Genomic DNA, 52,765 nt, shown 5'->3' with positions numbered 1-52,765 from the left:
TCTAATATATACATGTACTTGGGAGTTGATTAAACATAAAAACCTCCTACACTCTAATATATACATGTACTTGGGAGTTGATTTAACATCAAGACCTCCTGCACTCTAATATATACATGTACTTGAGAGTTGATTTAACATCAAAACCTCCTACACTCTAATATATACATGTACTTGGGAGTTGATTTAACACCAAGACCTTCTACACTCTAATATATACATGTACTTGGGAGTTGATTAAACACCAAGACCTTCTACACTCTGATATAAACATGAACTTGGGAGTTGATTTAACATCGAGACCTTCTACACTCTGATTTATACATGTACTTGGGAGTTGATTTAACATCAAAACCTCCTACACTCTAATATATACATGTACTTGGGAGTTGATTAAACACCAAGACCTTCTACACTCTGATATAAACATGAACTTGGGAGTTGATTTAACATCAAAACCTCCTACACTCTGATATATATATATATATACATGTACTTAGGAGTTGATTTAACATCAAGACCTCCTACACTCTAATATATACATGTACTTGGGAGTTGATTTAACATCGAGACCTCCTACACTCTGATTTATACATGTACTTACTTGGGAGTTGATTAAACACCAAGACCTTTTACACCCTGATATAAACATGAACTTGGGAGTTGATTTAACACCAAAACCTTCTACACTCTAATACATACATCTACTTTGGAGTAGATTAAACATCAAAACCTCCTACACTCTAATATATACATGTACTTGGGAGTTGATCTAACATCAAGACCTCCAACACTCTAATAGATACATGATCTTGGGAGTTGATTAAACATCAAAACCTCCTACACTCTAATATCTACATGTACTTGGGAGTTGATTTAACACCAAGACCTTCTACACTCTAATATAAACATCTACTTGGGAGTTGATTAAACATCAAAACCTCCTACACTCTAATATATACATGTACTTGGGAGTTGATTTAACACCAAGACCTCCTACACTCTGATATATACATGTACTTGGGAGTTGATCTTACATCAAAACCTCCTACACTCTAATATATACATGTACTTGGGAGTTGATTAAACATAAAAACCTCCTACACTCTAATATATACATGTACTTAGGAGTTGATTTAACATCAAGACCTCCTGCACTCTAATATATACATGTACTTGAGAGTTGATTTAACATCAAAACCTCCTACACTCTAATATATACATGTACTTGGGAGTTGATTTAACACCAAGACCTTCTACACTCTAATATATACATCTACTTGGGAGTTGATTAAACATCAAAAACTCCTACACTCTAATATATACATGTACTTGGGAGTTGATTTAACACCAAGACCTCCTACACTCTGATATATACATGTACTTGGGAGTTGATCTTACATCAAGACCTCCTACACTCTAATAAAATTGAGAATGGAAATGGGGAATGTGTCAAAGAGACAACAACCTGACCATAGAACAGACAACAGCAGAAGGTCACCAACAGGTCTTCAATGCAGCGAGAAATTCCCGCACCCGGAGGCGTCCTTCAGCTGGCCCCTAAACAAATATATACTAGTTCAGTGATAATGAACGCCATACTAAACTCCAAATTGTACACAAGAAACTAAAATTAAAAATAATACAAGACTAACAAAGGCTAGAGGCTCCTGACTTGGGACAGGCGCAAAAATGCGGCGGGGTTAAACATTTTTATGAGATCTCAACCCTCCCCCTATACCTCTAGCCAATGTAGAAAAGTAAACGCATAACAATACGCACATTAAAATTCAGTTCAAGAGAAGTCAGAGTCTGATGTCAGAAGATGTAACCAAAGAAAATAAACAAAATGACAATAATACATAAATAACAACAGACTACTAGCAGTTAACTGACATGCCAGCTCCAGACTTCAATTAAACTGATTGAAAGATTATGTCTTCATCATATGAATATCAGGCACAATCCTTCCCGTTAGGGGTTTAGTATCATACCATCATAACATATATGAGAAGAACATAACCCGTGTCATGCCAACAACTGGTTTTTATACGACCGCAAAAAATTATTGCGGTCGTATATTGGTATGAAGTTGGCGTCGTCGTCGTCCGGCTTTGTCCGAAGACACATTGGTTTTCGCACTCTAACTTTAGTTTAAGTGAATGGATCTTTATGAAATTTTACCATAAGGTGCAATACCACAAAAGGAAGGTTGGGATTGATTTTGGGGGTTATGGTACCAACAGTTAAGGAATTAGGGGCCAAAAATAAGCATTTTTGTAACTTCCAGACATAACTTGTGTGTTAGTGTATGGATCTCTCTGACATTGTACCACAAGGTTCCATATCACACAGGGAATGCTGGGATTGATTTTGGGGGTTATTGCCTCAAAATATTAGGAATTAGGGGCCAAAAAGGGGCAAAAAACAAGCATTTTTCTAGTTTCATGACAATAACTTGTGTGTAAGTGTATGGATCTTTCTGAAATTGTACTACAAGGTTCCATATCACAAAGGGAAAGCTAGAATTGAGTTTGGGGGTAATTGCACTAAATGTTTAGGAATAAGGGGCCAAAAAGGTGCCACAAATAAGCATTTTTCTAGTTTCCTGACAATAACTTGTGTTCAAGTGTATGGATCTCTCTGAAATTATACCACAAGGTTCCATATCACACAGGGAATGCTGGGATTGATTTTCGGGGTAATTGCCTCAAAATATTAGGAATTTGGGGCCAAAAAAGGGGCAAAAAACAAGCATTTTTCTAGTTTCATGATAATAACTTCTGTGTAAGTGTATGGATCTTTCTGAAATTGTACTACAAGGTTCCATATCACAAAGGGAAAGCTGGGTTTGAGTTTGGGGGTAATTGCCCAAAACGTTTAGGAATAAGGGGCCAAAAAGGGGCCAAAAATAAGCATTTTTCTAGTTTCCAGACAATAACTTGTGTTCAAGTGTATGGATCTCTCTGAAATTGTACTGCAAGGTACCATACCACAAAGGGAAGGCTGGGATTGAGTTTGGGGGTGATGAATCATAAGGGGGTTCAAAAAATTTGGGGGGGGGGGTATTTTTTTTTCCCTTTATTTTTTCTTTTAAAATTTTCCATTTTAAGTTGGTTATTTCTGTTTTATATTTAAAAGCAAATAATAATGATATGGTAGGAGATACACACCAAACAGGATGTGTAAATTATTATATAATAAGTATTGTGCAATAGCAAGAAATTTTCAATTGCACAGTATTGCACAATAGCAAGAAATCTTCAATTGCACAGTATTGCGCAATAGAAAGAAATCTTCAATTGCACAGTATTGTGCAATAGCAAGAAATATCCAATAGCACAATATTGCGCAATAGCAAGAAATTGTCAATTGTACAGTATTGCGCAATAGCAAGAAATATTTAATTGCACAGTATTGTGCAAAAGAAGATACTTCGTATAAATTGCTTATTTCTTGACCAATTTCAATGGGGTTTTATTCTTGAATTCTTGGGGTTCTTTAATATGCTGATTGTAACCGTGTATTAAGTTTTTGGATTTTGGGCCCCGTTTTTAAATTGGTCCACATTTAGGTCCAAAGGGTCCAAAATTAAACTTTGTTTGATTTCATCAAAAATTGAATTATTGGGGTTCTTTGATATGCCGAATCTAACCATGTATTAAGATTCTTAATTTTTGGTTCCGTTTTCAAATTGGTCTACATTAAGGTCCAAAGGGTCCAAAATTAAACTTAGTTTGATTTTAACAAAAATTGAATTCTTGGGGTTCTTTGATATGCTGAATCTAAACATGTATTTAGATTTTTGATTATGGGCCCAGTTTTCAAGTTGGTCCAAATCGGGGTCCAAAATTAAACTTTGTTTGATTTCAACAAAAATTGAATATATGGGGTTCTTTGATATGCTGAATCTAACCATGTATTTAGATTTTTGATTTTTGGGCCCCATTATAAACTTTGTCCACATTGAGGTCAAAAGGGTCCAAAATTAAACTTTGTTTGATTTCATCAAAAATTGAATTCTTGGGGTTCTTTGATATGCTGAATCTAACCATGCATTTAGATTTTGGATATTGGACCATAATAGGTGAATGTCCAATTTAAAATTTTTAAGTTCTTAGACCACATTCATTCTGTGTCAGAAACCTATGCTGTGTCAAATATTTAATCACAATCCAAATTCAGAGCTGTATCAAGCTTGAATGTTGTGTCCATACTTGCCCCAACTGTTCAGGGTTCGACCTCTGCAGTCGTATCAAGCTGCGCCCTGCGGAGCATTTTATTAAATAAATGTGTTTAGTGCCGATGCAAAGACCCTATAAGTGAATCAATATTAACGCCAAAATATGCAATCTTTAATGACCTGACAACAGTATCGTAACTATATCCCTTCTTAATAAGTCTATTTAAAGGTTTTGTTAGCTTCAGAGGTGAATACTGACATTTTTGTGCTTTATAAAGAATATTTCCATAAAAAATTGGATGTGAAATACCTGAACGTATAAGAAGTCTGCATGTTGAGCTATATTTACGATTGATGTCCTTATACCGATGATAAAATTTAGTAAATGTTTTGACTAGTTTGTGATATCGAAAACCCTGGTGTAATAATTTTTCAGTAATACATGTACATAAATTTCTCTCGTTAAAATCTAAAACATTGTTACATTCACGAGCGAATCATACAAGTTGAGATATATAAACACCGTAAGATGGTGACAAGGGAACGTCACCATCTAAAAATGGATAATTAACGATAGGAAATGAAAAATCATCTCTTTTATCATATATTTTAGTATTAAGCTTTCCATTAATGATATAGATATCAAGATCGATCGAGGAAAGGGCAATGGTCATTGTTAGTATTAGCTTTATTTAAAGTAAGTTCAACAGGATAAATTTCTTTAGTATACATACTGAAGTCGTCATTATTGAGAGCCAAAATATCATCCAAATATCTAAAAGTATTATTAAATTTGTGTATCAGATGTTGTTTCGTTGGGTCTTTGCTGATTTTTGTCATAAATTGTAACTCATAGCAATACAAAAAAAGGTCCGCAATAAGTGGTGCACAGTTAGTCCCCATTGGAATTCCGATAACCTGACGATATACGAAATCTCCAAAGCGAACAAAAATGTTATCTAGTAAAAATTCAAGGGCATATATAGTATCAAAGCATGTCCAATTGACATAGTTTTTTTGTTTATTGCTACTAAAAAATGACCTAAAAGAGTTTGAACATATATATTCACATTCTGACTTTTTAAATGCCCATTTAATTAGGTGTGTGAATCTTTTCTTAATGAGAATGTGAGGCAATGTGGTATATAGGGTAAAAAAATCAAAACTTTGAACAGATTCAAAATCACCAATATATGCATGTAATTTATCAAGTACTTCCAACGAGTTCTTGACACTCCAAAAGTAATTAATTCCACTATTTTCGAAGGCCTTATTTGAACAATTTATTATCAGGTTTTTGATTGTACCAAGTGTACTGGTAAGAAGAATAGACAATTTAGTAGTGGAGCAATGGCTTGAAGACGAAATGAATCTATATTTGTAAGGTGTTTTGTGTAGCTTGGGAAGCCAATACATAGTTGGGACTTTCATTGTATTTGGTTCTGCTTGTAAAGCGGTAGCTAAAAGTTTATGTTTGTTACAGATGTCGTTTTCTGAAAATGGAGTCAGTTGGAATGTTGGTGAATTGGTGATTTCTTTTTTCAGAACCTCAATGTAAAATTTACGTCAAACAATAATAATATTATTAGCAGCTTTATCGGCCGGGACAAAAACAAATTCCTTGGCTAGTTCTTTTAGTTTATGTTTGATACGAGAAATAGGTTTATTGTGGTTATTGTTAAGAGTAAAATGTTCTTTAAAATGTTGAATACGTATATCAACTATGTTCATTACTGAATTTAAAAAAGAGTCCAAAGATTTTTTGTCAGCTTTTTCCCATTTTATCCATTTCAAACAGTAAGTATGGAGTGAGTCGTGGATGATATTACGACACTCATTCCAATTAATAATTGACGGGGGACAATATTTAGGTCCTTTACTGAGGAATGATTTTAACTCTCGGTCTTGAACGATGTTAAGATCTCCTGTTATAACATGGGAAATGGGTCCATAAATGTATTCGGAATTACTGCAATTACATGAAGTAGGTGTATTTTCACTAATATTAACATCTTTACACAATTGGCTATAATTAAACACAAATTTCCGGGTAGATTTCTTGTAAATATAACAAATAAGAGGGAGCTCAGTATTATCAAAATATCCCGGAATTTGTTCTTTAACAGAATGGTCGTTAAAAATACCGGCAATATTTACAAAATCAAAACCTTTATTGACATACTTTATTTTAATAAACTGTTTTTTATGATCTTCAGGGCGATCAATTTTGGGAAACAGTTTAGAATAACAATATGCCATTATAATTTGAACGATTTCATACTTAGGACTGCTATATGAAATTGTGTTGCAATCCTCTAAAATTTTATTTAACTTATTAACCGGTAATGAACAGAGCTTTGTTAACAGATAATGTCTGCCGTTGTTTTTTGAAATAGAAATTAGGTCCGAAATATTGGTATGATTGGTCCGAAGTATATACATGTACTTGGGAGTTGATTTACACCAAGACCTTCTACACTCTAATATATACATCTACTTGGGAGTTGATTAAACATAAAAACCTCCTACACTCTAATATATACATGTACTTGGGAGTTGATTTAACACCAAGACCTCCTACACTCTGATATATACATGTACTTGGGAGTTGATCTTACATCAAGACCTCCTACACTCTAAAAGATACATCATATTTGGAGTTGATTTAACATCAATACTTCCTACACTCTAATATATACATGTTCTTGGAAGTTGAATAAACATAAAAACCTCCTACACTCTAATATATACATGTACTTGGGAGTTGATTTAACATCAAGACCTCCTGCACTCTAATATATACATGTACTTGGAAGTTGATCTTACATCAAGACCTCCTACACTCTAATATATACATGTACTTGGGAGTTGATTTAACACCAAGACCTCCTACACTCTGATATATACATGTACTTGGGAGTTGATTAAACATCAAGACTTCCTACACTCTAATATATACATGTACTTGGGAGTTGTCTTTCATACAGGAGTGTCATAACCAGTGTAGGAAGGCACAATCTAATGCAACACACTGGGGGTGTGCATGAAGGCACAATATAATGCACCAGACAGGGGTGTGCAGGATCGCACAACCTAATGCAAAACACAGGGGTGTGCAGGAAAGCACAATCTAATGCACCACACAGGGGTGTGCAGGATGGCATAATCCAATACAACACACAGGGGTGTGCAGGATGGCACAATCTAATGCAACATAATGGGGTGTGCAGGAAGGCACAATCTAATGCAACACACAGGTGTGCAGGAAAGCACAATCTAATGCAACACACAGGGTGTGCAGGAAGGCATAATCCAATACAACACACAGGGGTGTTCAGGATGGCACAATCTAATGCAACACAATGCTTGTCTTGTATGCTTTACTTATCATGATTGAAAGTGTGTGATACGAAGGTTTTATACAAGAATAACATAAACTTAACATTATCCATGATTAATGTAAACAAGGTCAAGGTCAGACGAACCATGCCAGATACAAGTACACATTGCATCATTCCATAAACCAAATATAGTTGACCTATTGCTTATTATAAGTATCTGATAAACACACAAAACCAAGGAAACTTAACATTGACCAATGAACCATGAAAATGAGGTCAAAGTCAGATGAACACTGCCAGATGGACATGTACACCATACAATCATTCAACACACTAAAAAAGATGACCTATTGCTTACAGTATCTGATAAACAGACAAAACCATGAAAACTTTAACATTGACTAATAAGCCATGAAAACAACCCTTATGGAAAGATAAGGCTTCTTGAGGGGAAAATTGCAAAGTGATTGGGAAAAATCACACTCTCTGGATCATTTGTTAAAGTAAACACACAGATTTATTTGAATTTTATTTATTTCTATCTAAATATATAATTATAAAATAAACAATACATTGTATATAGTATCAGTAACAAGAAAAAAATCTATAAAAATTAAATTGCTGTGGCACATCAGGTATATCACAATTATAATACTAGTGTATTCAAACATAAAGAAGTTTCTTATATAAGGTCCCACAATATGGCCTATATATTTAGCTGAATTTTGGAATTAGGATTTAATGTCCATTATAATTATAATGTGGCATAGCTTTAACAATGACTAGAAAGGAGATTAGTATTTTTGTTTGAAAATTTATGTATAGGCATCCTTGTTATGAAGTCATAATTAGCTTGAAAACTTGAAAATTTAATAGGGACAGGAAACATTAAAGGGCATGTATCAACAAAAATTAATAAGGCATCAAGTTGAAAATCTTGAAATAATAGACTTAATATTTGGGACCAAAAAGGGACCCTTACTGACCTTAGATCCTGTACACTATTTTTGTACCTGTTGGTAAGTGGCAGTATCTAGGAGAAATCATAAACAAGTAATAATTACTCTTGACCAGGAGGCTCAGTGGTTGGATTAAGTTAGATTACAGTAAATTCAGACATTATTGCATGCATTTATTATTGCGATTTTGTCATTTTAGACTAAAATGTGATTTTAATTTTTGCGATATTGAGAAAAATCCTGTTTAATTCATATAAAAAATTTCAAAATGCGAGTTTAAATTATTGCGATTTTAACCCTGTCGCATTTTTCGCAATAATAAAAACATCACAATAATTTCTGAATTTACAGTAACTGTATACCGCCATCTTAGATTGTAGAATAGCAGTACAGAATCGGTCTTGTTATTTGCTTAAATCTGCAAGTTTTTAGACAAACTGGCAATTGATTTGCAAGACTGTTTATTTAAATAAAGAAAAATAAGTGATTTATTGCATTATTAAAACTGTTTTAACAAATACCAAATACTTGTTTTTGTGCGATTCAATTTTTCAACTTAGGCACATAAGGTGAGATAACTCTTATAGTAAAAATTTCATAAAAAAATGTTAAAGAAGTTGTCATTTCTTACTTGTAGCAAGAAAACAAGTTCAGTGACAGCATGTTTTCTTTTTATTTACCTAAAGCATATAATACAACTTATCATCTAATAGTTTTCATTTATTCACAAAAAAAGTGTTTTTTCATGAATGAACTATGCAAAATTGGGCAATTTTGCACAACTTGAAGCTCAAAAAATAGCATGGCGACCCATACTTTTATCATAATTTTGAAAAAAGCATGGTAAAATTTACATTTTGGCAAAGTTTAAGAAAATTCTATCTTCCTCTTGTGATGTGAGGAAATAAATAGTGATGATCCACCTTAAGTTATCCTACCACCACTATGACTACTACTACAGGAGTGTATAACGACCTTGAATGCACATGAGGGTTTTGTACAGTCAGTTTAAGTTATATCTTAACATTTTTTATCATTCAGGGAATAGGTATATAATGAGATCTTTGATAGTTTCTGGGTGATTTAGAGTGTGACATTGAATCATTGAGTTGCTATGATATTAATGCATATCCCTCTTCTCCATTTATTAATGTATATTTTTAATCTTAGCAATTTAAATGTAACTTTCATCCAATTAAAGGTTAATAAGGATAAAAGGGGCTAATGATTATCCTGTCTTAAAAGATACAATTTCTAGATTTTCCTGTTAATTATCTTCATGAGACATAAAAATTAATTTCAAAGCTAAAAATCTAGACTTTCTCTGAAAGTTAAACAAAACTCTTATATGTGAAAATGAAAGTAAACTTGGTGGTGCATTTAGTCTGTTACTGGATATTATCATAAAAATACTAATAATATTGCCATAATAAGACTATAACAGTATAGGCAATACTGATAATGTAAAATGAATATAAAACCTATTATAATATTGGCACTGAAAGACGTAAGCAATTCTTAAGTATCACAGATAAACACAATATCACAGTCAAAAAAAGTAATGTAAACTGTATATGGAAAAAAAATAACCTGCTTCCTCTACAATACTAGGCAAAATCTCTTTTAAAAATATAATACATAATTAAGGGAAAGGGGAATTGGGGACATGTTCACCCTTGCCTCTATACAGTCAAAATAGTAATATAAACTATATAAAGTAAATATAACCTGCTTCCTCTACAATACTAGACAAAATCTCTTTTAAAAACAAAACACATAATTAAGGGGTGGAATTAGGCAGGTTTTTTTCCCTCGTCACCCCCCTATTTTCCTTTCTCCATCGCCTCTATACAGTCAAAAGTAGTAATATAAACTATATAAAATAAAAAGAACCTACTTCCTCCACAATACTAGGCAAAATCTCTTTAAAGCAGAATGTGTCCATAGTACAGGGATGCCCCACTCACACTATCATTTTCCATGTTCAGTGGACCGTGAAATTGGGGTCAAAATTCTAATTTGGCATTAAAATTAGAAAGATCATATCATAGGAAACATGTGTACTAAGTTTCAAGTTGATTGGACTTCAACTTCATCAAAAACTACCCTGACCAAAAACTTTAACCTGAAGTGGGACAGATGGACGAACGGACGCACAGATCGAAAAACATAATGCCCGTAGGTGGGGCTTAAAAAGTTTTCTCCCTCATCCCACCCATTTTCTGCTTCCTCTACAATACTAGACATAATCTCTTTTTATCTCTTTTAAAAATAAAACACACACAATTAAGGGAGTGGAATTGGGGAAGTTTTCTCATTTATCCTGCCTCTTTTCTCCTTTTTCTATTAATTCTTCTTTCTACCACCCTCATCTCCCTTCTCCCACCTAAAAAATATACCTCTCATTAAAAAAATAACAAATGAACTTAATACTATATAAACTAGAGGCTCCAAGAAGCCTAGATTATTTGCCTTTGGAACATACTTTTAATTGCTCATGAGAAATTATCATGATGAGCCTGTGACTAAGATTGTCCTTTGTCCAAAAAAAAAATAATTAACTTGTACATCAGTAATAAATCAAATATAAAAAATATAATATAATAATCAATGAATATAAATATAAAATATTTATAATAAAATATATATACACTAAAATATAAAGCTTTAATAATAAACCAGTAAAATACGCCAAATTAAAAACTATAAAGATAAAATGGAAAAAAAGAAAACAATCCATTTGCTGTCTTTGACTTGGTGTACATACACAAACCTTAATATAATCTTAATATATTTCAGACTAATACAACTCGATCCAACTCATGAATCAAAGAAAAACAAAGAGAAACAACAACAAACATGACAAACAAGCAAAATCCTAAAATATTTTTTTTAATTGTTTCTACATAAAAATAAAAAAAAATCTATTTTGTTACATGAACCACTTTTAAGAAATATAAAAGGAAGCTCATAACATTAATTCCTGTTCAGGCTGACACTATAAGTCCATAACAATGCTGATTGTATATAAAACATAAAAACAGAATGCTACACAAAATGTAAATTTGTCCAAAAATATGTAGTATAAAAAGTATAACATCAGTAAACCAGCAATTCTTACACCAATATACCATGACAATGAGTAAAAAATAAACCTACACAGTTCAAGTAATCTAGGTTTTTCTCTCAATTTGACTAACAATCAGCTAGAGCTTAAGTTCACATTTATTGATAGCCCAGTTTGACTAACAATCAGCTAGAGCTTAAGTTCACATTTATTGATAGCTCAGTTTGACTAACAATCAGCTAGAGCTTAAGTTCACATTTATTGATAGCTAAAGTTATCTGTTTTATTCAGTTTGACTAAAACTCAGCTAAAGCAGAAGTTCATATGTATTGATAGATCAGGTTATCTGTTTTTTTCTCTCTCTCAGTTACACTAAAACTTGCATTTAATTATAGATTCGGGTATCTGTTTTCTACATTTTCTTTCATTAATAATGTTGCATTTAAAATGGTATGCTTAATGTAGACAATTGTGTTAAACACCAAGAAACAGTTTAACATAACGAGTAATTTTACAAGTTTAACTTGTGTATATTACACATAAATATCTGGGAAACAACTGTATGGAATGAAAGGTATTATCATTTAACAAAATTAAAATAAGTTAACTATATTATAATAACTAGAGGCTTTGTGAGCCAGCTTACAATATGAAAAGCATTCTATAATTTACCTAAAGGTGTAAGTTTAATTATCTCCCCTTTAATATCTCTAACCTAAATTATTTTACTTCATGCCCATCTCTAAATGAAGTTAGAATCAAGCAAATGGTTTAGAAAGAGTTGTAATTTTAAGGTTCATGAACAGAATGACAGAGAGGCAAAGTGATTCTCACAATTACTTTTAAAAACTTTACTTCAGGAGGTATAGTAAATATAAAAAACGAAAACAACACTTTATAAATTTCATGCGTCTGAAGTGCTTTTCTGGATTCACCTTCATCAGGAAATCTCAAAGCCAAGTATTTGAAAGCTAAGCATGTATAAGAGTGAAAAAGTTGAAAAGCTATATGATCAAAAAGGACCTTAAAAAAAGGAGCCAAAAATAAAAATATTGATAATTTTATAGTTTGGACACTTTTGATATTACATAACTTGACAACCTATTCTTGTAGCCTCCCTTTGCCTCAGTTTCTGACTTGAGAATGATAAAGCCATTGCCTGAGCATCTACAAGTGTTGGGGTAATTGGTAAACGACGCTTTCCTTCAATCATACTGGTTAACAATTTGTTTGCCCTTAAAATGGCAAGGTCTGCAATATCTTTTGGAACAAACACAACATTCTTAGCATCTTGTGACAAATCAACAGATTCTAACTGACAATCGGCTACGAAGGAAGATACAGTAACTCGTCTTCTCAAATCCCACAGTATCAGTTTTTTGTCTGTAGATGATGTCAAAAGGTAACGACCAGAATGATCAAATTTGACCGTGTTGACAAAATCATCATGCTTTTTCAATTTAAAGCTTAATGTTCCTTGTGATAAATTCCACACGTAGATGGTTTTAAAACCACATGACACAATACACTTGCTGTCTGGTGAGAAGGTAGCTGCAGTTACGGATGACTTGGTGTCTAATTTCATGGCATATTCTCCTGACATTTTAATGACACGGACAGCACCATCAGGTGATATTGAGAAGGCATACTTATCATCAGGACTGATATCAACACCTGAACATATAGTCATACATTCATCGGAGTGCTGTAATGCTAGATCCTTGTATTGAGTACCATCTCCTTGAACAGGAATGACCAATGGGAAAGCATCAATGTGGGAAACAATCTGAAATATAAAAAACATCATTTTAAGTGAAGTGAAACTTTGAATTTGACCATTTGGTCTCTGGTGGAGAGTAATATCATTGACAATCATACCACATCTTCTTATTTTTATATTTGGAATATCCTAAAGCTTGCAGGAACCATTGTAGCTGAGCTCACCAGACAAATTGTTAGTTTTTTTTATTCACTTTGATGTTTAATGAGGGTTCTTTCAGACATTCTTGTTTCTTAATACTGGTAGAGGATACTAAAACAATATTAAAGGAATCCAACCTCAAAATCCAGAAGACAATACATAGAAAAGACAAAGTATGAGATATCCCATATTCATACAACTGCATATCAAATATCTTACCATTAGTGGTACCCAATAAAATGATCTAATCACAAACTTAAACATGTGAATTATGCAGAAGTTTCAAGTCAATGAACCATGAATGAAGGGACGGGGCCAAAAATATCCATTTTTTTTGTGTGTCCCACCACTAATTCAACCAATCAGCACAGAGATGATATGTAAAAGTAGCCTTACTCTGACAAAACTGTGTTTTGATGATGCCGTTATTTTACAGATCAAATACATTTCTTGAAATGAAACTTCATCTAAATGAGAAATATATTTTGACCATTTTGAGACTAAATCATTTTGAATTAAATAAAGATAAGTACCTGAAATAAGTGTTATTTTGGTGCTATAATATATGTATATATAATTTACATAAGTTTTTGAAGGAATTCATACAACTTCACCTGTATTCCAACAAGAAACTCAATACATATGAAATTCACATGATATTTACATTGTAATACTTCATGATCATTCCCCTCTTCAAGAATTATACAGGAAGTCACTATTTATAGAGATAATTCCTACTTTCAGCAAATTCATCATAATAGACCACTTTCAAGTTATTTCCATCACCGGAAAAGTTCGTCAATCATGCACTCCTGTATGACGTCATTAACCAGATAGAGGGGATCACCTGTATCCCTGCACTATTAAAGTTCATCAAGTGTCTTCGTGATCATCATTATGCAGGATAAACTAATGTTTGTTCCATAGGTACTTAATCACAATTCCCTAATGAGAGCAGTGCTGATGATCAATTATAAGAATTTAATTTGCCAAATAATTCGTGCAATATAGCATCATATTTTTTCACTCGCTCAACATGGAAAGGAGTGACCATGCCCCTAAACGCATGAACAATGTTCACTAAAACCAAAGTTTTTGACTGAAATGCAACGAACTCGAAAGTTGTCTATTATATGAACATGATTTGATATAGTAGTGAACAATTGGCCAAAAAAGACAAATCATTAAAATGAAATCCAAGACACTGTTTAAATGAATTTTATGATAAATGCCTATGTGATTAAATCATCCTGCATAATTTATATTTAAAATCAGGAAGAATTCAGTCATCTAAATAATGAATTGTTTCTTACAAATCTTACCTTTGTACCAATTGAGTTAATGGCTACTTCAGTAAGAGAATTAAAACATTTCTGTTGAAATCCTTTTATAATTGAACCTACAAGAGATCAAATTAAAAATTGTTACTGATTAATATTTCCATTGTACATATCAAGACAGTCTTAAATGCCATGTATGCAAATAAAATATGCAATTATATATTTTGAAGTAAAATTTTTATCAAAATATTTTCTTGTGTGATTGTAACTACTTCTGATAATAAACTGGATTTACCTCAATTTCGCTTTGCCTTTAAATCTTATAACATAATCCAAACCTGAATCTTTCAAGGCTTAGCTCTGTCATTAAACTTAAATGACATGTTTTAACTTGCACCTTTATATAAATTGCACACATTTTTTTTTGTTTTTGTTTATTAAATTTCAAAATTGTTCATGCCCATACTCCAAAAAAATGTGGCAGGATATTCAACCAGTTGACGGTGGCTGCTTACTAGATGGAGAAGAATCGGTATTGATGTGGAAGCAAGAACATTAAATTAAAATATGCCTTTTTTGTGGTGTCCCTAGAAAAAATGCCTTCCTACTGTACTGAAGATGTGGTATGATTACGTATGAGACAAATATCCACCAAAACCAAATGACATGGATGTAGGCAGTTATAGATCACATTACGGCCTTCAAAAATGAGCAAAACCCATATTGTATGGTTAACTAAGGCCATGACATGTAAAAATGTAAAACATTGAAACGAGAAAACTAATGGCCTGATTTATGTACAAAGTAACAAACGAAAAACACTTGTAAGCCTCCTTAAATATTATATAAAGGTTAATAAATTCTCATACCAACATCATTATAAGTCACTATAATATCATTGTCAAATTCCAGAAGCAGTTTTCTAAATTTGATAAAGAGCTGCGCCATGAGTGCATGATACGCCTGTCTATTTTTTTCAACAAATAAAGTTCTAATAATTGAATTAAATTGGATTAAAAAATTACAGACAGTCTACCCTCTGGGACTTAATGATAATATCATGGGAATTGGTAATATATCAAGAACCGATTCTGTTAACATTTTGGATATAGTTTCTAAAACTGTTCGTAAAAACCGTTCTCATGGGCGTAGAAAAAATCGCAATCAAAGAAAATTTCGGACCAACCATACAAATATTTCGGACCTAATTTCTATTTCAAAAAACAACGGAAGACATTATCTATTAACCAAGCTCTGTTCTTTACCTATAAATTAATTAAATAAAATTTTAGAGGATGCAACACAATTTCATATTGCAGTCCTAAGTATGAAATCGTTCAAATTATAATGGCACATTGTTATTCTAAACTGTTTCCCAAAATTGATCGCCCTGAAGATCATAAAAAACATTTTATTAAAATAAAGTATGTCAATAAAGGTTTTGATTTTGTAAATATTGCATTTTTAACGACCATTCTGTTAAAGAACAAATTCCTGGATATTTTGATAATACTGAACTCCCTCTTATTTGTTATATTTACAAGAAAGCTACCCGAAAATTTGTGTTTAATTATAGCCAAGTCTGTAAAGATGTAAATATCAGTGAAAATACACCTCCGTCATGTAATTGTAGTAATTCCGAATACACTTATGGCCCCATTTCCCATGTTATAACAGGAGACCTTAACATCGTTCGCGACCGAGAGTTAAAATCATTCCTCAGTAAAGGACCTAAATATCGTCCCCCGTCAATTATTAATTGGAATGAGTGTCGTAATATCATCCACGACTCACTTCGTGCTTACTGTTTGAAATGGATAAAACGGGAAAAAGCTGACAAAAAATCTTTGAACTCTTTTTTTAATTCAGTAATGAAGATAGTTGATATACGTATACAACATTTTAAAGAACATTTTACTCTTAACAACAACCATAAAAATCCATCTTTTTTGTATCAAACATAAACTAAAAGAACTAGCCAAGGAATTTGTTTTTGTCCCGGCTGATAAAGCTGCTAATAATATCATTATAGTTTGAGGTAAATTTTACATTGAGGTTCTGCAAAAGGAAATCACGAATTCACCAACATTCCAACTGACTTCATTTTCAGAAAACGATATCTGTAACAAACATAAACTATTAGCTACTTCTTTACAAGCAGAACCAAATACAATGAAAGTCCCAACTATGTATTGGCTTCCGAAGCTACACAAATCACCTTACAAATATAGATTCATTTCGTCTTCAAGCCATTGTTCCACTACTAAATTGTCTATTCTACTTATTAGTACACTTGGTACAATCAAAAACCTGGTAATAAATTGTTCAAATAAGTCCTTTGAAAATAATGGAATTAACTACTTTTGGAGTGTCAAAAACTCATTGGAAGTACTTGATAAATTGCATGCATATATTGGTGATTTTGAATCTGTTCAAAGTTTTGATTTGTCTACCCTATATACCACTTTGCCTCATATTCTTATTAAGAAAAAATTCACACACCTAATTAAATGGGCATTTAAAAAGTCGGACTGCAAATACATATGTTCAAACTCTTTTAGGTCATTTTTTTGTAGCAACAAACAAAAGACCTATGTCAATTGGACATGCTTTGATACTATATCTGCCCTTGAATTTTTTCTTGATAACATTTTTGTTCGCTTTGGAGATTCCGTATATCGTCAAGTTATCGGAATTCCAATGGGGACTAACTGTGCACCACTTATTGCGGACCTGTTTTTGTATTGTTATGAGTTACAATTTATGACTAAAATCAGCAAAGACCCATCGAAACAACATCTGATACAAAAATTTAACAATACTTTTAGATATTTGGATGATATATTGGCTCTCAATAATGACGACTTCAGTATGTATACTAAAGAAATTTATCCTGTTGAACTTACTTTAAATAAAGCTAATACTAACAATGACCACTGTCCTTTCCTCGATCTTGATATCTATATCATTAACGGGAAGCTTAATACAAAAATTTATGATAAAAGAGATGATTTTTCATTTCCTATTGTTAATTATCCATTTTTAGATGGTGACGTTCCCTTGTCACCATCTTATGGTGTTTATATATCTCAACTTGTACGATTCGCTCGTGTATGTAACAACTTATTAGATTTTAGCGAGAGAAATTTATGTATTACTGAAAAATTATTACACCAGGGTTTTTGATATCATAAACTAGTCAAAACATTTACTAAATTTTATCATTGGTATAAGGACATCATTCGTAAATATAACTCAACATGCAGACATCTTATACGTTCGGGTTTTTCACATCCAATCTTTTATGGTAATATTCTTTACAAAGCACAAAAATGTCAGTATTCACCTCAAAAGCTAACAAAACCTTTAAACAGACTTATTAAGAAGGGATATAGTCAGATACTGTTGTCAGGTCATTAAAGATTGCATATTTTGGCTTTAATATTGATTCACTTATAAGGTCTTTGCATCGGAATTAAATATATTTATTCTAAAACCAGTTGTTGGCATGACACGGGTTATGTTCTTCTCATATATTTTATGATGGTATAATACTAAACCCCTAACAGGAGGGATTGTGCCTGATATTCATATGATGAAGACATAATCTTTCAATCAGTTTAATTGAGGTCTGGAGCTGGCATGTCAGTAACTGCTAGTAGTCTGTTGTTATTTATGTATTATTGTCATTTTGTTTATTTTCTTTTGTTTCCTATTCTGACATCGGACTCGGACTTCTCTTGAACTGAGTTTTACTGTGCGTACTGTTGTACATTTGTTTTTTCTACATTGGCTAGAGGTATAGGGGGAGGGTTGAGATCTCAAAAAACATGTTTAACCCCGCCGCATTTCTGCACCTGTCCCAAGTCAGGAGCCTCTGGCCTTTGTTAGTCTTGTATCATTTTTAATTTTAGTTTCTTGTGTATAATTTGGAGTTTAGTATGACGTCCATTATCACTGAACTAGTATACATATTTGTTTAGGGGCCAGCTGAAGGACGCCTCCGGGTGCGGGAGTTTCTCGCTGCATTGAAGACCCATTGGTGGCCTTCGGCTGTTGTCTGCGCTATGGTCGGGTTGTTGTCTCTTTGACACATTCCCCATTTCCATTCTCAATTTTATTCTATAACTCCTCAATGCCATATCAGAAATTTATAAAAAAAAACAAAGGGAGCTTATTCTACTAGATATAAACCAGTCACCAAAGTTTCATGAAAACTGCTAAAAGCATTTTTGAGTTATTGTCCGAAAACTGGAAAATCCCCCCCATAATAACATATGAAAAAAACATCATACCATCCTTGATGTTGAATATTTTTCCTTCAGTTTCAAAGGATAAAAATCCTTGTCTTCCAACAACCAGTTTACCATTTGCCTCTGCAGCAGAATGAACAGGAAAGCCAACTGTCAATCTCTGCTTCACTTCATCTGAAACAATTCAACAGGTTATTTATCAATTTTATCCTACATAAGCTTAATATTGTACAACTAATGAAAACTGTTAATTACAAGTACCTATATCACTACAACCTTGAACTTTCTCAGAAATTGAACATCTTACTCAAATCTTTTGAATGAATTTGTGAGGGTTAAAAAAAATCCTGTATGCAATGGATAAATAATGCTCATATTCGAAGTTATTTCAAAGCCCATTGCAGTGATTATTTTACAGAGAGCCTTTTTGGAAGCTGTAACCCAGTTGTTAAATAAAGACAGGTTAAATCTTCTTTTTATCCAATGGAAATAATATATTTGACTTGTCCTAACAATTTGATAAAATCCCAGCTGAATCTCTAAATAAAATGTTCCACAGATGATAAACAAAAAAGCACAAAAACGTAACATGGAATCATGAATCATTTTTCTTGATATATTTTTTTTATGGCATGAGAAATATTTAGGTAGTTCTCTGAATATTTTCAAATGTGTGGCTTAGTAATTCACTGGGATCAATGAAAACAAACCCATTTTTACATGAAATGATAAATTCAATTGCAATTATGTTGTTATCGATTTGCTCAAGACAAGGTGATGAAGTTTCAGGGGAGATAATTGCTGACATACAAAAAATGTTCAATTTCCAGTAACTACCATTGTTGCCAGTTTTGTTTTTATAATAAACACAATCAAATCAAAGGACCAAAAATACAATAAATAGTACTGTGCAAAACTATCTGTTGATTAAGGTACAAAAGGAATGTTCTTGACATCTTATTTTTAATGAAAATGAGGACAAAAATTTTGTATTTCATCACAGTTGTTACCTACAATTACACTGCAATAAGTATCGGTGGAGGTATCCTTAAGCTCTTTTTTAAAAACTTTTAAAAATAATATTCCTGATAATATGAGGCAAACAAATCTATTGTTACCTCATTCACATTTACAGAACTTGAGGATATTTCATTGCCAAAACACCTAGTTTTAATTGTAACGAAAAAAGTCTATTCTTGAGCCTCATTTTTCTCCAAAACAATCATGGAAGCTTATGTTTTACATTATGTTTTTTTTCAAATGTCACTTAACAAAAAAGTTGTAAAACTGAGATTCTACTATGAAGCTCATCTTTCATTTAGTGTTAACAAAGCCATGTTTTTAAATTCCAATAAAACATTGGATACATGTGCTTGGCGTAACAATTGAATTTGCAATGCAGTTGTATTTTGAATGACACTAGAGATGATAAACAATGACCTCCTGATAAATTTTACCTTGTCAGATTTGCTCTTACTTCTTTAGTTTTTTAGATAAAAGCCAAACACTTATAATTTTCTAAAAAATTACATTTCAGGGGCAATTACTCCAAAATGGATGTCTAATTTTTCTGAAAATTCTGCTGGAGATAGAAATTGACCTGCTGATCATTTTTATCCACACCAGATTTGATTTAGCTGCTTTGATTTCGAGATATAAGCCCAAAACTACATGTTACCCCTATATTCTATTTTTAGACAAGTAGGTCATGTTTCTTGAAGGACAAGAATACAAAACACAAACTTTATACTAGATACCCTACGAATCATTTAGCAAAAGTTCGGTTGAAATTTGTCCAGTGGTTTCAGAGGGGAAGATCTTTGAAAAAGTTTACACCGGACTGATGAAGGACGCAAAGGGATGACAAAAGCCCCCTTGTCCTTTTAAGCCAGATGAGGTAAAATTGTAAAAGTCATTATTTAATGACACTAACTCCTTTAAGGAGTTAACTGAAAATTTAAAAAATAAACAACAGGCAAAGATCTAGACTTTCTGAACATTTCTGCCCCTGTCAGATTTTTTATACCTTAACAGTTTTCAAGACAATAGACAAAACAAACATTTTACCCCTTAATTCTATTTTAAGCAATGTCTGCCACATTGGTAGACAGGTGGGATCATTGGACAAATTTCTAAAAATTAAATAACCCAATTATGATAGAAGAAAAGTTTGGTTCCAAATGGTCCTGTAGTTTCAGAGGAGATGAAAAGTAAACAGATATGAAGACAGTTGACAGACACAAAGTGATGGCAAAAGCTCACACTGGCCCCGTTCGGCCAGATGAGCTAATAATAGTGGAAAATGTCAGTGGTTTTTAAATGAATCGATATTAAAAAAGTTTACAACATACAGACAATGGATATCGGGCAGCAAATACTGAGAACAGCTACACTGGCCCTCCAGGTAAGGTGAACTAAAACAAAGTACTGGAAACATTCTGTGAAAAGTGAATCCAGTACTTACATGTTCTAGAATTTAGTATAATTATGTCATCTTCTGTCTCTGGGATCAGAATTATCTCTTCACTGCTTTTTGATGTTAGCAACATTTTGATGTTTTTCTGGTAATCTTGCTCATGTATACATTCTCCACTGCTCAAATCCTTCACAGCAAAGTGCCCATTGGACTTGCCTAACAAAACTGTCTTACTGTCACTGAAAAGAAGAGAAGAATATGCAGTGTCCTGTGAACATAATGCCCATAGTATGCAGTGCAGCTTTGCCCATAAAATGGTAGTTATTATTTCAAAATCTGTTATTTTTTAAACAAACATGACATTACATAGAAATATAGCAGTCATGTTTGATAGTAGAAGGGGTAATCAAACATTATTTTTTAACTAAATCACAGATATTTTATTTCCTTAATATTTGGTTTGGCAGCAGTTAGTCCTTTTATACTGAATATTTGTTTCTATGGGAGCAACTTAGTTTATACTTTGTTGGAACATTATTCTTAATAAAATTGTCTTTCTTTAACCAGAATATATATACATTGGGAAGAGTTGTCTTTCTTTAACTAGAAGATATTTACATTGAGTAGAGTTGTCTTTCTTTAACCAGAAATTATACACATTGGGTCGAGTTGACTTTCTTTAACCAGAAATTATACACATTGGGTAGAGTTGTCTTTCTTTAACCAGAAATTATACACATTCAGTCGAGTTGACCTTCTTTAACCAGAAATTATACAGATTGGGTAGAGTTGTCTTTCTTGAACCAGAAATTATACACATTGGGTCGAGTTGACTTTCTTTAACCAGAAGATATATACATTGGGTCAAGTTGATTTTCTTTAACCAGAAGCTATATACATTGGGTAGAGTTCTTTCTTTAGCGAGAGACATTGAATTGGATAATGAGCAACAACCACATCCAGTGACAAGCATGTTTGATTGTAATTGGGGACATCAACCATAAGGACCATAAATGTATTACTTCTCAATAGTTTGGTTTAAAAAGTATCAAACTTGCTCTTATAAACAAGAATTTATAAACATCTTTGCATTTGTTCTTTCATTTCTGTATGTTACAATTTGAAATCAATTTTGGTCAAGACTTAAATGGATGAGTTGAAATACTAATGCTTTGTAATTTGAAAAGCCATTTAAATGGTAATGATACTGGTATTCATTATGCTCCAAGAAGCATCTACTAAATTACTCCTAAAGAATATTGATCTTTAAGTTTGAGTTAAAAATCTTACCTACTGATCCTGACAGTATTGGTTGAACAAACTTGTATTTGACTCTTGTAGTCCTCAAGGGCTCTTTCTGAATCAAACATGCCATCCTGTTTCAAGTATTTGGCATGAAACTCTGTGATAACTTTTTCAAAGTTCCAAACTCTGATAGTACAGTCTTGAGATGCTGAGTATAAGGTATTCTCATCCTTCATTAAAATAAGCTGGTTTATTTCCTTACTGTGGCCCTTCAATGACTGGAATGGCACAATTACTTGCAATGGACTGTCAATACTTCCACAATAAAATATTGTTATATCATTAATTTTCCCCTTCGAAGGAGTGGTCACGGCAAATATGTTATCTGATCCAAACAACTGCAAACAGGTGACCCCATTATCGCCACAATGATCTTGTGGACACTCAGACACTAGTTTTCCATTCTCACAATCGTGAATAAACCATCTTTTATCGGTAACAATTGCTGAATATTTGTGTGATGGGTGATGTGAGATGAACTTTGGAGGAGATTTCTGTGAATGACACATGGCATGAAGTTCTTTACTCTTTTCAAGGTCAAACATGCAGATGCTGTTGTGTCTTCCAACCCCAATACCTTTGTAGAAAAGTATGTTATTTTCCGTAATATGTGCAATGGTAGGATGAGTTGGAATATATACCGTGTCATTGGAATCGGCTCTGTCAGTGTACAGTATCTCAAGAGTTTCAGGTGATAAAACATACACGCATAGTGTAAAAATAACTACAAGATATCTGCTATCAGAGGATAGCAGTAAATGTTGAACTTTTTGACCTCCATCCAATTCCAAAGATTTAATAACAGACATAGCAAACAAGTTTTCTCCTATTATACATACACTGACCTTGTTCACTGAAAATAAAAGAAAAAAATCTGTAGAACATAATTCAAGTCAGGACCATAAAATGAACAAACAAAAAAAATACAAAAAAAAACAAGAATGTGTCCATAGTACACGGATGCCCCACTCGCACTATCATTTTCTATGTTCAGTGGACCGTGAAATTTGGTTTCAAAACTCTAATTTGGCATTAAAATTAGAAAGATCATATCATAGGGAACATGTGTACTAAGTTTCAAGTTGATTGGACTTTAACTTCATCAAAAACTACCTTGACCAACAACTTTAACCAAAACCTTTAACCTGAAGTGGGACAGACGGACGGACGGACGAATGAACGGGCGCACAGACTGAAAAACATAATGCTCCTAGGTGGGGCATAAAAAGTGTCAGACATATATTCAAATTTCGTTTCAGTCTAAGCTGGCTAGTACAAAAATATGAACCAATATATGATTTTCATATCACTGATTTAAGGTTGGAACTTGAAGCATACATATTTTTCACCTTCAAACATCATGCTTACTACAGCCTTTATAAAGGTCACACCAGACCTTCCTTCTTTGATAATTTCCCAAATTTTATGAATTTAGATAGTAACTAAACAAAAATGAGTCCAAGTGTATTTACAAGATTGACAGCTGAACAAAATATAGCACAAGGATGTCCAACTTTTTTATTGTAAAGTCTTCACACTGAATAAAAATGACAAGTTTGTATAACATCACTTACTGGTAGAGTACACCACATATTTATCAGATGCAGTAATACAGTGGGTCTGGTCAGGAATATTGACTTCAGCAAGTGTATCAGACTTAATTAACTTGTCATAATGTCCATCTTTCTCGGAGTGTCTAAGAATTATAAATCTGTAACAGAAAATTTGATTTACAGATGATTTTTTTTATCATTACAAAAGAGTACAAGCTTTTACATGATTAATTGTGCAGCACTTTTTTAAACATTGATATAATTTCATTACTGTTAATTTCTCCCCTAAAAGAGAGACATAAGATACTACCATAAAGTGATATCCAAACTCATAAGTTGAAGACAAATTGACAACACTATGGCAAAAAAGGTGCTAATTTGACTAAACAATGAGTTTTGATTTTATCTTTACCTGCTGTTACTTGGTTGATGAATAGAGGTGGTATCTTTGTACTCTATCTTTTGTAAAAATACTGTAGACCAATTATCATTTGTGTCAAATCTGGACAAGTAGTCATGTGACCGATCTTTGAGAACCTCCACAACAGTTAACATGCCATTGCTTTCATCAAGATGCATCATTTCACCATACTGTTTCCAAACATCACCTAAAAAATTCAAATAAGTTTCCTTTAAAAAAAAGAAAGATGGAAAACAGCAAAATTATACTCAAATGTGTGGAGATATTGAATTGTGTTAACAAATACTTGACTACAGAAATGTATAAAAACAATGTTTCAAGGCACCATTGAGAAAACTAATTTGTTTTTGAAAAGGGACCATATTTTCTCACTTAAGATTTTGTAGTAGTAAGCTTCCAGCTTAGAAGTGGATTATTTCCAAATAGAGTTTGTATTTTAGATAAACTAGAAATGTTCACTTAGTGTGACATGTTCTGGAACAGCTCAATTAGTCTGAACGTTCTACTGACATAAACACCTGTTTACATGGATCTTACAATGCACCAAATGTTACCTTCTTTCAATGATCAAATCTATAATGACATTTGTTAGTATTGTTTTATCTAAAGTTAACAAAATTTCCTAGTTCATAGCTTACAATTTTTCTTGGTTTAAAGGACATAATTCTAGAAAAACTTAATGGACATGGCCTGCATTTTACAAAATATTGTACAATGTATGACCATAGTATTCTTTTTAAAGACTTATGACTACTTGTTTACAAAATGTGGTTGGATTTGTATAAAACCTTTTTTCCTTGCCATTTCATCTTCATTTGCTTCATCCTAACATTATCTATAAAAATACATTCTGCTTTAACTCATTTATACCTCTGCTTTCGATTTTGAGTATACATTAGGCATACAGTCTAGCTTAGCAATATCAAGCTTGGTATTAAATATCAAGAAGCTATGATTTGTAGTTGCTGAGAATAAAGCAACGAATATTTCTTTTACATGTATAGTGTCATTGCCATGCTTTACACATCCGGCTCATTTAGGTCTGGATTTGGACACTATCTACTAATTACACTTGGTTTACACCACATTCCAGGCGTAATACACATTATAACTTTGTATCGGAATGCATCAATGTAAAAACAAACATGTATCTGGCCGGCAAGAATTAGAAAATTGATAGATCTGAAAATGTGTCACTTGGTATAGCTTACCAATATTGACTTTGGTACCAAATATCAAGAAGCTCTGATATGAAGTTGTTTTAAAAAATGTGTAACAAATTTCTTATACTTGCATCAATGTGAAGCCTTGCATGCATGAGGCAAACAGGTAGAAGAAAAGAGACAAATACGAAAATGTGTCACACAGCATGACTAACCAATAAATATTGAATTTTTGTACCAAATATCAAGAATCTCTTATTTGTAGATACTGATAAAAATTCAAAAGAAATATGTAATGGTCAGACACATTCACAAACAGAAGGAGCAATGTAAGGACAGGTTAAACCAGCATAGCCTTTCTTTAGAATGGCAGTATAAAAAGTTAAAAGAAAGTAGTGACTTTAATCAATAAAATTATTAGGAACCTTTTATATTGTATTGTAAAACCATTACATTCTCAATTATTATTATTACCTCCTGTAGGCATCCACACTTGAGCCCTGATTAAAAAGTCCATGTAACCATCAGGAGAATTTAGACATTGAGACAGAGGTAGTAACAAGGCTATGTTACAGCTCTCTGACCATTCTTTTGTTTCTTCTACAAGATTCCACAACATAGAACTTCTATAAAATGATGAACCAAGTTGGCCAAGAATCTGAAAAAAGGAATTTTAACGCTATAGAAAATTAGAAACAGCTACTTTTTAAAAATTTTTAAACCATCTAATATTATCTTTATAGATTTGTAAGTTTTGAGCTCAAGTTTTATGTTTTCAAATGGAGATTCTCTTTTTATTTTTATCTTTTCTTGTGAAATATTCTAAAATATTGCATATATCATTATTTGTAAATTTTATGTACTAGTATAAAGAGATTTATTTTTGGTTGTTCACTGCTGCACTTGCATATTAGATTTTTTCTTTAAAAGATGATTTATTAAAACACCTGATAAAGGGAGACAATTATGTCTGATTCTGCCCTCCACTTTTTTTTAATAATTTTTAATATATGACAATATTATGTTATTACATGTACAATTATACAGTGTTCTTTATGAATACTAATATAAAGTTTGAGATGGAGACCCTTTTCATAGTAATACTTTGTGAAGCATGGGCATAATCAGAATTCTAGAAAAAGGAGAAGTAATTGCCTATATTTTTTATGATTTCATGCCAAAAATTATTTATTTTCCAAACAAAGGACCAAATCTGCCACTGTTAAAAATCTGTTTTAAGTTCTAAAATGTAACACACATCCAAATACAAAAACATAACATCAATTATTTTATTTGTAGAAAAATATATCATTTTACTATAAAGATATTCCTGGGCATGTCTGTATAGTGAAGGATTTATTACCTGTATTGCCAAATGAGAGTTGTCTTTCCTGATGTCTTCACCACCAACAGATAACATCTGATGAACAGTTTTAATATCATTGTATATAACAGTGTTATCAATATCTCCTGCAGTGTCCATTTCAACCAGTGCCATTTTCAAATCTTCAACCATACTTGAAACAGAAACGAACTTACACTTGGCATACAGCCACTGAAAACTACAGGCTATGTCGTCATGGAAGCATTTAAACATGTGGCATTTGATGAGATGGTAGGGTAATTCTATCAGTTTTCTCACATTACATTGTGAAGGACTGTAGTAAAGAGGTTGGTGTGGAACACCACGTTTTGATGTTGTATAACAAACTTTCTTTTTCTGTGTGAGTTCTAGTGGCTTGGGTTTGTTGTACCATGTTCCACTAAAGTAGTCCACCAGAGTGGTATGCAGACTTGCTTCATTGCTGTTCTTCAGGTATCTTTTCTTTGAGGTCTAGAAAATAAAAGCATTGGAAATCCATGTTCACAAAATCGTAAAAAATGTTATGAAAGTAAATTCAATGTTAGTACTGTAAAGAAGGAGGTTTAGGTTTATAAATACATGCAATAATTTCTGAATTTACAGTATTCGGTATTTCAAGGACATAGAACATAATATGACTGACCTCCTCAAACTGTCTATGGTACCATCTGATGACATTCTTGCCTCCAGATTTCAGTGTTGTCATGTATTCATTGGTATCTTTGATGAGTTGAGACATAACAGATGATGGAATACGTATATTGTCAGGATCAGGTGGTAAGTGAGACAGATATATGTTCTGAAGAGTCTCATCATCCAATGAGAGTAAATCTTCCAACTCAGCATGGCTCAAACCCTCCTTACAAGCACTAAAAAATCCTACAATATAAAGAAAATACCTTGATTTTAAATTTCAGTTTTAAAAGCATGATTTGTCAATAACTGAAAATACTTCATTGTCCAGAGAAATAAAATAAATCAATGGCAAAATTTCTTTTTATTCAGCTTGACAAAGGAACAGTCAGTGTTGAAAATAGTTTGCTATTTAAAAAAAATCAGTGTATCTTGTATTTGAAGGGATTAATATTGTTTCTCTAATTACAATAATGTGCATAAAATGTTTCATCTATTTTCATTCCTGCATTTAAATCCAGTAAACAAATTAATGTTTCAGGCCTTTTACAAGATTGCTCTTTTTCCCTTACTGTTCAGGATGTTGCTACATGTATGTTATAAAATATACTTAAAAGAACAGATGTCAATATTAGAGTGTATGACTATGAAGGCATGCATATGATTTCTATATCAGCAAAATATAAATATGTTTTAGCCTGGTTTTAGTAAATGGAGCATTGTCTAGGATTGTTTTACTTGTGCTTGTGTCTGGTTCTCAATATTTATTTTTCTGTTTAGGGTTTCATTGACTGTTGCTTTTCACGTTATTTTTTCTTTTGACCATGGAGTTGTCCCCCTTTCTTCAACTTTTTTTATTTTCTTTCTTTTTTACATTACACTTACATTAAAACTATATCTGTCATTTATAGAGTCCTATCACAAGCATCAACTACAATATGATTGACAAACCTCAAACATACCTCTGCAAATGTTTTAAATTTCAAGATATATGAAGTAAAGATATCTTTTTGTAAATAAACATAAAATCTTACCAAAACATTTTTCAACAACAACTGTACCATATTTCTTCTCCAGTTCATCAAAGAATAGATTTATAGCTGCATGCACAGTAGGCCCAACCTTAAAGTCCTTGACATCTGTAAATGATCTCCACTGAAGAGCTCTGACTATCAATACTTTTAAATACAAAGGTTTGCCACATTTTCCAAACAATTGCAATAAATGACGTTTCTGGGGCTTTGTCACTCGTCTATTCTTGTGCTGACAAATTTTTGTAATAACCGAATCAGCAGCATCTAATGGCAGAAACGGAACTTCAATGAATTGCAGCTGAAAAGGGAATCTGTTTTGGATATTTTGAAGACATTCATTTGCTTTTGACAGCAAAGATACGACAAGATGGATGTTTTTTGGCAGCTTAAGTGGAAGCCAGTTCATTAGATAAGTATGGTCATGACTGGATAACTGGTTAATCGAATCAAGTATAATAACTAATTTCTGTGAACTTTCGTATCTATTGAGCAATGATTCAAAGAATCGTGTGACATACATAAAATCACCATCGAGGTCGAGGAATGATGGCAGTGTTATCTTACTGATTTTACATATTTGTCTGATAATGCTACACAGAACACCACGTAATGTGGAAGATCCAACCGAAGTACCAAGGAACCTGATAATAGTAGAACACCCTGGGAACCATGACTTTGATAACTCTGCTAATTTCGCCATGATTGATGTCTTGCCTGAGCCAGATTCTCCATACACTATGACAGGACGACAATACTCCATCAGATCACACTTCTTTATTAGTTCTAATTTCTGGTTCTTCTCTGGATCAGAATCTTCATCCATATCTATATCTCCATATGTATATATAACACCTTTTTCCTTACATTCCACAGCACTTTCTTTCATCCCTTCTTTAACAGTTTCAAAATATTCATCTTCTTTGCTTTTTGCTTTCAGGCAATTATTGTTTTCATTATTCTTATTTTGGATCGACTTCTCATCATCTTGGTTACCATGACAATCACTCATTCTTATCCTTATTTCTTCTAAAATTTCTTCTCGTCCACAAAAATTTTCTATTTCCTTTTGCCCAAACAACAAATGATGGAGATTTTCCTCCACTATCAAATCATCTTCATTTGAATTAGTAGGTTTCATCGTATTATCTATCATATTTATAATGCTACGTTCAAAATGCTTATCCAGATTAATAAGGTACACCTTGTGATCCTCATTGTTAGGGTCTACACCATTCGATGTCCAATATAAAATGTCTTTTTTCATGGCATTTGGAAGAAGAACAGATTTTACTTTTCTATTAAGGTTTTCCCTCAGTGTTTTAGCTTCGTGATCTATTTTGTTGCTGACTTCAGCTTGACCAGGATATATGTCTTTTTTCTCTAAATCAGTAAATTTTCCTGAAAGAAACATGACAAGAAAAGAGATGATGAACCCTAGTCTCACTTACTCTTTCATTATTAATGACTTTTGCCCCAATCATTATATTTCAGTAAAGGCATTGATTTCTCATTTACACACTACATGGCAGACATCAACAAAATTGAAAAACAAAAGTACTAAATTAGACCTTTCCCAAGTCTCTGAATAGCAGTGAACTGTGAAAAGATATGAACATGAATTCATATATATGTGTACATTGATAAAAAATTGAAGCACAGTATAGTAGTTTGATATTTCTTTTAGTATGATGTTAATGAATTGTTTCTTTTCCAATTAATGTAGTTTGTATATAATGGGCTATGGATACAGCCAAATATGAACCTAAATGTTTGAGGCATATGTATAACTTAAATATAATGGATTGTTTGTTAAAAAAAATGTTAAATAGCGATGAGCTTTGGTACTACTAGTACAATAAAATCTTCTAACATTATTATCATTTTGAGAACTAGCTGAAGAATACCTATAAGTCTATACAACAAACCTGCTATATCATCATCTTTATTCAAATCTCCAAATGTTCTGAAATATGCCAACACCCTGTTTCTAGTGTTATCACTTTTAACAATTCCCGCCAATGCTTCTGCCTCTAATACTGAATAAAACACAGAAAATACAAAATGATAATTATATATCAACCTTCATAGAATGTAATGAAATAAGGAGAGATTAGATTCTTCAAGAATAGTATCTGAAGAAAAAGTTAGAATTTTATTTCATGTTTCTATATTTTACTGATAAATTAACTTTGTTTTTGCAGTCAACATTACACTCTAACACTGAATAATGTAGCAATTGCAAGGGAGAAACTGGGTTCCGCGGAACCCTTTATAATTTGTTTAAGTTGAAATAGTCTACCATATCTCCTTATTCTTATATAGACTGCATTTAAATGTTATCTGCAAAAAAACTAAGTCCATCTATCAGTAAAATATTTCTTATAATGGAGGTAAATACGTCTTTCATCATTGATTCCCATTTAAAAAAATTATCAATTCATAAACTGAAAAGTAAATCCTTGAGTGCTTATATGTGTCAAGGATTAGCTGTTATTCTTTCACAGACTGTAACTAACGTAACTTTTGTAACGTCAACCCGTTTATTATGTTATTGTTGTCATATGAGCAAGTAGTTTTTTTACTACAAAGCAAAGTACTAACCATACCCATTCAAGATAATACGGGAGTAAATTGATATATTTTCAGGGGAGATAACTGTTGATGTGACAATGAACAATCCATGTCCCATTGTTAAATACTATGCTTTTATGCTGTAATAACGGAATCTAAGCACAGGACAAAAAATATGAAATAAATAAATATAAACCTAAATTATTCATCAAATGTACACTATTTTTTTATTTTTCACCAATGCACATTATTTAAAACTTTTCAAATAAACCAATTTGGCTATTTTCAAGTTTATAATACTGGTTTTACAAAATCTAAGAGTGGTCTGAAAATTTCAACAAAACTTCACAATTTTGAACCTCATTTTTCTAGAAAAAAACTACAGTAGCCTATGTTTTATTTCATTGTTTCTCAATGACCTTCAAAATCACAAAAATGATGATACAACGTGAAACTGTATTTAATACCCTTGGCCTGAAAAGTTCCTATAATTCAGTATGAAGACAGTTCAGTGGTACTGGTTTATCAGTCACTACACTTTAAAGAAAGAATAAAAAAACAAGAATGTGTCCATAGTACATGACTTTTTTTGTATGCCCCACTCATACTATCATTTTCTATGTTCAATAAACTGTCAAAACTCTAATTTGGCATTAAAATTAGAAAGATCTATTCATAGGGAAAATGTGTACTAAGTTTCAAGTTGATTGGACTTCAACTTCATCAAAAACTACCTTGACCAAAAACTTTAACCTGAAGCGGGACAGACAGAGGGACGAACGGACGAATGGACACTACTATCGTAGGTGGGGCATAATTAAGCATGTCAATGTATATATCTGTTCCTCCTAACAGAAATTCTCCTGGAAACTTTGTTGTAAACAATGCTATAATATCTGTCCCTTTAGGGACAAATGTTCTATACCATTTACTCTGTCAGGTATTAATACTGTGGTATATTTCTTCCAGTGGAAATTGTATTTCCTCTATTTGAAACGAATATTCAATGAATAATATGGAAATCATAAAAATGTCATATAACTAAATCACTATCAAAAACTTTTGACTTTTTAAACATACTATATATGAATACTGAATAAAGTTTATATACCTGAGTAAAAGTACTTTAGATGTTGGTCTTTTGTAATACGATTCTCCTCTAAAGCCTTGTCCGCACTGTCTCGTAAACATGCCATCAATTTTTCACTTATTTTATCCCATTCTTTATGATCCTAATAATTAGAGTAAAACAATCAATTTCAGTCATTTGTAACCTAGTCCTGAACAGGCCTAAAATATTTGCCATTTGACAATAAGCAAACAACAATCAATACTGTGTTACCTTTAATGAGATACAGCATAACAATATTATTTTGTATGAAGCTTGGAAAAAAGCAGAAATGTGAGCTTAACTGAATATTTCTATACAGATATAAGAAGATGAGGTATGAGTGCCAATGAGACAACTCTCAATCCAAGTCACAATTTGTAAAAGTAAACCATTATAACAATTTTTTTATCATGAGGAATGTCAATGTCAGGAAATGTTTCCCGAAAGTGCCTTTTAGACAGACCAAAACATAGTATCTTTTATATTCAAATGGACATACAAAAATAATGCAAATGTATGTGGAAGTATTCTGTCAGGTAAAGTAATAATTAGATGACTTTAGGTTTTCTGATTGTCATCATACCTACCTACAACATATCAATAAAAGACAGTAAATAAAAAGTTTTAACCAGATAATTGATTATCTTATAATATAGGCTTATATGCTTATATGGTGTATGCCCTTATATTTTACAGTTAGAGTTTTTAGCTTGTGAGAGAGCTATTAATGTTCTAGAGTTGTCTCATTAGCAATCATACCACATCTTCTTATTTGTATGTTCATTTCTGAGGTTGTATTTAGACCTTTAGTAGTAAATCAGCATTCTCCACAATAAGGCATCTTCGCTAGCCAAGGGTTACGATCCACTCCCCTCATATGGAGAGGAGGGGAGTGGATTGTAACCCTTGGCTAGCAAAGATGACAATAAGGTAGAGAGTAAATGTTTTTTAATAAGAAAAAAATGTCTTCATTTTAGTCCTAAATTCAAGAAATTAAATTTACCAAAATGATATCATTATACACTGAACATTTTGTTTAGAAATAATTATTTCAATGTAATTTAGCAACTTTTGGAAATAATATTACCAAGATATCATATTGCACATGTGTCAAAATAGCTTACTACACATGTGTTGCGATATCATACTACACATGTGTCAAAATAGCATACATCATTTTGATGATCAGTTTAAAGCAACTTGTTGATACACATTTATACATAAGATTACCTTATCTCTAAGAGACTGTGAGGATTTCCCAGGATCCTCATTGTTATAGTTAGGGAGGATATCTATGATTGGTTGGAGACAGAAAACAGCAGGTTCAGCATTGTCATCCTTTTGGTACCATTTACTCAGCAAGATTGTATCATAATCAAGTCTTGCTGCGATACGATATAACGTTTTGTATTCTGTAGCTTCAATCTGGCTTGGTAATGAACGAAGGCCATACTTTTCACCAAGAAACAACTAAAATAGAATAATTATAATATAAATAAAACTGTTTTATTTCTTTTTACTCTGTATATAAATTTTTCAATAATCTAAAGATAATTGTTTTGCTCAAAGCCATGTGATAACCTCTTCCTGTCTTTTTTTCTGACTTTTGTGTTGGGTTGCTGTCTCATAAACATTTTACATCTCCATTTGTTTAAATCCCACAAATTTATTTCCTCAGTAATTATTTGAATGTCATATCAATATTATTTCCCCTGTTGTCGTTCCTATCATGATTTTCCAGATTTTCCTGATAGAGGGTTGCTGCGCACAATGAAGCTATTGAACCAAGCAAAAGTAATAGTAAAGTTGAAGTCATCGCTTCAAATGAAGTTGTGATATGTTCCACTTGTTGTAAAACCACAGTCCCCTCCTCCTTTCCATCATTGTGACATCATGGATTGTGACTAACAATGTATTTTTTCTTGCCACCAGCCACACATCTGATGCCACTATGTGAGCATGAACTTCTGACCCTTCGGGAGCACATGAGTTATCCTCAGTTTTTGGTGTAGTGTTTTGTGGACTGTGTCTGTTTGACTTTTTGTTGGCAAGGTGTTTTGTGTTTCCTTTGCCTTTGTTTTTGATTGCCTCCTTGTTCATCATCTTCTCCCCTTTTTTAAGTTTTCAGGGTTTTCAATTAATTTCTAAGTAGCAGTTTCATGCTGTTAAAGAAGGTAGAAATTTGTCTGTTTATTACAAATAAAATTAGGTTTATAGTTAAAGTAGGAGGCTTCTGAGGCAGACCAGCAGTTAAAAAACTGTCTCCTACTGCCTATTTTTAAAAGCTCTGAGCTTATACAACTGAAAACAATTTTGGTCAATTAAAGTGTTAACTTTTAGGCAATTTTTTATTCATTTCTATTTACTCACCACAAAATATGGTCCTGTGGATGTTTTCTTACATACTTCCACTTCTTCTAAAATAAGATCTGTTGTACTATGATCTACTGATGCCTCATCCTTCACTCCCAAACAATAATCTACTATCTATAATATAAGTTACTTCAAATTCTTTTCAAATTCTATTGTAAGTATTATTACAATCAGAAGAGGTGATGAATAAACTCATCATAGATACCAGGATTGAAACTTTATACGCCAGACCCGTGCTTCGTCTAAAAATACTCATCTGTGACGCTCAAATAAAAAAAGTTAAAAAAGCCAAATAAAGTATGAAGTTGAAGAGCACTGAAGACCCAAATTCCTAAAAATTTTGCCAAATACAGCTAAGGTAATCAATTCCTGAGGAAAAAAATATTTGTAATTAAGAAAAATTTTAACAGTTAATTTATAATTAGTGTATGACCATATCAATGAATCAATGATAATTCATGTCATGATATGATTGCCACTGAAAAACTATCAATCAAAGATCAAAGAACATGAAAGTGAATTTGGAATTGTAGAGATCATAGTTATCTTAACCTTTCACAGAAGTTAACAAAGTTTACATAAGTTCAGTATACAAGCTACAGTAAAATTCAATCTCTGTGAACACTTGCTTGAATTCATTGCATGGATTTGATTTTACAAAATGTTACTGATTGGACATCTGGGTCAGGGCATACCATAATAAAATGTTTCTGATTGGACATCTGGGTCACTTGTACTGGTTTGCCATAATGATAATTATTTAAATGCCAGATGCAAAAGGAAAACTCTGAGAAAGTGAAATAGTATACATACCTGGAAATCCAGACCTTTCTTGAAGCAGTACTCCCTAATTTTAGGTACACTGTGTTTCATCATATAGTTTTTTTCCACAGTCATATCTAGAAATACATTTATTAAATGGCTATTTATTATATTTTAGTATCCAGTCATTTTGGGATTAAAATAAAGAGATGTGGTATGAATGAGACAACTACATGTATTGAACAAAGATCCAGGGGTTCAAATTTGATTTGAATAATGAAAGGTCAAGGACCATTTGAAATTTTAAGTGAAAGGTCCTCCATAAGAAATCAACGGTATGTATAAAGCATCAGTGTAAAGAATGGTAGGTCCATGACTTTTGTAATTCAAAAATGAAAAGTCCTCTCCTAGAAAAGACAGGTCCCAGACCTCCGACCCACACTAATTTGAACCCTTGAGATCAAAGGATGCGGATGTACACAACTATATAGCACTGTATGGCCTTCAACAATGAGCAAATGGTTAACCCATATGTTTAGTAAGCTATAACAGGCCCTGCCATTGTAGAGTGAACTTATAGTTGCTAACTTCTAGGTCATTTGGTCTCTGGTGGAGAGTTGTCTGATTGGCAATCATACCACATGATGGCACATCTTCTTAATTTCATACGAAGTATTTCTTCAGTACTGCTTTTTGATGTATATCATTTAATGTTCCTTTCCTTAGTCCATTGACAAAGATTAAAAGGGGAGGGATTTAGATCTGATAAAAAAAAAGAAGTTTCACCCCACCACATATGTCTGTGCCTGATCCAAGTAAGAAACCTTGTCCGTGGTTGTCTTTTGTCATTTCTTTATGTTTTCTGTTATTTTGAGAATTTATTGTTGATGCCAGATATTTGATAGTTTTCTGTTATTTTGAGAATTTATTGTTGATGGCAGATATTTGATAGTTTCTGAAAAATTTAGTCAAAACCTTTTTAGACTCTGGTCAGATAAGAGCTTGACATATTGTATAGATATTTGTCTATTGTTGAAGACTTTGTGTTGCCCTTGAGATGTCTATTGTTGAAGACTTTGTGTTGCTCTTGAGATGTCTATTGTTGAAGACTTTGTGTTGCTCTTGAGATGTCTATTGTTGAAGACTTTGTGTTGCTCTTGAGATGTCTATTGTTGAAGACTTTGTGTTGCCCTTGAGATGTCTATTGTTGAAGACTTTGTGTTGCTCTTGAGATGTCTATTGTTGAATACTTTGTGTTGCCCTTGAGATGTCTATTGTTGAAGACTTTGTGTTGCCCTTGAGATGTCTATTGTTGAAGACTTTGTGTTGCCCTTGAGATGTCTATTGTTGAAGACTTTGTGTTGCCCTTGAGATGTCTATTTTTGAAGACTTTGTGTTGCCCTTGAGATGTCTTTTGGAAATGTGTGGTGTTTGTTGTTGTCTCCTTGGTGTATACCAAAACATCTTCCTAAACTCATATCAGACAACACAATTAAAGCAATCCAGTCATTTTTACTAAAATTATTGCATGAATACAACTCAAATCTCAGATTCTATCAATTTTTCAATTAAAAACAATGACTTTCTCCTAAAATATTTGTAGGATCATTTCCATCAAAGAACTCATTTAAAATTTTCATAATTGCAACCTTCATACAAGCTAGCATTTGTTAGAACTTGATCATTTTTACTTTTATTGTGTCACAAAACTTTTTTTTAATAAAAACACTTCCATTTTCCCAAAAAATAAATGAATCGTTGTAAACTAAAAACTTCTCTAACATATTTATATATTCAGCCTTTTTACAAAACATTATTTGGAATCAGGTCATTATTTCCCCCTCACTGTTGTGGATGTTGTGTGTGTATTGAATTTGTGAATGGAAATGCATGAAATCCAAGATTCTGACACATTAATTCATAAAAAAAAATCATGAGTGCAAGTACACAGTTACATGTATTATCCACAAAAAAAATTAAAATCCATGGTTTTCATTTATCTGCCCAAATTTTCAAAATGTTGTAATGTTGTTGTCATAATTGTAGTTGATTTTGTAAGTGAAAATACTGCTATGTAAATGTTGTAGCAATTTGGTTACAAAAGACTGACCCCTTTTATCCTCATTTTCTGTAGACTATTTGTAATCAAAATATTTATCTGTACCCGTAAGTAAAAAACAGACTTATTGTGTAGCAGTATAAGTATTACTGTACATTAAGAGAATATAATTACTTAGTTAGCTGAAGTAGTGATTTTATAAATTTTTTACAATGATAATATTTAACAAAAGATCCATAACAATACCACCAAAACTGAACTTCTAGTTGTAAAATCAGCAGGAGTAAGCAGTTTTTAAAATTCCCTCTCCTCTTCAAGGGAGACAATTTGACCAGTCTGAGACATTAAATCTTTCATGATTGACAGTTTAAAAACTGATTAGATTTAAATACTAGATAAATTTTGCAAAGGCATAAGTATACAAATGTGCCAGATTTATTCAATCCAATGCTGAAGACAAATTACCAGTGAAAGTCGAACTGAAGAACACACGAACTGCAGTGGGTTCCTGCCTAGGTAGTTCCTCAAAGTATCCATTTAAGATACGTTTTAGGTTTGCTTCATCCCCCATATTAATTGTCTTTCATGTCATTTACAGACTAAGGCCTAAGGCGATTATCTGTCCAGATTAACTATATTTAAATGCCCTTGATTGACTTTTTGTTTGGTGGTTTCCAATCAAACAAAGTTTTCTAATAATAAAACCAAGCTCCATAGTGAATCGATATAATTCCGGTCCATAAGTGTATACACAGGTCTTGATACTGTTATTTAATATCAATGTGTTTTTGTTTGTTTTGGTTTTTATTTTGTTTTGGCTCTGATTCTGACTGAGGCCTATGGCGATAAATGATATTAATATTATATTGTAATAAAATTTAGAATGGAAATGGGGAATATGTCAGTCAAAGAGACAACAACCCGACCAAAGAGCAGCTGAAGGCCACCAATGGGTCTTCAACACAGCGAGAAATAATGTCTTATTGTTGACCTAATTACTCAATTATTTTACTTGATTTATATGGTCTTTATGGGCCCTGTAATTTGGAAAATATTGTATTGTATTGTATTGTATTGTATTGTATTGTATTGTATTGTATTGTATTGTATTGTATTGTATTGTATTGTATTGTATTGCATTGTATTGTATTGTATTGTATATCCTATCCTATCCTATCCTATCCTATCCTATCCTATCCTATCCTATCCTATCCTATCCTATCCTATCCAATCCTATACTGTTGAATATCAGGCCTTTGATGAAGAAATACTTATCAAAATGATTTCAGATTCATTGTTTTAGTAAAGCCTCAATTCTTAGCAAGTCGAATTTACAATATAAAAGTTGAGGTTTTAGAGAGGAATATCAGCGCGTCTTAGAACTTTGAGGACTTGGCGTACAAAGGAGTTTTAGTCATATTGACTTGTACATTCCATTAGCTGTAATATAAACTCATTGTAGACATTGACAGAAGAAGTCACATACAACACAACATGTTACCATGTTGAGGGAAAGCAAATATATGCTGAATATAGGCAACACTAGTTACCGATGTTCAAATACACAGTCGCTTGCCTCTAATTTTTTTTTTGTATCTAACGTCACAGTACCAAAATTGCACCGAGTACCCATATGCACCCATTTTGCAAAATAAGCAGCGAAAATCTTACAAGTTTTCTTAGTGACTAAACACAATTTGTATTTTATAATTTGCAATTATGCACGTCTTTCAACAAAGCTAAACGTATATAAATATATACACAAATCCGTCACATTATACATCAACAGATGAAGATCAAAACGAGCAATTAAAATATGTCCCAGGCATCCATTTTTTACAAAATTAATAGTAAGCATGAACTCTTGTCAAATTGTTTTAAAAAGCGGAGAAAGAAAAACAATTCAGTTATTCGATATTTAAGCATGGATGCAATTAAGGTATTCCTCATTACAGAATCTTGGGTCGTTTGGAGGTCGGTTCAAACCCTTTTTATCTCTGATTCAGTAGGCGACACTGCTAGCATTTTAGTCCATTCTTATATCCATATTGTAATCTTGATGTATGATGTATGATGTCTCGTTTCGAAGCTGAGACATTTTCACAGATGTGATTGAATTTTCTGAGTACAAAGTGAGAAGAAATTTTTCACAAAATAAGAAACCCCAAAAGGCCCCATTTGATGCGTTTCAGTAATTGAAAAGTCCTTATTTTCACATAGTTAAATTAGGGATGTTGACCCAGTTGGTGAAATTGGCAAGGAGCTAGAAGCAGGACCCTACCCTGGAGTGAGATTTAGAGTGAGGAGGGATATCGCCTGAGCTTTCTACAAAGATAAGTGTATGATGTACTACCTGGTCCATCAAACCTCTATTCATGAGGTTTGATAGAAGATCCAACATACACCTTCAAGATAAGCAAATGTAATAAACTCATCATAGATACCATGCTTAAAATGTTGTACCACTCGCGCATTTTGTCAACAAAAGAGTCCAGCCCGAAACTCTACAACAAGTGTTGTCGGCATGCATGTCCAATAGTACTGAAAGATGGTATATACACTTGAAGACACGACACCGTATTGCAAACAAAAGCAGTTAGGTTAGATATCATCAGAAAGAAGAAAAGAAAGGCCAAGAAAAACGCCACGTTTGTAAACTTCATGAAGGCAGGAGAGAGAGGACAGACAGTAAAGTAGCAACAACAACAAACTTGCAGTTCACAGCAGACGTTCGGTAACGGAAGATTTTCTCAGCAGAAATAGCATCAACATCGCTTAGACCAGATACTGTTCAATGGGAACAGGAAACCAGACAGACAGTCTTGCTGCATTTTACAATTCCGTAGGAAGACATGATTGACGAGGCATACGAAAGGAAGATAGAAAATACCAACAAGTTGTAAAGGATTGCCAGCTACGGGGAAGGATGACGTGATGCTTGGCGATCGGAGTAGGATGCAGGGGTTTTGCAGGGCAGACGTCGGCGGGGGCATACATTTTCTGTTAACTTCAATAAGTATATCATAAGTAGGAATGAGATTGCCAACAATGTTATTTTCCATATATTTCAATTTCAATCTTAAGGGACATAACTCTTATAAAATAGTTTTCGACATTTTTCCAAGACTGTGCTGGTATGAGCCTTTGATATAAACTTCAAGAAATGTAGGTGTGAGGGTTCTTAAAATGCAATGTTCAATTTATATAAATAACATTTCAAAGTGACACTACTCTGTAAAAATAATAGATGAGTGCTGATTTTGGAACTCACCAAAGGCATTGCTGATATAAACCTATGATATAAATTTCATAACAATTCTAACGAAATGTAGCTGTGAGAGTGCTTACAACTCAATTTTCTATATAATGGATATTTCCAAGGGCCATAACTCTTTTTAAAAAGATGATAGGCACTGTTTACCGAAAAATGCTGATATAAACCTTTGATATAAATTCCATAAATATCTGGGAAGAATTGTTCACTTGAGAGCGCTTACAATACAATTTTATATAGAATTTACTTTTCGGAGGAACATAAATTCTGTAAAAATGATTGATCAGCGCAGAACTGTGAACTTGTCCGAAATCTGACCAGAATTGTGAACGTGCTTACATAACTGGACGGACAGATTGACGGACGCCCGGTATTTTTATGTCCACCCCCAAATATGTCACGCGGGGGACAATAATTGACACAAGATCGATGGTGTAGCGGCTTTTAAAACAGCAGAACCATCGACTGATAAAAACAACATACAGTGACATTACAGCAGTTCCACCAGCTGACACATCGTGTGCTATGTAAGCCATCCAGTTTTAATGCGATATAAATAGACAAATGTGTACTAATACAACTCCTATTGTACCCAATTGATAACGACGGACACTGTAGTTGCTCCCTTGTTATATTCACCCAGGTTTCAGTTTACTCGTGGTTATGTGCAGCCAGGAGGTGACGTCCAAACCCCTCATATGTTTTTTTTTATCATTTGTTTTCCTGATAGCTGCACAGATAGGGTTCAGGTGCTTCTTATTGGGATTTTATATCATTATAGTTAATTGATTCTATGTCTGATATTACAGTGATAAAGCGCCTTTCGCCAGATACTATTGTTATAGTTGTCAATTATTCAAAAACAACGTTATACGTTTTAACACTGTTTTTATTTTTATCCACAAAAAAATCCCTGTAATAAATATGTTTTAATGCTGACCTTATTTTACATATGTGTTCATATAACGGAACGTCATGGTCAAAGTTGTGACTGCGTGTCGGTTTTTAAAAGTTCTAAAGAGCTTGTATGTACTGACTCTCAATGAAGCTAATTCTTGTTTTGTATTGTAGTGAGGAAATATGAAGATAGATACTAGTAGATAAATGAATGTTATTTACAATACAACACTTCTGTGCTAGGTTTTCATTAAATCAAATGATAATTACTTATAGCAGCTGAGAAAATGCCGAATAAAAAATACCAATACTGATCAAGGAACAATGCATGAAAAGTGGTTCAAAGTTAGACGAACCTTGTCATACGGACATCAGTACAAATACGAATTGTAGTTAACTTTTTACTTAAAGTACAAAATAGACTAGTGAACCCTTGAAAACGGACCTGTGCACTTAACAATCAGTGTATACAATAAATATAGTTGACCTATCAATTATTATAATGTAGAAACTGACCTGATTAACGTTGACCAATCGGAACCACGAAAATGAGGTAAAGGTAAGATATTAGTAGACGGATATATTGTCCTTAGAAAAGTTCTATACACCAAATATAATTGACTTATTTCTATTAAATCAGAAAGTTACCTCTCACAAAAACAAGTGTGGAGCCTCGAAAATGAGACCAAAGTCATAAACGAACACTTTATAAATTTCGTACGTCCGAAAAAGAGAGAGGCGGAAGATACCAGAGGAATATTAAAACTAAAAACACGAACCCAACCAACAAACCGGAGGTAATCGGGGATGATCCAGAAGGATAAGCTGATCCTGCTCCACATTTGGCACCCGACATGTTGCTCATGTGAGTACTAACACGGTGATAAGTCTAATTAGATGATTCCATTTTCGATGAAAAGAGGACGGGATTGTGCTTACAGATATCCCACAACGGTGAACCAACTTGTGATGGCGTCTGTACATGTTTCGAAGGGATGACTTCAACTGAACCAATTGGAACCCTTGGTTTAATAGTTTCCTTGTAAGCAGTAACCGTCAATCAAGGAAATCATGATAGGAAATGTAAGCTCTGGAATATCGTATCAATTGGGAGATATATACTCCAAATGCAGGCGCTGTTGGAATGTTGCTACATAGAAATGGAAAGCTTTCTTTCCTTTGACGTAAAGTGTTGATCCCAATAGACCCTTATTGTCAATTTCTAGATGTAAGTAAAGATATGAGGCATACTTAACTGTATGAGACGACATCATCTGCATGGCGGAACGTGCAGTTTAAAGATAATGCTAACGTCTTTTCTTTCATCTTGAGAAGCTCCTGTAGGAAGTCTGTCTCATATGAATAGAGGAATAAGTTGGCAAGGAGTTAGTTCCCGTGGGAAGCCAGTTTTTTGTTGAAAAACAAGTCCTCCAAACGAAACAAATATGTTTTTAATCAGGAAATTTAGCATCTCAAAAAAGTCAGTTTCAGAGTACTTTTTGTTTGAATCAGGATGGAGTTGTCCCTCCCCATAACAAAATATTTGTATCTACGTTGGCCATTCTTCTTGTATGAAACAAATAAGACCAATTCTTTCAACTTGTCTTTAAGTTTGGAATGGGGAATATTTGTGTAAAGGGTAAAAAAGTCTAATGTTTCATTATACTATTACAAGAGGAAAGAGACTTATATTGCATTTACTTTAACAGATATTTGGATTTTTTAAGTATCCACATCTGATTCACACCAACCCTAGTGTAGGTAGTTTCACAGTTACCCTAAAATCCGGCTTTGATTGCTGATAAAATTGATGTTTATAGTTAAGAAAGAGCTCAAACACATCAAACAAATGGAAAACAACTGTCATAAACCTTACTTGGTACAGGCATTCCCTTATGTAAAAAAATGGTGAATTAAACCTTGTTTTATAGCTAGCTAAGCCACTCACTTGTATGACAGTCGCGTTAAATTCCATCATATTGACAACAATGTGTGAGCAAAACACATAAAAACAACGTTGTTTGGGGCATTATCTGCAGGGACAACAACATATTTGTCATGGAGATAGAACAGGTGCTTATCAACATTTGGGTCTTTAAAGATCAATGTAAGATGTGTATGCATAGATCCATTCAGTTTTTTTTCAATTTAATTTGTATCAACGACCTCACTACCATAACTCAGTCGAAAATAGTATCTACGTCTTCTTTTTTGCCTTTATCTGCCATAAACATCGACTGAATTCATCAGCATTGTGCAGTTGTATTTCCAATTCATAGATTTAGGCTTTTATTAATCAAACACAACTAATCTTTATCTACGACTCATTACACAGGTATTTCACTTGAATCATAGATTTGTTTTTTTCTAGTACTATGAATTCATACTATGAATGCTATGAAATTCACATTTTAGCCTTAGAATATAGAAATGATGGAATATAAAGCGATATTATATTACTATTTGTTTCTTGTTTTGTTTTGATACGTGTTATAAAGCCAATGCAATGACTTAAACACGTCTAAATGTATGAGGTGTTCACAGCTAACCTTTAAGATTATTTTCATGATTTTCTTCTTCAAAATACTTTTACAGGGGAATTCATTTCAGGTAGGCGGTAATGGTAGCATTTCCCTCAATTCCTCTGCCCATATCATAAACTTGGATATAAATGATGGCTCGTTTAGAAGCTGATATATTTTTTAGTTAAGGGTAAATAGTTTTCGAGGAAATAAAAGGTACTGTACACGTGCATGTAACGTAAAGATCAAAGGCAAACAGAGAGAAAATTGAGCAATTGAGCACATGTCTAACACTAACCCTACCCAACCCTAACAAAGAAGATCCAAGAAGGAAGGAATTTCTAGGAGAAGGTGAGAAGCTTGGATACACATGGATATATCAAATCCAAACTATTTGATTTAAGTAACATGCAATAGAAGTCCGAGCAAACGTTACAAAAAAAGTTAAATCACAAAAATACAGAACTCCGAGGAAAAGTTAAAAATGATGGCTCGTTTAGAAGTTGATATATTTTTTAGTAAAGGGTAAATAGTTTTCGAGGAAATAAAATGTACTGTACACGTGCATGTAACGTAAAGATCAAAGGCAATCAGAGAGAAAATTGGGAAATTGAGCACATGTCTAACCCTAACCCTACCCAACCCTAACAAAGAAGATCCAAGAAGGAAGGAATTTCTAGGAGAAGGTGAGAAGGCATCCATTTTTTACAAAATTAATAGTAAGCATGAACTCTTGTCAAATTGTTTTAAAAAGCGGAGAAAGAAAAACAATTCAGTTATTCGATATTTAAGCATGGATGCAATTAAGGTATTCCTCATTACAGAATCTTGGGTCGTTTGGAGGTCGGTTCAAACCCTTTTTATCTCTGATTCAGTAGGCGACACTGCTAGCATTTTAGTCCATTCTTATATCCATATTGTAATCTTGATGTATGATGTATGATGTCTCGTTTCGAAGCTGAGACATTTTCACAGATGTGATTGAATTTTCTGAGTACAAAGTGAGAAGAAATTTTTCACAAAATAAGAAACCCCAAAAGGCCCCATGTGATGCGTTTCAGTAATTGAAAAGTCCTTATTTTCACATAGTTAAATTAGGGATGTTGACCCAGTTGGTGAAATTGGCAAGGAGCTAGAAGCAGGACCCTACCCTGGAGTGAGATTTAGAGTGAGGAGGGATATCGCCTGAGCTTTCTACAAAGATAAGTGTATGATGTACTACCTGGTCCATCAAACCTCTATTCATGAGGTTTGATAGAAGATCCAACATACACCTTCAAGATAAGCAAATGTAATAAACTCATCATAGATACCATGCTTAAAATGTTGTACCACTCGCGCATTTTGTCAACAAAAGAGTCCAGCCCGAAACTCTACAACAAGTGTTGTCGGCATGCATGTCCAATAGTACTGAAAGATGGTATATACACTTGAAGACACGACACCGTATTGCAAACAAAAGCAGTTAGGTTAGATATCATCAGAAAGAAGAAAAGAAAGGCCAAGAAAAACGCCACGTTTGTAAACTTCATGAAGGCAGGAGAGAGAGGACAGACAGTAAAGTAGCAACAACAACAAACTTGCAGTTCACAGCAGACGTTCGGTAACGGAAGATTTTCTCAGCAGAAATAGCATCAACATCGCTTAGACCAGATACTGTTCAATGGGAACAGGAAACCAGACAGACAGTCTTGCTGCATTTTACAATTCCGTAGGAAGACATGATTGACGAGGCATACGAAAGGAAGATAGAAAATACCAACAAGTTGTAAAGGATTGCCAGCTACGGGGAAGGATGACGTGATGCTTGGCGATCGGAGTAGGATGCAGGGGTTTTGCAGGGCAGACGTCGGCGGGGGCATACATTTTCTGTTAACTTCAATAAGTATATCATAAGTAGGAATGAGATTGCCAACAATGTTATTTTCCATATATTTCAATTTCAATCTTAAGGGACATAACTCTTATAAAATAGTTTTCGACATTTTTACAAGACTGTGCTGGTATGAGCCTTTGATATAAACTTCAAGAAATGTAGGTGTGAGGGTTCTTAAAATGCAATGTTCAATTTATATAAATAACATTTCAAAGTGACACTACTCTGTAAAAATAATAGATGAGTGCTGATTTTGGAACTCACCAAAGGCATTGCTGATATAAACCTATGATATAAATTTCATAACAATTCTAACGAAATGTAGCTGTGAGAGTGCTTACAACTCAATTTTCTATATAATGGATATTTCCAAGGGCCATAACTCTTTTTAAAAAGATGATAGGCACTGTTTACCGAAAAATGCTGATATAAACCTTTGATATAAATTCCATAAATATCTGGGAAGAATTGTTCACTTGAGAGCGCTTACAATACAATTTTATATAGAATTTACTTTTCGGAGGAACATAAATTCTGTAAAAATGATTGATCAGCGCAGAACTGTGAACTTGTCCGAAATCTGACCAGAATTGTGAACGTGCTTACATAACTGGACGGACAGATTGACGGACGCCCGGTATTTTTATGTCCACCCCCAAATATGTCACGCGGGGGACAATAATTGACACAAGATCGATGGTGTAGCGGCTTTTAAAACAGCAGAACCATCGACTGATAAAAACAACATACAGTGACATTACAGCAGTTCCACCAGCTGACACATCGTGTGCTATGTAAGCCATCCAGTTTTAATGCGATATAAATAGACAAATGTGTACTAATACAACTCCTATTGTACCCAATTGATAACGACGGACACTGTAGTTGCTCCCTTGTTATATTCACCCAGGTTTCAGTTTACTCGTGGTTATGTGCAGCCAGGAGGTGATGTCCAAACCCCTCATATGTTTTTTTTATCATTTGTTTTCCTGATAGCTGCACAGATAGGGTTCAGGTGCTTCTTATTGGGATTTTATATCATTATAGTTAATTGATTCTATGTCTGATATTACAGTGATAAAGCGCCTTTCGCCAAATACTATTGTTATAGTTGTCAATTATTCAAAAACAACGTTATACGTTTTAACACTGTTTTTATTTTTATCCACAAAAAAATCCCTGTAATAAATATGTTTTAATGCTGACCTTATTTTACATATGTGTTCATATAACGGAACGTCATGGTCAAAGTTGTGACTGCGTGTCGGTTTTTAAAAGTTCTAAAGAGCTTGTATGTACTGACTCTCAATGAAGCTAATTCTTGTTTTGTATTGTAGTGAGGAAATATGAAGATAGATACTAGTAGATAAATGAATGTTATTTACAATACAACACTTCTGTGCTAGGTTTTCATTAAATCAAATGATAATTACTTATAGCAGCTGAGAAAATGCCGAATAAAAAATACCAATACTGATCAAGGAACAATGCATGAAAAGTGGTTCAAAGTTAGACGAACCTTGTCATACGGACATCAGTACAAATACGAAATGTAGTTAACTTTTTACTTAAAGTACAAAATAGACTAGTGAACCCTTGAAAACGGACCTGTGCACTTAACAATCAGTGTATATAATAAATATAGTTGACCTATCAATTATTATAATGTAGAAACTGACCTGATTAACGTTGACCAATCGGAACCACGAAAATGAGGTAAAGGTAAGATATTAGTAGACGGATATATTGTCCTTAGAAAAGTTCTATACACCAAATATAATTGACTTATTTCTATTAAATCAGAAAGTTACCTCTCACAAAAACAAGTGTGGAGCCTCGAAAATGAGACCAAAGTCATATTAAAATAAAACGAACACTTTATAAATTTCGTACGTCCGAAAAAGAGAGAGGCGGAAGATACCAGAGGAATATTAAAACTAAAAACACGAACCCAACCAACAAACCGGAGGTAATCGGGGATGATCCCGAAGGATAAGCTGATCCTGCTCCACATTTGGCACCCGACATGTTGCTCATGTGAGTACTAACACGGTGATAAGTCTAATTAGATGATTCCATTTTCGATGAAAAGAGGACGGGATTGTGCTTACAGATATCCCACAACGGTGAACCAACTTGTGATGGCGTCTGTACATGTTTCGAAGGGATGACTTCAACTGAACCAATTGGAACCCTTGGTTTAATAGTTTCCTTGTAAGCAGTAACCGTCAATCAAGGAAATCATGATAGGAAATGTAAGCTCTGGAATATCGTATCAATTGGAAGATATATACTCCAAATGCAGGCGCTGTTGGAATGTTGCTACATAGAAATGAAAAGCTTTCTTTCCTTTTACGTAAAGTTTTGATCCCAATAGACCCTTATTGTCAATTTCTAGATGTTAGTAAAGATATGAGGCATACTTAACTGTATGAGACGACATCATCTGCATGGCGGAACGTGCAGTTTAAAGATAATGCTAACGTCTTTTCTTTCATCTTGAGAAACTCCTGTAGGAAGTCTGTCTCATATGAATAGAGGAATAAGTTGGCAAGGAGTTAGTTCCCGTGGGAAGCCGGTTTTTTGTTGAAAAACAAGTCCTCCAAACGAAACAAATATGTTTTTAATCAGGAAATTTAGCATCTCAAAAAAGTCAGTTTCAGAGTACTTTTTGTTTGAATCAGGATGGAGTTGTCCCTCCACATAACAAAATATTTGTATCTACGTTGGCCATTCTTCTTGTATGAAACAAATAAGACCAATTCTTTCAACTTGTCTTTAAGTTTGGAATGGGGAATATTTGTGTAAAGGGTAAAAAAGTCTAATGTTTCATTATACTATTACAAGAGGAAAGAGACTTATATTGCATGTACTTTAACAGATATTTGGATTTTTTAAGTATCCACATCTGATTCACACCAACCCTAGTGTAGGTAGTTTCACAGTTACCCTAAAATCCGGCTTTGATTGCTGATAAAATTGATGTTTATAGTTAAGAAAGAGCTCAAACACATCAAACAAATGGAAAACAACTGTCATAAACCTTACTTGGTACAGGCATTCCCTTATGTAAAAAAATGGTGAATTAAACCTTGTTTTATAGCTAGCTAAGCCACTCACTTGTATGACAGTCGCGTTAAATTCCATCATATTGACAACAATGTGTGAGCAAAACACATAAAAACAACGTTGTTTGGGGCATTATCTGCAGGGACAACAACATATTTGTCATGGAGATAGAACAGGTGCTTATCAACATTTGGGTCTTTAAAGATCAATGTAAGATGTGTATGCATAGATCCATTCAGTTTTTTTTCAATTTAATTTGTATCAACGACCTCACTACCATAACTCAGTCGAAAATAGTATCTACGTCTTCTTTTTTGCCTTCAGGCATTTATCTGCCATAAACATCGACTGAATTCATCAGCATTGTGCAGTTGTATTTCCAACTCATAGATTTAGGCTTTTATTAATCAAACACAACTAATCTTTATCTACGACTCATTACACAGGTATTTCACTTGAATCATAGATTTGTTTTTTTCTAGTACTATGAATTCATACTATGAATGCTATGAAATTCACATTTTAGCCTTAGAATATAGAAATGATGGAATATAAAGCGATATTATATTACTATTTGTTTTTTGTTTTGTTTTGATACGTGTTATAAAGCCAATGCAATGACTTAAACACGTCTAAATGTATGAGGTGTTCACAGCTAACCTTTAAGATCATTTTCATGATTTTCTTCTTCAAAATACTTTTACAGGGGAATTCATTTCAGGTAGGCGGTAATGGTAGCATTTCCCTCAATTCCTCTGCCCATATCATAAACTTGGATATAAATGATGGCTCGTTTAGAAGCTGATATATTTTTTAGTAAAGGGTAAATAGTTTTCGAGGAAATAAAAGGTACTGTACACGTGCATGTAACGTAAAGATCAAAGGCAAACAGAGAGAAAATTGAGCAATTGAGCACATGTCTAACACTAACCCTACCCAACCCTAACAAAGAAGATCCAAGAAGGAAGGAATTTCTAGGAGAAGGTGAGAAGCTTGGATACACATGGATATATCAAATCCCAACTATTTGATTTAAGTAACATGCAATAGAAGTCCGAGCAAACGTTACAAAAAAAGTTAAATCACAAAAATACAGAACTCCGAGGAAAATTCAAAATGATGGCTCGTTTAGAAGTTGATATATTTTTTAGTAAAGGGTAAATAGTTTTCGAGGAAATAAAAGGTACTGTACACGTGCATGTAACGTAAAGATCAAAGGCAATCAGAGAGAAAATTGGGAAATTGAGCACATGTCTAACCCTAACCCTACCCAACCCTAACAAAGAAGATCCAAGAAGGAAGGAATTTCTAGGAGAAGGTGAGAAGCTTGGATACACATGGATATATCAAATCCAAACTATTTGATTTTAGTAACATGCAATGGAATACCGAACAAACGTTACAAAAAAAATGTTAAATCACAAAAATACTGAACTCCGAGGAAAATTCAAAACGGAAAGTCCATAATCAAATGACAAAATCAAAAGCACAAACACATCAAACGAACGGACAATAACTGTCATATTCATGACTTGGTACAAGATCAGTCAAAACGTTGTTGAAGGTGATTTGAAGTGACAAAAAATAACAAAAATGTTAAAACTAGGACAAAAGTAAACTAATTTATTTGATGTTCATCACATTTCTTAAAATGTATAATAACACAATGACTGATCAACGTTATTTTTTCCCATTGAAGTAAAACTGTTATTATGCTCGAATATCTTTAATTTTAATTGAAGCAATCTGGCATTGTTCAGATCACACATATTTGACATCAATTCTCATTAGGCCGGTTTGGGATTAGGAATAGCTGAACATATTTGACAAATAAAACTTATATCAAACATGTTTCTCATATCGGTTGATGTTGTAAAATCTATTATTGCCTCTACCTTAAATAAGCTGTAAAAATTTTCATGCGTCCTTTGTTAACATCATTGCCCAAATATTTTACAGTGGCATGACATTAATTACCTTTAAAACAAATTAGTTTTGAATTTGAAGAAGACTATAAAAAAAAATGCTTTGAAAAGTTTAACATTGTCTATGTATTGTGTAACTGTAGATAAAACGTCATAGCAGGTGCTTTTTCATGCCAAAAGGTATATCTGTATACCTGTATACCTGTATACCTATATACCTGTATACCTATATAAACCAGTAGGAATTGCAAAAACTCAAAGGTTTTAAGCTCTATTCAATTCGAGAGAAGACTTGACAGTAAACTTTTCAGTAGTCGAATAAACTTTGAACGACTAATTTTGTCAATATAAGGTATAAAGAAAGTATCAGATTTTTGGAATGCATTTAATTTCCAAAAGTCTATACAAAACTTTGACCGGTTCAGAATAAAAAAAAATCAATCTACCTCCATTCACTGGAGCTATTCTATAATCTTTTGCAGAACGGATGTTGTTTAGCAGGAGTTATCCTCCTTATCATCTACATAAGAAAAACCTTGAATTTTTTTTAACATCTGGGAATCAGTTTGAAAATCAAAGATCGTTCATTTATCTTTCTTGGCTTAAATTTATTTAAATGGTAACGTTTCTGATCCTCATTGGCAAGTATGAGGTTCTGGATGGGGTGTACAGAATAAAGAATAATGGATAAAAAAAAATAAAGAATAAAGAATAATGGATAAAAAAAATGAAGAATAGAGAAAAATAAGCCTCCCCACAATAAAGAAATGATAAGAACAGAGAATGATGGGTGCTAAAATATAATGAATAGAGAAAAAAAGCAAAGTAGATAAAGAATAGAGAAAATGGCTTATGGTATGATTGCCAATGAAAAAAAGTCTCAATCAGATACCAAATGACGCAGAAATTAGCAGCTATAATTCACCGTACGGCCTTCGCCAATGAACAACCCTCACACCGCATAGCAAGCCATAAAACTCGAAATGGCAATTGTAAAACAATCAAGCTAAAATATGAACGGTCTGATTTATGAACAGTACAATAAACAAAAAAACAAATATGGTATACAGCAACAAACGACAACTGAATGACAGCTCCTGACTTGGGAGAGGCCCACACAGAATGTGGCGTGGTTAAACATGTTTGCTGGAATACAACCGTCCCCCTATACAGTACAGTGGTGTAACGGCACAACAAACTATAGATATCAGTTAGAAAGGGCTTAACCCTCCGAACGATATAAAGCACAAAACACGAAAGTCACAAAGCACAGATCTGAGAGTACTCACAGTTACTGAAAGTAAGTTCAAAACCAAAACAACTTCCAATAAATTTAGTATAAAGAGATCATTAACAGTCAGCAAAAACAGGATCTTGTGCAATGCCAAAATATAGGAATGTAAGAATGTAGGACCGTAAATGTATATCAGTAAT

The 52,765-nt window shown here is 33.1% G+C and overlaps 1 protein-coding gene across 1 annotated transcript; it reads right to left on the bottom strand.

Moving 5' to 3' along the window:
* Positions 1-13,546: 13,546 nt before the first annotated feature.
* On the bottom strand, positions 13,547-38,455 carry LOC127702890 (NACHT domain- and WD repeat-containing protein 1-like). The gene is made up of 17 exons (XM_052207196.1): positions 38,234-38,455; positions 35,761-35,846; positions 34,945-35,061; positions 33,805-34,044; positions 32,575-32,695; positions 30,818-30,928; positions 28,893-30,290; positions 27,869-28,104; positions 27,226-27,696; positions 26,337-26,520; positions 24,691-24,886; positions 24,300-24,436; positions 22,711-23,578; positions 21,469-21,659; positions 19,047-19,178; positions 14,794-14,870; positions 13,547-13,582 (listed from the first exon to the last, which is right to left on the bottom strand). The coding sequence occupies exons 1-17, from the start codon at positions 38,337-38,339 to the stop codon at positions 13,547-13,549; spliced, it is 4,707 nt and encodes a 1,568-aa protein (XP_052063156.1). The 5' UTR covers positions 38,340-38,455.
* Between the last annotated feature and the right edge of the window lie 14,310 nt (positions 38,456-52,765).

Source organism: Mytilus californianus, unplaced genomic scaffold, assembly GCF_021869535.1.
Source record: "Mytilus californianus isolate M0D057914Y unplaced genomic scaffold, xbMytCali1.0.p SCAF_5, whole genome shotgun sequence".
NCBI lineage: Eukaryota > Metazoa > Mollusca > Bivalvia > Mytilida > Mytilidae > Mytilus > Mytilus californianus.
The sequence above is the reverse complement of the archived record's forward strand: the minus strand, read 5'-3'. Positions and strand labels throughout refer to the sequence as shown.

Excerpts from the sequence above, each read along its gene's own strand:
- LOC127702890 (XM_052207196.1), bottom strand. The coding sequence starts at position 38,339 with ATGGGGGATGAAGCAAACCTAAAACGTATCTTAAATGGATACTTTGAG. Across the intron at positions 35,847-38,233 it reads CTTCAGTTCGACTTTCACTG|ATATGACTGTGGAAAAAAAC; the intron begins GTAATTTGTCTT and ends ATGTATTTCTAG. Across the intron at positions 21,660-22,710 it reads AATACTGTCAGGATCAGTAG|TGACAGTAAGACAGTTTTGT; the intron begins GTAAGATTTTTA and ends TCTTCTTTTCAG.